At 35.3% G+C, this 72089-nt stretch overlaps 3 protein-coding genes across 4 annotated transcripts; 2 read left to right on the forward strand and 1 right to left on the reverse strand.

Moving 5' to 3' along the window:
- Positions 1 to 212: 212 nt before the first annotated feature.
- LOC138304872 (molybdate-anion transporter-like) lies at positions 213 to 27869 on the reverse strand. Of its 2 annotated transcripts, XM_069245223.1 has the most exons (14): positions 27650 to 27869; positions 18217 to 18361; positions 17517 to 17577; positions 14314 to 14421; positions 13704 to 13822; positions 13227 to 13363; positions 12421 to 12605; positions 11719 to 11789; positions 11189 to 11243; positions 10958 to 11060; positions 10513 to 10580; positions 10106 to 10185; positions 7214 to 7275; positions 5771 to 5910 (listed from the first exon to the last, which is right to left on the reverse strand). In XM_069245223.1, exons 1-13 carry the CDS (start codon positions 27798 to 27800, stop codon positions 7233 to 7235), a joined length of 1326 nt encoding a protein of 441 aa, XP_069101324.1. In that variant the 5' UTR covers positions 27801 to 27869; the 3' UTR covers positions 5771 to 5910; positions 7214 to 7232. The 2 variants fall into 2 exon arrangements, with proteins under 2 accessions (XP_069101323.1, XP_069101324.1); XM_069245222.1 differs by lacking the exon at positions 7214 to 7275 and having other exon boundaries at positions 213 to 5910.
- Positions 27870 to 43827: 15958 nt separating this feature from the next.
- Positions 43828 to 54467, forward strand: LOC138336379 (carbohydrate sulfotransferase 13-like). The gene is made up of 4 exons (XM_069285855.1): positions 43828 to 43981; positions 50854 to 51080; positions 51659 to 51714; positions 52398 to 54467. Exons 2-4 carry the CDS (start codon positions 50930 to 50932, stop codon positions 53229 to 53231), a joined length of 1041 nt encoding a protein of 346 aa, XP_069141956.1. The 5' UTR covers positions 43828 to 43981; positions 50854 to 50929; the 3' UTR covers positions 53232 to 54467.
- Positions 54468 to 60282: 5815 nt separating this feature from the next.
- LOC138336541 (carbohydrate sulfotransferase 11-like) lies at positions 60283 to 66460 on the forward strand. The gene is made up of 3 exons (XM_069286055.1): positions 60283 to 60527; positions 62035 to 62090; positions 63228 to 66460. Exons 1-3 carry the CDS (start codon positions 60380 to 60382, stop codon positions 64077 to 64079), a joined length of 1056 nt encoding a protein of 351 aa, XP_069142156.1. The 5' UTR covers positions 60283 to 60379; the 3' UTR covers positions 64080 to 66460.
- The last annotated feature ends 5629 nt before the right edge of the window (positions 66461 to 72089 follow it).

Raw genomic sequence — 72089 nt, forward strand, 5'->3', positions numbered from 1 at the left:
GGACAGACAACGGACGCCACGCCATGACATAAGCTCATCGGCCCTTTGGGCTAGGTGAGCTAAAAATATGACAGCTGATGAAATGATGGCCAAACGTCACAGTCAGTGCCAAACACAAAAGCGCTCACGATATATTCGTCCAAAACCCAATTTGACAAATCCTTCTCACTTATAAATCCTTGTATTCACAAATTACCATATAATGCTAAAAGTAAACAATGAAATGTTTTAATAAATATATGTGATAAATGATTACAAAAAATCTGGAATTTTGTATTTTTCTCTGGCATTGTTTCTTCGGGGATACAAAGCCATATACTATTGTCTTGTTCAAATTGTGTTGTTTATCTGGGAGTGGATCATTACTTTGTACAATACCACTATATTACTTTAATGTACAGTCATGGGACATAATTATTCCTCACTATTGTTTTTTCCCTATATATTCCATGTATTTTTTTCCCATTTTTCTTTGAATTTTCCTGATCTCATCTATTGATGGAATTCAACCAAATTTGGCATACTAATAGAAAATAGTCTTTATTCTCAGCTAGTAATATTTGTATAATTATCTGTTACCTATTTTTTGAGAAAACAGCGTTTTGTTTGAAAGCAAAAATTTTTTTTGCCATTTTGGTAAGAACAAAGAAGGAAATGACGTCATAAATATTAAGCGGTGCACCAAAATAATAATATTTTAAAAATGAAGCACCTGAAAATTTTGTAAATATTATCAGCTAAAAGTGTTGACAATTCTGTATAAGTATACCAAATTTGGTGAAAATCTATCAATAAATGAGATCAGGAAAATTCAAAGAAAAAAAAAGTGAAAATACATAGAATACAAATACATATGTAGCAAAAAAGACAATACATGTAGTTACAAATACTTATGTCCCACGACTGTAGCTTGTTACGTTAGTAAAACATAAAATCATTATGCACATGAATGTAGCAATAAGTCAGTAAATATAACATCAATTGTCTTGGTCCTATATTATCTTTCAAAATTTATTAATTATTTGTTTTATTTTCATTTTAAGATGCTCCATCACTGACAAATGGTATTTTTTCTGTTTCACACTAAAGAGCAGACAGATTTGTATTTAGATATGTAGATGCTTTACACCATTACCACCATTGAAAAGTTTGAGCTTCAAGATTAAAATATCAAAGATAATTAATCGTGTCCCGAAAAAAAAATCCTTGGCACTTTAACCTATATGGAATAAAGCACTGATTGCGCATGTACTAAAAGCAAAATTGATTATAATATTTTTTGTGTTAATTAGATATACATATACACGATTTAACACAAATTATTGCTTAAATGATGAGTATCGTGTAAGCTCTGTCAGCAGTGGAGCATCTTTAATATATACTAAGCAGCTGAACATGTTTATACAATTCTATTGCAAAATACAAATGTTTGAAAGTAAACAAATTGCATGAACTTAAAAAAATAAATGCATTTCTGTAGGCTACGCACCTACTGCCAAAAGATAATATATTGTAACAAAAAATATTTACTAAACCAACAAAATATAAAGAAATAATTATTAATGTTGTATTATGAAATGATTTCTTGTATGAATATGGACACAAAAATATGTTCATATCAACCAGGGTTAAAATGACAAGATAATCAAAGGGCAATAGCTCCGTATAAGATGTCAGGAAATACATTCTAATATAAGACCCTTTATGTGGATATGAAGAATAGGGATATTCTACCTGAGGGTTACAATATGTTATAAAAAACCCAGGCTTACTGAAATGTTGAAATTGTACAGAGAAAATAGTAACTTTGTTGATGTTGTGAAGTCCATCCTCGATACTCCAGGGCTTCCGATCACTTACATTCCCCTGTAGAGATCGTAAGTGATCGGAAGCCCTGGAGTATCGAGGATGTGTGAAGTCATGATACTGTATTTCATGGGTAGCTACGTAATACAGCCTCAGGTGACACGAGTGTATTGCCAAAGACCATCCAGTATAATAGAGAAAAATTAATGTATTCGCTGCAATTAGCACTCAGGGCACTTCAAAAAATTACTTTATTTGTGAACCAAAATGTAAGTTGTGAGCGAAAAAAGTCGTCCATATTTTAACACTTTCTGTACTCATGAAACATTAATCTGCTACAGTAAGAATACATATGCCTTTTATCCTTTGAGACCCATTATCATTCACATGTAAAAGACTCATGTTCATGTAATATGGCTTCTAATGCTGGTGTTGAAAGCATGAAATGTTGTAAAATATCATTAAATCCATGTATTTATACAACTTCAACTCCTTCTTCAGAAATAGGAAGAGGCGCTAATTACAGCAAATATAGTACAAATGTATTGATAATTAATTATGCTAAAATATCAATGTCACACAAAGATATTGCAACGTTGGAGGCCTACTTACTTTGCCAAACAAAAATATGAAGTGTCTTAAAAACAATAAAAATACCCGAATACCCAACCAAATGCAGGATTCCCTAAGTAAACTATGTTAACAATGAACAGTTGCTGTTTTGCCATCAGGAGTAGTGAAAATCAACTGACGCACAGTAATTAGGACGGCGGGAAACATAAAAGGACCTGCGTTATGAAAATTAACATTAAATTTATTTAAATAAAATTGTTAAAGGGACAATTCGGTCTAAAAGTACATTAAAACTTGCACATATTTCTGAAACAAACCACTTCTTATGGAAATTAGATTAGCTGGGTTTACTTTGATATGCCAGAAAAGCCCACTGTAGTCAATTGTATGTGAAATGATCAATCGCCATTACACATAGCCTTGTATTCCGAACCTTGACCCATGCCTGTGTAATAACGATGTTTTTGTCTAGAACTACTCAAAACGCTCATACAGTTGTGTTAACATTATTAGATGCATGTTCTTGTCTAAAAATAAATTTCATCAACTCCTCAGCGGTTATGTATTGCATTTGTTTAATGTGCGTGACTTTGACTCCGATAAGGGTACAGCGTTCATGTTGTACCTGCTTAATCATATTGATCAACGATTTGGAATTACAATGGTATTAATCAAAATACTTAACAATGTTGTGGAATTTGTCGCTATTTCTTGTCATATGTTTCATAAGGAATGTAGAACAATACCTTTATGTCATATTTTGCTTCGTGGTTATGTAACGAATTAGCCTCACTGAATTGTCCCTTTAAAAAAGGTGATAGTAAGTGTAGTATTAACGGTAAGTTAATAACATTTGTGACTCTATAAAATTATCAATTTCATTTTACATTCCCATTTTGAAAATTAAAAGCTGTTACGGAAAGGTAGTGGCCCTTTAACTTGTAAGAACATATAATCTTATGTGATTGATACCTTAGAAACTGTAATGAGTAAGTGACAAATGTCTCAATCATTATATTATGGCTAGTCATTAAGTGATTCTCAATTTCTTCTTTACAAAAAATAATAAATACTAGTTTTATAAATACTAATCTAACTTAAAAATAAAATCTAACTAATTCAACAGCAATCAAGATTTCAAGACTATAAAATGATCAATTTGTGAAGTTAAGACATTTCATTTGGAAAAAAACCAACAACTTTGCACCACACTGTAAGTAAATATAATTTTTGTGATATCAGAAGGGAACAGATGCTACACCGCCGACAAAAGGTGATTTTAGGATCAGATGAATGTGTCTTTATAATGTGTCTTGAAGATAAAGTTAGTAATACTATCACAATTAAACATGATACAGATCACATCTTTTCACAAAACAATTAGAATTACAAATTTAACAAACACAAGAAACAAATAATTTTTTTTTTAGTTAGTGAAATGAATACAGGCAGAAATCAAACATTGTTATGTACAATTCTCTAAACCTAAATAAGGCACATGTTATACATGTAGAACTATGTGAAATTATTTACAATAAGATAAGTATTAATTTTCTTTATCAAAAGTGGTTTGAATTCATTGAGCCTTTTCATTATCAACTCTTAAATACCTCACTAGACTTCCTTTTTCCATTTTAGTTGAAAGGGAAAGTGTAACACATTAAAATTACGACAGCTGATCACTCACACTAAACAACTATGGGATGTCAGCAATGCATACAGTATAAAGATGGTGTATATTGTTGATAACATCACTAATTTGACACATACTGATTAACCAACGATGAAGACTCAATTGATTATGATTGAGACAACTGAAATTTTATCCTTTCCTTTAAAAGATAAAAAGAAAATAATTATTCATGGGTCGAAATCCTAATGAAATATTTAGCGAAATTCCATCCTTTTCTTTAAAAGATGGAAGTAAATTAATCTTCAATGGGTCTAAATCCTAAAGAAATATTTAGCGAAATTCCATCCTTTTCTTTAAAAGATAAGAAGGAAAATAATCATGGATGGTTCTAAATCCTAAGGAAATATCTAGCTAGTCAGCGCTCAGCAAGGCTCATGCTGATGAGTTAAAATCGTTTTGTTGGGGTTCAGATATGACTATTTACATAATAGACCCATGTAAGAAAGATTCTCATTCATTTCTTTGTATAGATGAATTGCAAAATTATGAAATACTGATACTATTAAACAAAGAACATACTATAGCTATAGATATCTTTAGCTAAATTGAGAACCGGGCCCAGCACCATAAAACTTTCTCAGACAGATTTTTTACTCAAGTCTATGTTAAATCATAGACTTGAGTAAAAAATCTGTCTGAGAATAGTTTTATGGTGCCGGGCCCAGAAAGAAATTGTTACTTTCCCTGAGACCAAGACATGAAAAGTGATAAAATGTTCAATGTTTTTGGAAAGGATTTTTATAGGCTTTGTCTGTTGTCCAATCCATTGGTTAATTACTTATAATCATTTTATGATTTGTATTATAATTATGTTTATATTTCTTGTATTATCAATAAAATATTTTCAAATGAAATGAATATTAAATAACCTCAAACATTTGTGTCCTATCATATCCAGTTTTATGATTTAATTTGTAAAACTATTAATTAATAATTAATTTCTGTCTTACACATGCATCTAACAACCACACAACATTATTTTCAGTCACTGTCTTAATTTCTATGTAACATTCTATTTCCTCTTGAGGAAAGGATTTATTGTCAAGTCATTTCTTGATGTGCTCAAATTACGTCAAAAATATGTGATGCTAAGCTCACAAAGGGACAATGTAACAACGCAAACCTATCAACAAGAGAAGACAACTCTGTAATTTACAAAATTAAGAATAATATCATAGTGATAATAAATCACATTCAAAACATAAATCACACTCTCAAACATTAACAGTACGGGGGTGTAGATTCCAGATACCCAAACGACATGCGGAAAGTACAATTTACCGTCGATAAGGCCCACCTTCTGGTGATTATGACATCACAAAAATCATGTCAAATGATGACTTTACATTCACCAGAAGGTGGGATTAATCGATGGTAAATAGTGCTTTACCCATGTTGTTTTGGGATCTCAAGTTACCCCCATATCGAACATGGTCCCCAAAAATTTAACCTAGAATCAAACAAAAAGAGGTTCATCAAGGGCAAGAGCTTATCGAAGGTACGTCTGCTGCCTCTATCATCCCCTAATGCTAAGATCAATTGAATAACTTATTCTGAAACCTAATCAGTATACACAGTTTTAGTTTTTACATTACCAGTATATTTATCTTTAAACATTCTGTAACAAGTTACTAAAAAATTTTGTTTCTTCAAAATCCGTAAGGTGGGTATTCATTCCAAAGCAACCTCCAGATCAGTCACATGACCATTACACCATCTCTGCCTTTACATCCAGAAGGGGTGTTTTGTGTTCCACCAGGAGAGCTCCGTCAGATTTCTCAGCTGACATCTGGCTGCCATTTTCAACATGTTCAAGCATCGGTGTTTTCCTGTACAAACTGAAAGATAAAGATTCAACATTACATTCCAGGATTTAACAAAGGAACATCAGCTAAGAAATCATAACACTTTTATCTTCTGGTTGCTTTTTCGAAAGATCTTTCTCAATCCTCATCATGAATTGATTTTTGGTTTTTTTCACAAGACAGCTATGGGTTTTCTTTTTTTTTAAACTTGGTTGATTGTTTTCCCTGAATGGTCAGTTTATAATGCTTATGAGCTGACAAAGATACTTCAAGCTGACCGGGATATTTTAGAAGGATCTATTATTTATTCCATTTTTTTTTTTTTTTTTTTTTTTTTTTGAAAAAGAAGAAGAAGAGATGAAATTGAGAAAGCAAGCATCTTTACATTGTATTTTTATCAAAACTTCTTGCCAGTGAATTTGAAATTGACAATTAATAATTCTCACAAAGATATCTTATTTCAAAACAAAAACGCTTTACAATGTGATCCCGAAAATTCTATCACATAATGAATAAATCCCATGAACAACCACACCTTTATTATAATGTTTCTGTTGTTCAGTCACAATCTGAATACATTAGTACACTGTGCAAATATCTGTGAGGGTGAGTATATGTATATACACAAGTGAGTATAAAAGTGAAGTTGTATACCGAGTACCACTCTGAAGATTATTTTTTAGAATATCAAGTGTGCAAATTATAAGGTGAAAAATAAAAGTAGAAAAATTACATGCATTCTCCATTCTTATAAAATGTAAACTTCTCACCGACAGTGACTTACCTGGATAGTACTTTACAATATAAGTATCATATTGGACCCAATAAGTGCCAAGCTGGTATTAGTAAAAAAAATAGAAGGGGAGCTTGACAGATCCAAATTTGGACTAAACTTTCATAAAATAATTGCAAAAAAACTTATGAAATAAAATAGCAAAACCTATATGGTTTTCATATTTTCACTCAGAGTTAAAGTCAAGGTAATTGAAATTGAAACCTCCAAAAAGGGTTAGGGCATTTATTGGGTCAAATACGTTATATAAACAACCTTTAAATGCACCCAAAACCTCTACCAAAGAAAAGTAAAAAAAAAAATCTTTGCAGAAATTCACATTTCTGATTCTATGATTCTTGATACAATGCACCATTTTAGGCAAATTATATACCTGCAGGTCTGCAAAGTGATGATCTGTTTTGGAGGTTTGGAAATTTTATCTTGATTTACATAAAAATTTGTTTTGAGTTATATACCTTTCAATACTACTGAAAGTTTAAGATTTTATCAACATTTAAGATGACAATAGAAATTGGACAGACATAAAGAGTTTAGAATTACCCCAGATAGGTGTAGAGGATCAAGCCAAGAATACATCCTTTGTTTCTCTTACTTTTGTCATACTGAAAAATAGTAACAATAAAGGCTATATATGGTAATGGGGTCAAAGGTCAAAGAGAACCAGGATGTTTCTCTGTGAAAATTCCATCGGAGATACATTATGTAGTTGACACAGTGGCATTTAGAATAAGGTGATATAATTATTAAAATTCTTAATACATAAAGCTAAATGTGACAAGTTTAAAGCAGATTACATGTGCATGTTTATTTGATTATGACTTTCAAGTGGAAATATCCTTTCACAAAATGTTTTTACCAATATATATCTGGATCTTTTATAATAGCAAAGTAACTCATATCTAATCAATATTGAATAGTAGAAAGAAATTATAAAGTCTTAGAATTGTGTTTTAAATTTTTTTTTTTTTTTTTTTTGTCTTAATCAACCCTTTTGACCCCATTCCTCAGGCCCCAGGGGATTCGTGAAAACATTTGTACAATTTTGAATTCCTATTCCATAAGGATAACTAATACCAGCCTGATTTGGTCAAATTCCGACCATTGGCTTTCAAGAATAAGTTGATTTTGTAAATTAGCAGAAGATGGACACCGGATGCCACGTTAGCCATATTAAGCTCAGCTTGGTCCTTTGGACCAAATAAACCAACATAAACAAAGGAAATAAAGTCAAAAGAACATCGAAAACACAGTGCAATCAGCAAACCGTGTATATATCTAACCGTGATATAATTTTTACCCAAGTACCGTATTCCACCCAATATGCGCCCAGGGTATTTAAAAATTGAAAAAAAAGAAAAGGTGCATCATAAAACAAATTATTGCAAATCTATACAGTTTTGATTGTTTTGGTCTTATGCCCGTGCAATTAAAATGAGGCCTCAAAAAGGGGAGAAGTGCTTATAGGGACATGGACACTTATTGGGTCGAATACGTTAAATAGTTATGCATAATACCATGTATGGTACACAATGGTTATACAATACAGTACAATAATGTTACTAAATTCTAATTCCACGTAAGTATATTGTATCTATGTTAATAGTTCATATATGTGTCTATATAAACCAGAGATCCCAGAAGCATATTGGTACCCATCAAAATGCGATATGCATCTGATGATAGTAGGCTAATTATTACATAAGTACATAACATAAGTACACCAGTGGCTACTGTAATACAGCTTTCTTCCGCGAGCGATTCATTTTCGCTACCAGTAATTTTGCGATCAAGGTAAATTTGCGAAAGTTTTTCTCTGCGAAATCATATTTTAGACCATTCTTGCAAAAAAAACCAAAAGATATATCAATTCAATTTTAAATCCGTGAAACTTCATCTCAATTTTGAAACAGAAATCACGATATTTAAGAGCGGCGAAAGAAAGTTGGTTTACAGTAGCTAGTAAGATCATCTGATAAAGTGAACATGGAATAGAAGCAAAATCATCCTTCATCCTTGATGGTCATCATCAGAAAGTTTTCCTACAAACTGACTTTCTTTGGCCACACATATCAGCCCTAGGGGCTAGTAAAATGTAACTACACACAACCCAGTTTGATAAAATCCTACGAAAATAAGCCAAAAAAAATATTTTACTTATTCTATGATTATAGAAATTTGAGATATCAGATTCCAAACCATTTTTGATAAAATTTTATCATTATGAAATTTAAGTACCCTGATGTCAATGTGAGATGAAAACTACAACTGAGATTTTATGTAAACTGACATCTTAAGCAATAACTTTGAACGAAATCTGTAGTATTCACTTGTTCAATAAAGTATATTACAAATAAGGATCATGTTTTTAAGAGGGCTCCGTATCCATTAGGATCCTCCTGACGACCAGAAGATGAATCACAACACACATGAACTTATAGCAGGACGTTGGTTCTTAAGAATTTCTCCTTCTGGAGTTTTTCTTTTTGTTCACCTAAAATATTACAAATAAGTAATAATGTCATCACCTCCTCAGTGTTAACAGGAGATACCAGCAACAGAAATTTACCTTTTTGGTAATGAAGGGCCTGATTAGGATCCTTCCACCTCAAGATTTTAATGCAGTAGCTATATTTAGACCCAGAATAATCACCACAAGCAGAAAGACCTCTATATTGGGATCACTTTTAATTTGAGTGATCGTTAATTAATTAAAAGTCAATTTCAGAAAGTTATCTCCCTCATTACACTATAATTCTATTTTTCTCTTCAGATAACAAAGATGATAGTGTTTTTGATTGATGATTATGATGATTGATAATGATGAAAATGACAATGACAAAAATGATGACAAAGATGACACCCTGCCAATGACAACGATAATGAAGATAAGGATAATAATAATGATGATGTCGATAATGATGATGACATTTGTGCTGCTGATGATAACCATCCTGAAGATGATGATGATGATGATGACATTTTGTGAAATGACGGTGATGTTAACAAAACGGATTACAATAACAATGATGACGGTGACAATAGTGTAAGGTGGTGATGAAAATGAAGATGATATAAATGACTTTTTTTGTATGATGAAGTTGAAGTCAAAATTTTGCTTGTTGTAACTTGATCATAATTTTTGACATGTTATGAGACGAAGCTAACTTGTGAGAAGATGATCATGTGTAAGATGACGATGAAAAATGATTTTTTTTTTTAATGAAAGTGATGGATATTTATTTTGTGAGGAGAAGAATTGGATAGATGAGAGTGATAAAACATGAGCGATGATAATTTAAGACGATGACAGTGATATTTTGTGAGATGATGGTAATGTGAAGATGATGATAAAGATATTTTGTGCGATGACGCTGATATGAAGGTGATGTATTCCAGATGATGATAATATTCTGCGTGACGACAGTAACTGACCTGTATAGCCATTGCTGACAGACTGTGGCTAATAATAGAAACACTACACAGCACTCGAATATCGTCTTCATTGGTAGGGCCTGTAACAAACCATTGAGTTTCGTGATAATTCTAATGAATCTACAGATAAAATTTCGACAAAGCTACAGTATAAGGTCAAGATATAAAGTTCCTACAATTTCAACATAAAGCTACAAATCCTAAGTTAAGGTCAAAATAAATTTCTTTCCAATTCAACAAATGTTACATTTTAATACTAATTTTACATATTAAATTGAATGTACTTTTTTTACAATCACAATTCTGGAGAAGAGTAACCATGGGTCAAAAGATTTTGGCGAACATTTTACATTTTCAATAAATAAATATTACCGGTTCTACCAAATAAAATATTTTAAGGATTTTACCTGTAGGAGTATTACCACAACTATGAAGTTCAGCGGAATTCGGAAAAAGTTCATTATAGTTGCTCTAGCTAAAATAGAAGTACAGATGATTATTAGTTCTATATAATGAATCATGAAAAAGAATATTCCATATGATCTAAGCTTCTTTGTTTGTTGGATTAATTAACGTCCTATTAACAGCCAGGGTCGTGTAAGGACAGCCACCCATGCATGGGGTGTGTTGCGTGTATGAAGTGCGGGTGTGTGTTTTGGGAGACTGCGGTATATATTAATGTTTTCTTGTAAAGTGGAAGAATTGCCCGATCTAAGCATCAATTACTCATAGGTGAGGTTTTCCATGTTCTCTAAATAAATTTTCCTTTTTTCAATCTGATTAACACATATATCCTTCTTTGTTAACATTATTTTGTTTTAAATTAATATAAAGGTCTATATAGATACTCACTTGCTTCTGGTACATATTTTCCTCTCATTTGACCTAACGAGGGCCAGAATATTCCTACACATGTCTCAAATACCAAAAATCCTATAAATACAAATAGCTGGTTCTGAAAAGAGAAGAAATGACAAAACTATAAATGCCTGCTAGCTATATACGTTTAAGGTTTGCTTCAAGCTGCCATTCAAAATATTACATTAATCAAATATCAAGAAAGTATTTTTTTATCCAACTTACCCCTTTAAAAATAATTGGTGTAGATAATGAAATAGCTGCAATAAATAGTACAAATCTGAAAGAAACAAAAAAAGTATAGTTTAATAAGTCATTTCCTCAACAAATTTTTCAATTAAATTAATTCAGTTTCCTCAACATATTTCTAAATTAAATTAATTCTGTCAGTGTATGCAAAAGGGGCAGGTCAACCTGGTTTGTAATTTGAAGCTATTTATACAGTCTCTGTCACTCAGCTGATGGACTAGGCTTCTTTGGCTCAGTTGGTATAGAGCTGCATTTTTTCACACCTGGGTTTGATTCCAGGTCGGGGCACTCGACAGGAATGTGTTTATTCTTCTGTACATTCTTCTACATATAAATTTGTGGATTTATTATAAACAAACACACTATCTTATCACACCAGCAACAGACTTAGTATCAGGCCCTTTAAGAAAACATTCTTTTAAAATAAAAAGAGAAATATATTCTTGCAGCTCAAGCTCCTAGATAAACACTAATAATTCCTATCAGTGGTTATTTCAGTATCTTACCTCATAAAAGACTCTACATTGGTATAATTAGACAGGACTTTAAACAAAGATGATCCGATCATGATGGACACCTGTAAGTAGAAATGTCACTTAAATACATGTATTCCCTCTTTGCATATTACAGAGTTAGCTCCCTTGTGGGTAGGTATGGATTGTTACGCGTTATTTTGTGAACGAAATTCACACTGTTTTCTCCAAAAAGTATGACGTTACGCTCGCAAACACATGACATCACAATCAATACCTACCCGCAAAGACAGATAACTCTGTAATATGCAAATATGGAATATGAAATATGCAAGAAAGATTCGAGTTTGAATTTGAATTTGAATTGAACTTGAAATACAATGTATGCTTTTCATATGAATTCCAGCTCAGAACAACTATCAGAAAAAAACATGAAGTCCAGCACCTGTGACAATTAGATATATATATCATATATCTTCAATGTTTAATTGACAGGAATTTTAAAAAGATAATGAATAAGAAGATTTTTGAAATCATAAGTAGACCTAGGTATCATTATATAAATTTGTACACTGTAAAAATTCTATTTTGAGTGGTTTTTGTGCTAAAATAAAATTGTACCAATGTTTAAATGTATTTTCTACATTAGCATAGCATTTATTACCAGTACTTTATTAAACATTTGTAAATGACATGTTCAATTATTTTTACTGAATTTGTGGAGATTTTCCTTACCATAAATCCAGCAAATATATGTCCATGAGGAATACTGTTATCACCAGAGGACAATAGATGCCTGACTGTTCCTGAGGCGGGCTCATGTACTTCTGGTGTCAAGGCGGGGGTCCACTCTAGTACAAATATATACATGGATCCTTCAAACAAGGACTGGATCAGGCCTAGACACAGGATTTTGTGATCTGGAATATAAAATACAAGACATGATTAGGTCTAGACACAGGATCTTGTGATCTGGAACATAAAATACAAGACATGATTAGGTCTAGACACAGGATCTTGTGATTTAGATTATGAAATATACAAATTAATCCGGCCTATACACAGGATCTTGTGATCTGGAACATAAAATAATGATTTATTTAGGCCTAGATGCAGGATCTTGTGATCTAGAATAAAAAATACAAAACTTAATTAGGACTAGACACAGGATCTTGTGATCTGGAATATAAAATAGACAACTTCATTAGGCATAGACACAGGATCTTGTGATCTGGAACATAACATACACATTTTAATTAAGTCTAGACACAGGATCCTCTGATCTGGAACATAAAATACACAACTTCATTAGGCTCAGACACAGAATCTTGTGATCTGGAACATAAGATACACATTTTAATTCAGTCTAGACACAGGATCTTGTGATCTGGAACATAAGATACACATTTTAATTCAGTCTAGACACAGAATCTTGTGATCTGGAACATAAGATACACATTTTAATTCAGTCTAGACACAGGATCTTGTGATCTGGAACATAAAATACAAGACATACTAGACAGTCTAGATGTATAACTCACCTGTCCGTATGGACTTGAAGGCGTTACTGAAGCTGGCTGAGATGTCGCTGGTTTTATCACCAAAGTTTTCAGACCAGGTGAAAATGATGATCACAGTCATTATCGTGAGGACGGTAAGAGATACATCAAAAGGAGCTCTGTAAATTTCACAGTGAAACAACTGTAAGATACATCAAAAGGAGCTGTGAAACATTTCACAGTGAAACAACAGTAAGATATACAACAAAAGGAGCTCTGTACCATTTCACAGCGAAACACTGGTAAGATCTAGACACATGGTGTTTAAGTGAAATGCTTCATTTCTTCCTTTACTTAGTATGTGGGAGAAAAATATTCATATTGGTCCGAGGGTTAGACATTTATGAATTACCCCAGGGGTTGGGCTTTCTTTGTGATACCCCTGAGGTAGGGAAGGATTTTAATAATCTATACTGTACCATGTTCCCTGTGTAAGGTTTAAAGACATCTGACACTCACACAAATCCAAATCTGTCTGCAAAGAACTGAGCAATCAGTCCAGCAAAGATGGCGACCAAGGAGTTCCCTAGTACTGCATGACTGAATACGTTTCCAAGGGAGTCTTGATTGAAGCCACGCTGTAAATACAAAAAAAAAGGTTCTAAATAAATATAATTTATAACTAACTAATAAGAAAAAGAACATAATTTTTCACTTGTGTCTCCAAATAGACATAAAATTTGCAGCTTTTCCTGTCATATCCGTTTATTTTCATGTTACACAATACATGTATGATTACTTTCTAAGTTGTCACAAAATGTTCAGCAATAACTCTGTGATCTTGACCTTTATCCCCACTTAATTAAATTTTACTGATTGGTAATTTTTGAAAATTATTTCTGAAATTTTTTTTGAACAATTGGAATATATATATATTAGTTAAGAGCATCAAAACTGCAAATTTTCCGCTAGATTACATCAATGTATTCAGATTAGCAGGCATTTTGAATGTGATCAGACTGAAAGATTAAACAGCAGATCTAAGATGAATGGGGAATCAATGTTAAATTTTGAAATAAATTCTTCTTTGCCTATATGTCTTCATCCATTTCTTCTATTTATCACTTACTTTGTGGTGTTCATAAACCATCCATGACTCGAATGCACTGTACAGGATAGAGGTAGCCACGCCACCTAATAGTCTCCCCACCATCAGGATTTGGAAGTTGTTAAAGTGCTACAAAATACAGCAGAAAACGTAGAGTGAGTAAATCCAATAAACATGTATTTTATTATGACTGAGCAATGCGGTATTTGCATATTACAGGTTTATCTGTCCTTGTGTGTAGGTAAAGATTATCACGTCATTATTCCTTGAGCAACATGTCACATTTTTCAATGAAACAAGAGGCCCAGAGGGCCTGTATCGCTCACCTGGTTTTTTGTTAGTAATTATCAGAAGACTCGACAATTAGAACAAGAGGCCCAGAGGGCCTGTATCGCTCACCTGGTTTGTAATGCCAAATAATTTTCTGAATACAGGTTCATTGTTTCTTTTCTAAAGGAATTTTAATATTAACCTCTAAATCCCCTATTGGGCCCCCCCTCCTGCCCCCTGGGGGTCAGAGCCAAAATTTATACAAGTTCTGTTCCCCTTCCACAAAGGATGTTTCTGGCCAAATTTGGTTACAATCCATGCAGAACTCTATGAGAAGTAGCAATTTAAAGGATTGACCTCTATTTCCCCTATTGGGGCCCACCTCTCCTACCCCCAGGGGATCAGAGCCAAAATTTATACAAGTTCTGTTCCCCTTCCACAAAGGATGTTTCTGGCCAAATTTGGTTACAATCCATGCAGAACTCTATGAGAAGTAGCAATTTAAAGGATTGACCTCTATTTCCCCTATTGGGGCCCACCTCTCCTACCCCCAGGGGATCAGAGCCAAAATTTATACAAGTTCTGTTCCCCTTCCACAAAGGATGTTTCTGGCCAAATTTGGTTACAATCCATGCAGAACTCTATGAGAAGTAGCGATTTAAAGGATTTACCTATATTTCCCCTATTGGGCCCCGCCCCTCCTGCCCCCGGGGTGTCAGAGCCAAAATTTATACAAGTTCTGTTCCTCTTTCCCCAAGGATGTTTGTGGCCAAATTTGGTTACAATCCATGCAGAACGCTAGGACAAGTAGCGATTGATAGAATTTACCTCTATTTCCCCTATTGGGCCCCGCCCCTCCTGCCCCCTGAGGGTCAGAGCCAAAGTTCTGTTCTCCTACCCCCAAGGATGTTTGTGGCCAAATTTAGTTACAATCCATACAAAACTCTAGGACAATTAAGTAGCAATTTATAGAATTTACCTATAATTCCCCTATTGGGCCCCGCCCCTCCTGCCCCGGGGACCAGAGCCAAAATTTATACAAACTCAGTTCTTATTCTCCCAAGGATATTTCTGGCCAAATTTGGTTACATTCCATGCAGAACTCTATGACTAGTAGCGAATTAAAGGATTTACCTCTATTTCCCCTATTGGACCCCACCCCTCCAGCCCCGGGGGGCCAGAGCCAAAATTTATACAAGTTCTGTTCCCCTTCCCCCAAGGATGTTTCTGGCCAAATTTGGTTACAATCCATGCAGAACTCTACGACTAGTAGCAATTTATAGGATTTACCTCTATTTCCCCTATTGGGCCCCGCCCCTCCTGCCCCGGGGGGGTGAGAGCCAAAATTTATACAAGTTCTGTTCCCCTTCCCCCAAGGATGTTTGTGGCCAAATTTAGTTACAATCCATGTAGAACTCTATGACTAGTAGCGATTTAAAGGATTTACCTCTATTTCCACTATTGGGCCCCGCCCCTCCTGCCCCCGGGGGATCAGAGCCAAAATTTATACAAGTTCTGTTCCCCTTCCCCAAAGGATGTTTGTGGCCAAATTTGGTTACATTCCATTTAGAACTCTATGACTAGTAGCGATTTAAAGGATTTACCTCTATTTCCCCTATTGGGCCCCGCCCCTCCTGCCCCCGGGGGGTCAGAGCCAAAATTTATACAAGTTCTGTTCCCCTTCCCCCAAGGATATTTGTGGCCAAATTTGGTTACAATCCATGTAGAACTCTATGACAAGTAGCGATTTAAAGAATTTACCTCTATTTCCCCTATTGGGCCCCGCCCCTCCTGCCCCCGGGGGGGTCAGAGCCAAAATTTATACAAGTTCTGTTCCCCTTCCCCCAAGGATGTTTGTTGCAAAATTTAGTTACAATCCATGTAGAACTCTATGACTAGTAGCGATTTAAAGGATTTACCTCTATTTCCCCTATTGGGCCCCGCCCCTCCTGCCCCCGGGGGGGTCAGAGCCAAAATTTATACAAGTTCTGTTCCCCTTCCCCCAAGGATGTTTGTGGCCAAATTTGGTTACAATCCATGTAGAACTCTATGACTAGTAGCGATTTAAAGGATTTACCTCTATTTCCCCTATTGGGCCCCGCCCCTCCTGCCCCCAGGGGGTCCAGAGCCAAAATTTATACAAGTTCTGTTCCCCTTCCCCCAAGGATGTTTGTGGCCAAATTTTATTACATTCCATTCAGATCTCTATGACAAGTAGCGATTTAAAGGATTTACCTATATTTCCCCTATTGGGCCCGGCCCCTCCTGCCCCCGGGGTGACAGAGCCAAAATTTATACAAGTTCTGTTCCCCTTCCCCCAAGGATGTTTGTGGCCAAATTTGGTTACAATCCATGTAGAACTCTATGACAAGTAGCGATTTAAAGGATTTACCTATATTTCCCCTATTGGGCCCCGCCCCTCCTGCCCCCGGGGTGTCAGAGCCAAAATTTATACAAGTTCTGTTCCCCCTCCCCCAAGGATGTTTGTGGCCAAATTTGGTTACAATCCATGCAGAACTCTATGACTAGTAGCGATTTAAAGGAAATGTTGACGGACAGACGGACGGACGACGGACGACGGACGGACGGACGACGGACGGACGACGGACGGACGACGGACGACGGACGCCGCGCCATGACATAAGCTCACCGGCCCTTCGGGCCAGGTGAGCTGTCACATTTTTCAATGAAAAAAACGTAAATTTTGCTCATAAAATAATGACGATACAATAAATACCTACCCACAAGGGGGATAACTCTATAATTTGCAAAGACAGATTACATGTGTATTTGATTTCCTCAATTATCCTCAAATGTATCCCTTCCATATATAAACTTTTTTGTGTATGATTTACTTTAGCAAATTTCACAATCAAAGTAAATTTGCGAAAGTTTGTCTCAGCATATTAGTATCTACCTCTTCAGAGTTCAGTTATTAATGAACCGTGACTTACCTTGGTTATGCAGGCTCCTCCATACAGAATTCCATACAGGATACAGTTGGCACGGCGACCGCTGTAAAACAAAACACATCAGTGTACTTATCATTGAAAAATCACATCTATTCATAATCCCTAACTTTACTGTGAAGTTTCATTGAAAATGGTCTAGTAGTTAAGGAAGAGTTGTCCATTTTTGTTCATCTTGAAATTTCAAATGGTAATCATAGCAACCAAATGACATGTCTTCAAAACTGTAACTGTTTTATTTGTCATCCTTTAAAACCCTACACGGCAATTTTCAGCTTTATCGGGCCATCAGAAGCCTCATTTATGTTTCCATGGTAACCATTATTAAAACATGCATGCCAATTTGATATGTCAAATCATGTGTATCCACATACTACATCTCTTGACCAAATTTAAATGGATTCAATAGCTAATGAGTTATTGATAATTTGACAAAATCTCTGTTTAGTGACCTATGATTTAAAACATGTACACTTTTACATTCTGTACCTCTAAATATGGTTATCAATATTACCAAGAAGTTTTCAAGAGCTTAGGAGGAGCTATTTGGACAAGAATTGTGGACAATAGACAGACTCCCCCCCCCCCTTCCACCCTCTCCAATTTTGTTGCGGAGGAGGTGTACAATAAGCTCATGCTTATAAAATTTACACAACTAAAAATAAGTATTTACACATGTACTTACTACTTGTCTGCAATGGATCCTACAATGGTACCAAATATCATACTGGAGCCAAATCCCGCGACAAACAGTACCTCAATATCGTGAGCGGACATGCCATAGCTGTCGTAGAGGGCGTAGACATGTGGGCCCTGGAGCCAGTCACCAGCTACAACCAATAAAATAAAGAGCAGGTATAACATTGTGTGACAAAAGCATCAAACCTCCACTTCAGTATGTGTTAAGATACTTGCACAAAAAAACCAGGGTTTTTGTACCATCCCTATATTCATCAATAGTCGATAACATAATTTACCTATATCCTTCTAGCACTTCTTGCAATATTACATTAACTAACTTCAATTATCAAAATATTTGAAGGCATTCCTCCAATTCTTTTAATGCAAATTAATCATCAAATTCAACTCTTAATTACTCAACTGGTATTTGATGTTTAAATGGTTCTAAATAATTAACAATTTCATCCTTTGTATCGTGCTTGTAAACATAAATAATGGTAATAAGACATTGGTCTCTCAGTAGACACGAATATCTTCAAGCTTGTGGAAAAAACCGGCTTGTCAGTACTCAGGAAGACTTCTGTTTATGAGCCTAATGTAGGATTACCAAACCCTTAGTCACATACCTTATAAGACTCTTTCACACGTGGATATGAATGATAGGGATATTCTACCCAAGGGTCACAATATGTAGGTATAAATATAGTGATTCCATGGGTAGAAAATCTCTGTTCTTCATATGAACATATAATTGAGTATTCTTGTCTCATACCTCAACATTTTTATTATAATTTCACAAGTATAATATCCTGCCATTTTGAAAGCTGCACTAAACAAGAGGCCCAAGGGCCTTAACAGTCATCTGACTACCTTGGCAATAACCGTATAGGAAATTAATTAGATATGGTGTCATGGTTAAAAAATCAAAATACTTGGTCGGGACCATGTAAGGATCATTTCATGCAAATTTCAGCCGAACTACATGGGTAGAACTTTAGAAGAAGTACAAAATGTGTTTTCAAGATGGGGGCTATGGTGGCCATCTTGGTTTTTGGATCAACCTGACAAATAACACTTTTTTGGGACAATGTCAGTATCATTTCAGGCAAGTTCCTGCAAAATCACACTGGTAGAACTTAAGACCAAGTTCAAAATATATTTTGAAAATGGCAGGGGTGGTGGCCATCTTGGAGTTTGGATCAACATAAAATATATCAAGAGGCCCAGAGGGCCTGTATCGCTCACCTGGTTTGTAATGCCTAGTAATGTTCTGAATACAGGTTCACTGTTTCTTTTCTGAAGAAATTTGAATATTTACCTCTAATTTACCTATTGGGACCCACTCTTTCTGCTCCGTGGGGTCAGAGCCAAACTTTATACGAATTCTGTTAACCCCAAGGATGTTTCTGGGCCAAAATTTGGTTAAAATCCAAGCAGAACTATATGACTAATAGCGATTTATAGGATTTACCGCTATTTCCCATATTGGTCCCTGCCCCTCCTGCCCCCGGGTGTCAGAGCCAAAATTTATACAAACTATATTTCCCTTCCCCCAAGGATGTTTCTGGCCAAATTTGGTTAAAATCTATGCACAACTCAAAGACAAGTAGCGATTCATAGGATTTACCTCTATTTCCCCTATTGGGCCCCGCCCCTCCTGCCCCCGGGGGGTCAGAGTCAAAATTTATACAAGTTCTGTTCCCCTTCCCCCATGGATGTTTCTGGCCAAATTTGGTTACAAGCCATGCAGAACTCTAGGACAAGTAGCGATTTATAGGATTCACCTCTATTTCCCCTATTGGGCCCCGCCCCTCCTGCCCCCAGGGGGTCAGAGTCAAAATTTATACAAGTTCTGTTCCCCTTCCCCCATGGATATTTCTGGCCAAATTTGGTTACAAGCCATGCAGAACTCTAGGACAAGTAGCGATTTATAGGATTCACCTCTATTTCCCCTATTGGGCCCTGCCCCTCCTGCCCCCGGGGGGTCAGAGTAAAAATTTTATACAAGTTCTGTTCCCCTTCCCCTAAGGATGTTTGTGGCTAAATTTGGTTAAAATTCATGCAGAACTCTAGGACAAGTAGCGATTTATAGGATTCATCTCTATTTCCCCTATTGGGCCCCGCCCCTTCTGCCCCCGGGGGGTCAGAGCCAAAATTCATACAAGTTCTGTTCCCCTTTCCCCAAGGATGTTTGTGGCCAAATTTGGTTACAATCCATGCAGAACTCAATGACTAGTACCGATTTAAAGGAAATATTGACAGAAAGACGGACGGACTGACGGACGAGGGACGACGGACGCCGCTCCATGACATGAATATAAGCTCAACACTTGGTTGGGACCATGTCAGGATCATTTCATGCAAGTGTCAGCTAAATCACACTGGCAGAACTTGAGAAGAAGTTCAAAATTCAAGATTTTAGAATATTTGACCCCCGTGACCTTGATACAGTAGTTGACCTTGACCTTGACAGTTTTCATAAATTATCTCAGCATGCTACTGGCTAAATATGAATACCCTGGGCCTTTCAGCTAGTTTGAAGAAGTCATTCAAAGAATTTAGCCTATTTGACCACTGTGACCTTGAAATTAAGTCAAGGTTATTCATTTTCACACACATTATTAGGCCTTCATCCCCGCATCGCTAACATGCTAAATATGAGTAAACTTGGCCTTTACGGTTATTGAGAAGAAGTAGTTCAAAGATTTTAGCCTATTAAACCCCTGTGACCTTAAAAGTAGGTCAAGGTAAATCATTTCACAACTTTAATAGCCCTTCATCCTAGCATCCACAGGCTAAATATGAGTACTCTGGGCCTAACGGTTCTTGAGAAGTCATTCAAAGATATTAGGCTATTTGACCCCTTGTGACCTTGAAAGAAGGTCTAGGTCATTCATTTTCACAACCTTGATGGCCCTTCATCCCAGCATGCCACAAACCAAATATGAGTACTCTGGGCCTTAAGGTTATTAAGAAAAAGAAGATGTTCAAAGATTTTAGCCTATTTGACTCCTGTGACCTTGAGAGAAGGTCAAGGTCATTCATTTTCACAACTCTGATAGCCCTTTTTTCCCGCATACTACAGGCCAAATATGAGTACTCTGAGCCTTATGGTTATTGAGAAGAAGTGCTTCAAATGTTTGAGCCTATTTGACCCCTGTGACCTTGAAAGTGCAGGTTAAGGTCATTCATGTTCCCAACTTTAGTAGCCCTTCATCCCAGCATGCCACAGGCCAAATATAAGTAATCTGAGCCCTACTGTTATTGAGAAGAAGTAGATTGAATAAAAAGTTTACGCACGGCACACGACGGCGAACGGTGCATGATGACTATAAGTTATCCTGACCCTTCGGGTCAGCTAAACTAAAAATTCTAAAAAGCCACAACAGCAATTCAATTTTCCAAAATTATGAAAATTATGTTATTTATTTTTAATGAAAATTCTGCTGTTTGCCTTTAAAATAAAACTAGAATGTTTCCTGGAAATTAAGCTCAAATTTTACTGAGAAAACAGCAATGTTGTGACATCACACAATGATGTGTGGGATGGTTAGCCATACATAATACAATCTCAGATGACAAGAATGTTTTGCATTGTACCATAGGTATGGGAGAATTTATTTCTATCCCTATCAGGATTGAAGTATATTAATATTACTAGACCTCTGACTGAACACTAGTTTGACACACCCTAAATCACATGTTATGTAGTATAGCCATCATGGAAATACTGTACCAGCTTAACGCCATATGGTTCAATATGTACAATGTATATATATTACCATCTATAGGTCAGGATAACTAGAATTTAAAACCATACAGAAAAAGAAGTTTAATGAAACCTATACATGGTCTGCCCGCATAAATCAATAAATCAAGTTAATTCAGGAGATCAATATTGCACTGGTAGAACATCTTTGTGTGATCTGTATACAGAATAAAACTTCAATCAGACTTTAACACTTCCCTGTTGTACATGTCCTGTCACCCAGCTACTTATTTCTGGGGTTGATATATTGCATGTGATAGTTATCTACACTGTAATATAATACAAAAGGTTTCAAGAGTTTCTTTTCATATTTAACACCCATGAATGCTATAACGGTCACGTGACTACCCTGGCAATAGGCGTAAGGGAATTTAAATAGTTATTGCATCATGATTAAAAAATCAAAATTCCTTTGGTTGGACCATGTAAGGAATCATATTCATGCAAATTTCAGCCAAATACATGGGTGAGAACTTTAAAGAAGTACAAAATGTGTATTTCAAGATAGGGTGCTATGGTGGCCATCTCGGGTTTTGGAATCAACCTGACAAATAACAACACTCTTTTGGGACAATGTCAGTATCGCATTTTCAGGCATGTTTCAGGCAAAATCACATTGGTAGAACTTAAGACCAGTTCAAAATATATTTTTGAAGATGGCGGGGTGTGGTGGCCATCTTGGAGTTTGGATCAACATAAGATATAACAACACCTGGTTGGGACCATGTCAGGATCATTTCATGCAAGTGTCAGCTAAATCACACTGGCAGAACTTAAGACCAAGTTCAAAATTCAAAATTTTAAAATATTTGACCCCTGTGACCTTGATACAGTAGTTGACCTTGACCTTGACAGTTTTCATAACTTATCTCAGTATGCTACTGGCTAAATATGAATACCCTGGGCCTTTCTGCTAGTTTGAAGAAGTCATTCAAAGAATTTAGCCTATTTGACCACTGTGACCTTAACATTAAGTCAAGGTTATTCATTTTCACACCATTATTAATCCTTCATCCCCATGCTACAGGCTAAATATGAGTATACTGGGCCTAACAGTTATTGAGAAGAAGTGCTTCAAAGATTTCAGCCTATTTGACCCCTGTGACCTTAAAATTAGGTCAAGGTCAATCATTTTCACAACTTTAATAGCCCTTCATCCTAGCATGTCATAGGTTAAATATGAGTATTCTGAGCCTTATGGTTATTGAGATAAGGTCGTTTAAAGATTTTAGCCTATTTGACCCCTGTGACCTTATTAGTAGGTCAAGGTCAATCATTTTCACAACTTTAATAGCCCTTCATCCTAGCATGTCACAGGCTAAATATGAGTACTCTGAGCCTTGCGGTTATTGAGAAGAGGTCGTTCAAAGATTTTAGCCTATTTGACCCCTGTGACCTTGAAATAAGGTCTAGGTCATTCATTTTCACACCCTTGGTAGCCCTTCATCCCAGCATGCCACAAATCAAATATGAGTACTCTGCGCCTTAAGGTTATTAAGAAGAAATTGTTCAAAGATTTTAGCCTATTTGACTCCTGTGACCTTGAGAGAAGGTCAATGTCATTAATTTTCACAGCTCTGATAGCCCTTTTTTCCCGCATACTACAGGCCAAATATGAGTACTCTGAGCCTTATGGTTATTGAGAAGAAGTGCTTCAAATGTTTGAGCCTATATGACCCCTGTGACCTTGAAAGTGCAGGTTAAGGTCATTCATTTTCCCAACTTTAGTAGCCCTTCATCTAGCATGCCACAGGCCAAATATAAGTACTCTGAGCCCTACTGTTATTGAGAAGAAGTAGATTGAATGAAAAGTTTACGCACGACACACGACGGCAAACGGTACATGATGACTATAGGTTATCCTGACCCTTCGGGTCAACTGACCTAAAATTCTGAAAAGCCACAACAGCACTTCAATTTTCCAAAATTATGAAAATTATGTTATCTATTTTTTAATGAAAATTCTGCTGTTTGCCTTTAAAATAAAACTAGAATGTTTCCTGGAAATTAAGCTCAAATTTTACTGAGAAAACAGCGATGTTGTGACATCACACAATGATGTGTGGGATGGGTAGCCATACATAATACAATCTCAGATGACAAGACTGTGTTGCATTGTACCATAGGTATGGAGAATTTATTTCTATCCCTATCAGGCTTGAAGTATATTAATATTACTAGACCTCTGACTGAACACTAGTTTGACACACCCTAAATCACATGTTATGTAGTATAGCCATCATGGAAATACTGTACCAGCTTAACGCCATATGGTTCAATATGTACAATGTATATATATTACTATCTATAGGTCAGGATAACTAGAATTTTAAAACCATACAGAAAAAGAAGTCTAATGAAACCTATACATGGACTGCCCGCATAAATCAATAAATCAAGTTAATTCAGGAGATCAATATTGCACTGGTAGAACATCTTTGTGTGATCTGTATACAGAATAAAACTTCTATCAGACTTTAACACTTCCCTGTTGTACATGTCCTGTCACCCAGCTACTTATTTCTGGGGTTGATATATTGATATGATAGTTACTGTACTGGAATTAATCAAAAGTTTTCAAGAGTTTCTTTTCATATTTTAACCCCATGAATGTTTATGTAGTGGAATATGGGATTGGTTCAATCATCAATCATCCGTGACCAGGTAGCTCAAAGTCAGTAGAGCATTTGTCTAATGTTGGGAGGTCCCGGTTCGAATCCTGGTTTGGCCACTACATTTTCTCTGCTTCAGAAATGTTAAAATATTGGCAAGCTTGCAATTTTCAACCCCTGTTTCAAGCACTGAGAGTATTTATTTTATACCAATTAATGAGCTAAGCTAATTAAACTAACCAAGACCATGCAGACTTATATACAGGAAGTGCAGGTATATTTGATACTCTCGGGGCGTATGTCATCCATCAACGTTTCTTCCACCTGGTTGATAGCTATCTAGTACTGTGTACATATTATGTATTTAATATCTTAATGCTGAATGACAAAGTATAAGGAATCTGTATTTGTATGCGGGCCTACATCTCTTATAGACCTTGACTATGTGATTATATTACCATACTTGACATAATCTTCAATTAAGGGTGCAGGGAGCAGGTAATTGGCCATGGGCCGGCCGTCATTATCAATAATTCATTTTTCTACATTTTATGAAACAGGTAAACTTGTACACAAAATCATGTAGCTATATAACCTACATGAGTCAATAGTTTCACAACAGCATGTTTTTGTGGTGTCAGTTAGTACCTAACGAGAACAGAGTGAAAATTAGGACAGAAAAGCGGTTTAAGATAGAACATTTTCCCTTAATCTCAACCAGGAACTTTATACAAGAGACATCTGGCTGGCCCACAGGGCATGCTCACCTGGTTAAGTAAATATCACAAAAAGGCATACGATTTCAATACCCCGTCCAATAGCATAGGGGTGCTAAAAGTCAGATACGAGTGCAGAATTTTGGCACCGCCCTTGAGGCTCCCAGGGGGTAAACCAACAATCTGAACAATTTCTAACCTCAATCTCATAAGCATGTCTACATATACAAGTCAGATATGAATAGCATGCATATTTATTTTCACTCAAGAAGTCATCTATATGAATTATACTGTCAAATTGACTCCTTGGTTCTTGCTTCTGGGGGCCCCTTGGTGGTCAAACAGCATCAATTCTTTACAGATATGACTAGTTACATACTTCTACAATATAATCTACCTAATAAAAATGTTATGATTGTTGTCGGGGTTTGCAAGGTTTTATACCATCAAGTCTCCATATCCTTTTTAAGAAAATAAAATAAAAAGGTTTCACTTTTTTGACAGTCCATAACCCTTATTTCATCTAAGATTTAGGACTCTGGCATTGGTTATGGACTACGTACATAGGCCAGCATAAACACATACTTTACTAACTAAAAGTAACAATAAATCTGTTTTTCATAGTGAAAAAATAACATTTGTCAGCGGTGGAGCATCATTTATTTAAGCTATACATTCGTTTTTGTTATCATGATGTCATGATGTATATTACACCCCTCATGATTATATGTATATACAACAAAAAACACTTCGTATAAATGTAGGACAGAACTACTGTAGCTATTGAATTGAAGCACTTCATAATCATCTACTTATAAGGTACACCTCAGCTAACAGTTAATTTGTTGTAAGCACTACAAGCTTAAAATATAATTGTAGAATAATGACAACATGTACCTGTCGGTCATACAGACATACTTATCAGTGTAACGTTATGAGTATGTTATAAATAGAGTATATGTAAATCAAAAAAATTCTACTGGTCTAGAAAAAATTTGTTAATTTCATAAACATGTGTACCAGTTAATGAAACTTGAAAATTTCTAAGACAAGATTAAGTTACAATTGGAGTACAATTCCAAGTATTGCATGTGGTCAGGTTTAATATAAAGAAACTGGAAAATAAATCAATTGATACAAAAAGGTTCAACTTCATGAACAAATGACTGAGAAAGAATATATAACATGATACTATTAAAGAAGTGGGTGCTACCCCTTTCATAATTGGAATGGGCTTTCAGAAAAACTATTGGGTTCTTTTCCATTTTCTAAGCTAAAAAGGAAATGGGGACGGCTTCACACTGCAAAGTTGCACACCCTGACTGAGTGGTAGTTTCTGCTCCTGCTTAGCATTCAGTATAAAAGGAGTAGGACATATGTATTTACGACTTGTTTGCTCGTTGTCAGTACATGTGACTGGGTGGGATGTGCTGTCCTGTGTCTCTCAGTCTGCGACATTAACTTTTTCAAATTCTAACAAAAGGAAGCATCCGGACTGAAATAATCGCATAAAGAATGCACTCAAATTGTGTTGAAAATGCAAAAGACCACTGCAGTATGTTATAATGATTTTAAATTTGGCAACTAATCCAATGAAGCAACTAATCCAATTGGACTAGTTCATTATAACTAGCACTAGTTCCATACATTATTCTCCAGCTAAAATACATGTCGTGCAAAAGTTCAAATCTCATTGTGCTGATAACGAGAATTAAAACATGCCTGCCAGCATGGCGGTGTGAGAATCTTCCCGCGAAATATGGTTTCAAAGTCCAAGGAGTACTCTAATGTATTGGAATCTATATGCTCACACACATCATGTTATGGTTAGTAGTTTGTGTGTTTGTTTGATTATTTTAACATCCAATTAACAGCCAGGGTCATGTAAGGACTGCCTCCCATGTTGTATGCAGTGTGTGTGAAGTGCGAGGAGCGTGTTTTGGGAGACTGTGGTAAGATAAAAAGGGAAAGAGTCACACTTACATTGTAACCATAAATACAGACATTCATACAACCTAATAGATAATCATACATAAGGACGTTTAACTTAGAAAAACAAACCAATCAAAAGCTTATCTAATACTAAATGTATTTTTGACATAAGAGTTAGACCTATAAATCTATTTACTAGAATCTAGGCTTAAACAATAACAACCGGCGTCTTTTATTAATTCTGTAAGATATTGGAACTCGAAATATTCCAGTAGGAGATCATTCATTTTTCAAACAGACAGCTTTACTTAATATTTTAATGTTGCAATACTGTCGCTGAATTGGGTTGAAAATTTCAAACAAAAAAATAAACATGCAAGAATTAACTTGATTGCTGAGTGCACTCACCCATGGCTAACATGTAAACCACAAGGTAGATTCTCTGGAACTGCTTGAAGCTGGCATCTCCCACAGAGGGCAGAGAAGTACGCGTATAAACAAAGAGAATTATACATAATATACTCAATATAGCAAATCCTGATATAAATATGTTCATCATATTTTTCTTAACACATCGACTTCTTCAAGCTGTCATCGGCAAAATAAACGGTATCCCGGAAGTCGTCCGATGTAAGGGAGATAACTGCGATTTCAAACCACAAAGCCAGTTCCATAGATAGGTCTAATTAGGTGGATTATTTTCAATATTTTTTGCCAAAACCCGCCGCCATGGTTTCTCCTTCAAGTAAAGCTACGCTATTTCCGGTCAAGACACGCACTTCCTGGAGGAGCCCCAGAATTTGTAATCTCTAACCCCGTCCTATTGTATTGTTATGTTTATTTTGAAAAAAATTGAAACTTATATCAAACCCTGCCATATTGGATGTAACATTTTTCACGTATAAATTTTGATTTTATTAAATTGTTTATCATGCATTGGCCTCAAAACAGCAGGGGGCACCTATCTCCCCGACTTAAAAAATATAGTATAATAGACCGTGGGCCATAGGCTGTTCTTCTCTGGATTGCTACCATAGTTCGTGGTCAAAGTTAGTGATGGCACCAGTATAGAAGAAGATAGCCTACATTGTACGCTTGTCGCAACTAAGGATTCATTATTGGAATTAGATATGACATCGGCCACATATACCTTAAAGGCCCAGTACCTTTCCCCTAAACAGCATTTTAATTTTTGAAATGGAAGTTTTATGTCAAATGAGTATTATTGACTATAATACCGTTAATACTGCACTGTGCCTTTAACTTAATATTTAACAGAGATTTAAATGTATTCTTTTAAATCTCTGATATTAAGAAAGGCAACAACGAATACCGAGATTTAACATCAGATAATTTTCAGGTCCATGATTGAACTGCATTGAAACCCTTTGCTAAGTTATTATTATAACTGTACCGTACATCTGTATATGGAGGTCAATGAAGTGTACATTTAATATCAGTTAACATTTTTTTTCCATAGAACACTGAATCCTTAAACACTTTGTATATATATTAAACTGTACCGTATATACATTTGTATGTGTGGTGTATACGACAGACACACTAATAATACAATGAAGGAAATGGTTCGGATACTGAAAAAGGGTACCGTATACAGATGGTGCCTTGTTCGCGGATCAGATCTGTGGGCTACTCCCATCGAATTTTGTACCCACTGTTTGTGACAGTGACTCCTAAAGCCCCCACTCTTTCGAATATCAATCACATCAAATTGCGTATTTGAGCATAAATAAGACGATAACGACAATCTTTTCCGTTCTATATTATACTGTACCACAGATTAGGACCTGGCACGATTTTTTGTTAACCAACAGTATACATATACAAGGTTATATATGAAATGTGACTTGTGGTGCTCCTCGCAAACTCTGAGCCATGCTTCTCACATCCAGTAATGGGGCTCTGCCGACGTCTCACTGCAATCAGTTCCCCTGACAATAAAAAATTCATGCCAGGTCCCTGTTTACGATACATGTAGTCGCGATTGATACACCAGCAGTCGAGTTACCTGTACATCAAATTCTTAATGTACTAAATAATATGGAAACCATTTTAAAATGCAATTTATACTTTTTTATTATTTATATTTTTGTTTGTTTTATTTCAGCTTAATTTGTAATATAGCGCTGCTCCTTGACAAAATTAATTTAAATTAGTAACAATCATTTGCGCACCTTGATTTTGCTGCTGCTACTTAGGCGATAACAAGAGTCACATGTTGGCGAATATTGATCGTTTCGACTAAAGTTGATTACTTTCAAAATTTAAATATAAATACTGTATGATATTTCTGATTACGTTTTACACTTACCATAAATATTATCTTAGATGTGAAAAAAAAGTTGCAGTAGATTATTCATCAAATGACCACGAAATTCCATCATCGTCTGATTTGCGACTTTTGGTGGTGGTCCCGGGTTGGTGGGGGGGTCCCAAAATTATCACCGAATTAAAGTCTGTTTGTTTTTTCCGCACCATGCAGATGATTAACTTCTAGCCTATGGCAAAGCTGAATAATGAAAATAAGCAGTTTAGAAAATATTTTAATTTAAGCAGCGATGTGAACTGCGTATGGATTAAAATCAGAACGATGTCAATTGTCATGCGGCTGAGTCTCAGTATGTGCGAATTCATAATAATTTAATTAATTAAGAGTTTAATAAAGCAATTGTTTTGTGGTCTTGAAGCACGCGGAATACTGCTGCATCACGTGATTGTCGTCCATAATGCATTTGGGATTATGACGTCACATCCATTGTGACGTCATAGATCCTTTATCTTGGATACTGTCATACAGATTACTCGCACACTTTATACCTCTCGCCAAAACTAATCATTTCATTATATTTCGGAATGGAAATCAACATATTCAAGAAGATTTCAAGTTACAAGGTCGCACCACTATTCGTACGAGACGATTTTGACGGAATTAAGCCACGAAGATGTCCAGAGGAACTCTTCCGAGCAAGGAGGGGATTTGAACAATGTAAACTGAACTTCCTGACCACTGTGGTGGACAAATGGGATGAACAGACTTTGACCAACGTGTCCTTTTGTCCACCAAGCTATTATTCAGTGAAGACTTCAACAGACATGGACATCTCTACCAGTAACAAAGTGGATATGGAACGGAACTGCCACGAATATATTGGACAGACTGTGAAACCTAGAAAATTCAGACCAAGAAAGATTCTACGGAAACTTGTCAACAAGCAGAGGGTCAAAGTTCAGCTGAGGTCAGAGTAGACCCATCTCCCGAAACATGACAATGTACTCATATGATATACGTCGAAGCTTGTATTAAATCACAGGCGTTTGGCCCTAAAGTATGGTATTTTCTATATAATTCTATGTAATATTATGTCAGCCAAACGCCTGTGGTATTGATTGAGATTACAAATGAAATCTGAAATTACCAAATTTTTAATTGTATATGTGTGTATACATTTTATTGCTTTGTTGGGAAATATTAAGTTGGTTTTGAATGAGAATAAATGGTATATAAGTTTTCTTAAATACTGTTTGGTCGTTTTTGTAGAAAAAAAATATGTATATATATAATGGTGACATCAATTTATTTCATATTCAATCAATTCATAATTCGTTACATAGTGAATTGTTGTAAAATAACTGATTTTCGCGACAATTTGATTTCACTTGTTCATACCTAATGGACTTTAATAGGCGATTGAATTTTTGTCTGATCATTCATGGTTTTATACATATACGTATTATTGGGTTTTTTTTTCAAATACACAAAAATGATCACATTCGAAGATAAGTTGCTTTACAGTAGTTTCTAAGAATGTATGGTGATGGTCTGATTTTCCACTATTGTCATTATTGGCTAATATAGCATACTAACCCGGTGTTTTCTATTTTTAGAAACACCGAGTCAATATTCCCGTGAACTTCATTGCACAGACGCTGCATTCTTCAGGGTGCCGTTCTTTGACCAACACTTTTCATATAATTATTATGCACATCAGATATTGTTTTTGACATTTTTACACCAATCAAAACTCAAATAAACCAATATATAACACCCCCAAGGATGAGCCGACCTAGCCGCAGCCATACTATGATTTTGGCCGTTGAAGTGTTATCGACTCATTTATTTGTTTTTTTTTTCCCTTGTGAACATCACTGAAGCGGGGGATATTTGTTCAGAACTTTCCACATGCGAGGAATACCCTTCCGACGTCCCCTAGTTCGTGACCCATTACAGAATTTGAGGCTGGATCGGAAATGCACCAAGATGGCCGAACCATGGCAGGCAATCTTTTCGTTTTTGGACAGTTGAAGCTTTGTTATCAGTTATTTATTATTTGAGTAACTAATGAAGGGATCTTTGTTCAAACTTTAACAAGTAGGTTACCCTTGAGTTCCACTAGATTGTAAAGCAAATAAAATATTTTGAAGGCAGAATCGAAAAAAAAATACAAGATGGGCCGCCAGGACTGAGCCATCTTTGATTTTGCGCAGTTGAAAAGTTTTGTTTATCGTTATTTTAATTGAAGATTTTCTGATGGAAATTTTTTTGGTTCAAGACTATCACATGGGAGGCATTACCACTTTGTAGCCGTCCTTTTTCGTAGGTGCCAAACCTCTTATTGGACGAGACTGTCCTTATTAGGATATTTAAAGTTTTTAGTAGTAGTTAATAGTTTCTTACTCTGTTTGCACTTGCATGACAGGAGAATCATGTACTATAATTTCGATAAGCTATGTTACCATTGGCCGTCCTAGTTTGACTGCCATAATGTCAATTTTGACGGGACGATCGGTCAAAGCAAGCATGAGCCTACCACGGACTCCAATCATATGGGATTTTGTTATTACAAAAGTTATGTATAACGACTAATTTTAATCTATTCTACTGAATTAGTAGCTGAACGGTGTATTGTCATCCTATCATAAGAGGTGTCTACTTTCTTCATTATGTAGGCTTCTTGTCCCTATTGTGACGCTAGACATAGCGTTGTGCATCAAGATTGCTGCCAATCAGCCATCTTGGGGACCTGATATCGGAAGTCAATCATGTTACTTCGCTATTTCTGCGTTGAGTATTAAAATGGATCTTTCCTCGAATTTCATTAACATGTAAGTTCCACTAGGGCCCAAGTTGTGGCAGATCGTTACTATCAAACAGTGCTAATGATCAACAAGATTGACGTCAAGGAATCATCTTGGATTTTGATAGTTGATAAGTTGTTTATCGACTATTTCTCTCAAAGAAGAACTGATAAAGCGATACTGTCTCAAATTTTTATATGTAGTATGATTTGAAAAAGTTTAAGAAGAAGTTTAAGAGAAAAGAGCTCATCTTAATAGAGTCCTCTCAAGCATACGGTCCTTCATACCCTTTGTGTCAGATATAGATCATTACTTTGGCTTGCCCAGGCGACCACAGATCCCTTTGGGACTCTCATTCTGTATTGTATGTACCTTCTAAGGAGGAAACAACCATCATCTCAATACCCAGTAAATCTAATGCGATTTTTTGTTTAGGATTATTATGGAGTATTTTATATCGCCTCCTGTTTTTATGGGTAACCCAAATGTGAATAGATATCGATCAAAGTGATCTAGTAACCAATGGAGTTTATGAAGGATGACTATTCCAGATTGCCAAAACAAAAAATCCCGCGCCACTTGGATCCACGTGTCGGATCTTGTTCCTCAGTCATAAATCAGCTGTTCATATCGCTATAAATAAAAAAAATAAAATATCACAGTCAGTAGTTGTAATGTGGCGCAAAAAAGATGATACCAGGGAAGTTTGCTGAAGAGGCATTAAGGAGTAACGGGACCCTAGCAACCCCCCCCCACATGCGCGTCCAAGGGGGGGGAAGGGGCGGACCCGCCCCTAAAATAGGAGAGAGAAAAAAAAGAAAAAGGAAAAAGAATGGAAAAAAGAAAGAAAGGAAGGAAAAGAAAGAAAGAAAAAAAGGAGAGGGAGAAAGGGAAAAAAATTAAGGAATTAGATAAAGAGTGAGAATTAGAACAGAAAAGCTCCATTTCCTTACCTTTACCGTTTGATGTTATCATTTTTAAAATCTAAATGTATTCGACTTTGTGGTACATACATGCATGAACATACTTGTATCCAGGCACAATGGAATAATTATATTTTTTTTTTCGTGTAAGTTAAGGTTTTATCTCCATCGCTTAAAAGGTACAATGTAAATCCCTTCAAGTATTTACTTTTTCCAAAAAAAAAAAAAAAAAAAACCCCGATAAAAAATCCCAATATATTAGATAATTTATTGTCATTAATATTCAATATTGACAGGTTATATCTCGATATCCTTAGCAATAAAAGAAAAGGGGGGAGGTGGTGGGTGAAGGAATTGTAGCTGGCCATGAGTCTTCGCTGGTTGACTATATGTCCATGCCCTTCGTTTTCCCAGGTTGTAAATGATATATTACACATTTTTGAATCAGCATTAAAGTCCTGTATTAAATCCGACTATCAATTCACAAATGTGTGCGTACTTTCAAAACGCCAGTTACAAGATCACTACTGACGCCGAATGCTTCTAGAAGCCTTTTATTTGTCCTAAGAAAATGTGTGTAAAGAAAAAGTGGAATGCGACAGAAAAATGAGAGCTCTAGGGTCAGGTTGCACCCAATGGCCAGATGCCTTCCTTTTTTGTTTTCAATAAAAACATCTATCATTAACGATAATGTAATAAGGATAGGCAAACGATGTTTAAAAAATTAATGCACATTACAAAAGGCTTCCTATTAGAAACCAGGATGATTAGCAATGGTACCTGTCACCGTAGTGGCCATAGACAAGACCACTAGCCCTATCATTTTCTTTCATTTGTAACAATACACGAATTATGAAATATTGTATAAGTTAGTGAAAATGAAATTATCTAATCTGACAGATAAAGTATAAAAGTAAAAGATCTAATATCGTTAAAAAAGTTCACATACACTTTCATTAGTCCTATAAAAATTTAACCTTCAAGTAGGCGACCCCTAGCTGCAATATTTGTAGCTCAAAAAGACTTTTTAGACTGAAAATGGGTGGCTTCTTTAGAGCTACAATTGTTTCCCTATTACGTCAAAACCTTCAAAAGTAAGAGGGGGGGGGGGGGGGGGGGGGGGGTGGGGGGGGGGGGGGGGGGGGGGGGGGGGGGGGGGGGGGGGGATGAAAAACTGTGTCCCGAGTGATTTTCGAGGCAGTGCGCCACTACGATACATAGGGACCAATTCGTACCCGGCCTAAAGGCATAGTAGGCCGGGTACATATATTCGTTCTATAGACGGCCCCCAGACCCCCCCATCCTTTTTTTCTTTTGCTTCGTGCCTCTATGAATGAAGATATTCAGATTTTAGGCAGCTGCAATTCTGTAACTTTATATCAAAATATGACATTAGACGTCAAAAATAATAAACGAACATTTTTACATGGCTTCAATTATTTTTAGAAAAAAAGTGTACATTTATTTCGAGGGCTTCTGGTGGGCCTAGGCGGCCCCCACACCCAGACCCCCGCCCTTCTTCGCCGTTATGTCCATCAATAAATAATTATAAATTTTGCTAGTTGCAATTCCTGTAAGTTAAAAAAAATGAAATCAGAACTTCAATAAAAAAAATATGACACTTGACACGAAAACCATAAATAAAACATCCTTAAATGGCTTCAATTATTTTCTGGAAAATGTGTTCATGAATCCTCAGAATGCAGGATTTTGCATTTTGCAGCCATTTATTCGAGACGCTTCTGGGGGCCTAGGGCGGCCCCCAGACCCCTCGCCTGATTTTTTTTTTGCTTTGTCCCACGCCCTCTCTAACCTCAAAACCATAAATCCTAAATCCGCCCCTGACGAGATAACATAAATCCATTGAGTAATTATACACCATTATTAACTAAAACAATAGAAATATCAGTTGAGGTTTAAGTCAAATGTACTCAACATCACTTTTTCATGAAAACTACAATAGAAAAAAAAAAAAATATGAACCTGAGTTTTGTTAGACCAAATTTCCAGATGGGACAGACATATATGGTTAACACTATAGATACACCTCTGTTCATGGCAATGACATAAAAAACTATTTTTTAATTGCACACACCTATTCTACATTCAACATGTCTGAACAAAAAATGTTTTCTCAATTTTTAGAAATATTTTTCATTCCTCATTTTTATATTTCTGTACGTAATTGTACAGTTCATACAAGGCATTTTCCTTGGTAAAATGGCATTTGCTCTTATGAAATAGAAGCATACAAAATAATTAAGTAACGGAAAATGAGAAACAAAGAACAACTTTTTATCTGTGAAAAAGGAATATATAACTATCGAAGCATGATATATGGTATTCATTCCGTCCTCATTCAATGAAGGATGGGAACAATACAAGTCTCAATAGAGTTTCATATTGTGTGCAAAGTGGACAAGTGGATTATTACGATAGGAGATGTTGAAGACGTTTTGGACGATTCAGGGACAATTCAATTGTGCATAAGAATTATGCGAGAAGAGTATGATCGGGATATATGGAGTTACTTATCAAACAATCATCACAGATACTAATCGTACCCAAGAAACTTCAGCCAGATAGGCGTTCAGGTCCTGGTCACTGACTGAGGTGAGCGCCTTGATATCACTGAAGTACTTTTCCACCCATTTTCGGTATTTTGGAATATCTTTAGCAAACAGAAGCTTGTTGGAAGGAGAATCCTGGAATTAGAAAACAATTTGTTGAAATAGTTTTTTCAACCAATAAATTCATTTCAACACTCATATAAGAACTTAAATAATAAAAGTTTACTTTCATCTATTCTTAATTGAAATACTACCGTTTCTCTTTAAGAGTGATAAGCGGCCATACCTTGCCAAGTCTGTGTTCAGAGGTTGAGCAACTATCCATGAAGGTTTGTGCCACCACAGACAGACACGAATCCACAATGCTTGGTTTTTGTATGTCATATACAAAGTTGGGATTCTTTATAATGTTCACCCAGAACCGCAGCAGTTAAACTGAAAGCAGAAATAAATTGTTAACGTCCAGAATGAATATCATGTTTCGCTTCTAAACAATTTATGGGAACAAAAGACATCTGCCCTTAAGTACATATCTTAAAATAATCAAACAAACTAAAACAAACACACATACTTCACAATATCAATTTGAAAATACCAACTTATGCAACGCCTTCAAAGGATAGAATGTTTATCATATCCCACTTATATTTGATTTTTTCGTAAAGGAAAGATGAAAGGTAACGTCTTCATTGCTATCATGAATAAAGTAAAAAAGAAAATAAAAAAATAAAATAGATAATATATCAAACTTTATTACAAGCATTTGCAGACCGATAAATCAGACCATCATGTCCAAATGACCTGGATGGACAGCAATTACTGTGCCATTTTTTACAGGCTTTGAAAGTTTGATACGTTTTAATGTACCATTTCGTATGGCATGCTGGACCACATCAGTCTCTATTCCCCCCATGGTAACGTATATCCATGGAAATAGCTCCTAACAACAAAAAGGAAAAGAGGAAATTTCTACTCTAACTACAAAAACGGTTTTTGTCTAGATATATCAATGACAAAGAGTTTCGATTAAAAAGTGACTACGAAATTTTATTACACGTATTTCACTCTGGCTTACGATTGTGTTATTTTTATCCGTATTTTCTATTTTCAAAGATGAAAATCACACTGCTGTTTACATTCAATTTACATCCTCGATCATTCAAAGTCCAATCAAGCCTCGGGTTTTACATAACATGACGCACTCGGGTAGAATTATCCCTATGAGAATACAAATTATGTGAATCAGAGTCTTTAATCATAATAATTTCACAACACATTAAATGAAAATAACTCCATATTTAATGAATTCTGTAATAACATAGGAAGAATTTGTACACGTAATGTGTGGGGGGGGGGTGTAAGCAAAGGTTATTGTCCCATGTAACTACCCGTACCCTATATACCCCCCCGCTAATGGTTGAATTGTTGATTAGAAAACACACAACTTATAAGTACTGTTTACATACTTTGTTTATATTTCATTTAAATATATATTACACATGTAAAGACATGTGATTCAAAATATAAAGACATTAAACGAATAAGATTGTGTTCGCGATAAGATTTTTGGATCTGGGGGTTTGACCCCGGGAAAAATATTACATTTTAGAATGTCTGAGTTATGAGTTTTAATGTATTTAATGATTTTAAAGCGTTCTTACCAAACAACAATGACAAGATAATTATGATATTTCTTTCGTATTATCATTGTGCAACCCTGTTCGATATTGAACAACCGGCTTTTCACCATTTCGGCACATGGAACACAACAGTTATATACTCAAAAATGAACAATCATGCAATAATGAATTAATTGTCTTGATAAGACATATGTAAACAAAGTAATCTTTTAGAATTTTTTTGTTTCAAATGTTATACAGAATTAGGTCAATTTAAAAACATTTTAAGTATAGTATCATGTGTAATATTGAATTTCTACTATTAATTGTTTAAAATGGTCTATCCAACTTTCGCTAACTTTTTGTCAAATTGTGACATATCATGTTTCTTTTATACATGGTTTTTTTCCGTCTGTCTGAGTTTTAAATTATAATTTTACTACTTTTTATTAAAGATAGTTTTCATTTTAATTTATTTTTGTATTCATTTTTTTCAAAAAATATACACATCACAACATATGGTAAAGATGAAATATGAAATATGACTTATTAATTACAATATCGTAGAGGTTAAATTCCAATACGTGTTATTTCAAATTAGTATATGTTTATATTTCATACAGTTATTTTTATCATATGTATAACTTATTAATGGTAACAAATATAGATTGTAAAAAAAGTTATTCATTCACATGTATTCTATACAAGAGTAGTTTATTTCCCTTTACAGATGTTAATTTTTACTGCGTTGAATATTTACTAGGGTGACAACTCTTAATAAAAAATTTTACACCAAAATACCATGAAATTTGAAAAAAAAAAGAAATATCTATATAGATTCATAAACCTAGGTCACAGATGCTTTGCAAAAATTTTTAAATATTACAGTGTTTATACATTTAACAAATTTTGTAATTCTGACAAGTGCTTGTGGATCAACGCTGTTAAATTTACTGTTGGAAAACAATATTAACCTGTGAGCTTTTAGATTCAATATTAACATGATTGGTTAGTCTGAATTTTAAATTGCATACATTATAGAATTTTTTCTTATTATTCAACATTTGCAGTTTGTAAAATGAATTAAAAATTAATAGAACAGTATCAACTTTCAATGTTTTTCGGAATCTAAGACCTTAAAAATTTAGTAATTACGAAATTGTAAATATCTTAATTATATTGTTCAATCAAATTTGATACATTTTCAGGTCAGAGTCCCAAAATATATTTCAGTAAAAAGTGATTTACAAAAATTCATTGATTAATGTTGATTACCAATTCTGTAATGGAATTTTTTTTTGTATCATTCTAGAACAAAAGGATGTTAAAACATAAATACAACCCGATCACTATCAAAATTTTGATTCCATTTATTTTGAGCAGTTACTATTCAAATACGAATTTATGTATTCGATTGCCATGCTATTCTATTGGGAACTCCTTCATACCATCATGTATATAATATGTTTAAGGGAACAACCGGCTAAATGAGAAGTAGTCCTTCCCAAATGGCCCACCCAATTGAGCCCAGAATATGATTTAGTTGGTTGGTTCGTTATGGATTTATGAAGTTAAGGTTTTTTGTGACAGGTTATTATACTTCGGTACATGTGGCAATGATATTTTGGAAATTCAGATTGAAATATAGTTCAAAAACATCAAATAAGATAATGAATAGATAAAAACATCAAAATTTAATAATTTTTCAGTGCAGAATTACGGTGGCTGATTTGTGCCATTTCGTCTTTTCGTCTTTTCGCCCCGAAAAGACGAGAATTAAGAAACCTTAATTTTCGTCTTTTCGCCCCGAAAAGACGAAATTTAACAAATTTAAATTTCGTCTTTTCGCGGCGAAAAGACGAAAAGACGAAAAGTCAAACACGAAAAGACGAAAGTGATACACGCTAATTAGCGACTTTGATTCTCGTCTTTTCGCCTTCAAAATTCTCGCCTTTTCGTCTTTTCGCCCCGAAAAGACGAAATTTAACAAACCTTAATTTTCGTCTTTTCGCCCCGAAAAGACGAAAATTAACAAACCTTAAATTTCGTCTTTTCGTCTTTTCGCCCCGAAAAGACGAAAATTAACAAACCTTAAATTTCGTCTTTTCGTCTTTTCGCCCCGAAAAGACGAAAATTAACAAACCTTGATTTTCGTCTTTTCGTCTTTTCGCCCCGAAAAGACGAAATTTAACAAACCTTGATTTTCGTCTTTTCATCTTTTCGCCCCGAAAAGACGAAAATTAACAAACCTTATTTCGTCTTTTCGTCTTTTCGCCTTCCAGTCCGGTGTGGAAGTCATTTTGAAATCTTTTTATCTTAATATTGACTTAATTGTTCAATATGGAAGCATCAAAGAAGTTTATGATAACAATCGATTTATTAAATTGATAGTATTACAAGTATCTTCATCAATAACTAAGATTAGAAGTTTTTAAAACAGAAGTCAACATGTTTGTTTACAGCAGAACATTACGTAGATTTCTCACACGTGGCATATGCCACGTGCCACAAACAGATTCATCATTCCGCAAATCCTTTAGCGTGATTGATACATTTTTTCAATTCATTAATATCTTATTTTTTGTGTTCTAATCGCCCTCTTTAGCAATTACGCATATCAAAACATTGCCGTGTATATTTAGGACCATAATGAACTTAAGATGCTAAACAAGCACTTAGAGGAGTTGCCTCCCCTACAACAACTTTAAAAAAAAGTTGTCGGCGGGTAATATTTGAAAGCGTTTGAACCACGGATAAACTTGTTAACAAAATAATTTATGAAAGACAACTCGTGAAGACTTTGAGTTTAAAGGAAGGACTTGTACCAAAAAATTGCTCAAATACAGTTAATTAGAACAGTCAATCAGTAGGTACAATGTACTGTGTATTATTTGAAAAGACATTTTGACTACATACACGACATGGTCTTCTACATTAGAATCTCCGTCGTATATGATAGATGACAAAGTATATCTGTAATTTGTATTTTTTCGGGGCGAAAAGGCGAAAAGACGAAAAGACGAAAAGACGAAAATTAAGGCTTGTTAATTTTCGTCTTTTCGGTGGCGAACAAGACGAAAAGACGACGAAATGGCATAAATCGGCCACCGTACAGAATGGCACCTTATTTCAAAATGGGCTACCCTGGTGGGAGATTAAGCTGATAGACTTCAACTTTTTCTTTTTACTAAGTAAGCATTGGCTGTTCTATAGCATGTCCAGTAGTAGACGTTACATATTTAACGAATGCAACTTATTTTCATGCCGTATGATCACGTGATCGTTTGGGTTAGATTATCACGTCACATTCATTGTGACGTCATAGATCTTTTATCTTGGATACTGCCCTATAGATTACTCGCACGTTTTTACCTCTCGCCAAAACTTATCTTTTCACTATATTTCGGAATGGAAATCAACATATTCAAGACGATGTCAAGCTGTAAGGTAGCGCCGCTATTCGTACGAGACGATTTTGACGGAATTAAGCCACGGAGATGTCCAGAGGAACTCTTCCGAGCAAGGAGGGGATTTGAACAATGTAAACTGAACTTCCTGACCACTGTGGTGGACAAATGGGATGAACAGACCATGACCAGTGTGTCCTTTCGTCAACCAAGTTATTATTCAGTGAAGACTTCAACAGACATGGACACCCTTACCAAGAACACAAATGGTATGGACGAGACCTTGAACACAGCTACAGCACAGATTGTAAAACCCAGAAAATTCAGACCAAGAAAGATGCTGCGGAAACTCGTCAACAAGCAGAGGACCAAAGGTCATCTGAGGTCAGAGTAGTTCTAACCATCTCCTGAAACGAGACAAATGATCATGTGACAGACGAAGCTGGTTATTTTCAGTGAAAATGATTCAACATGGACACATTATCATCAACATCATAAATACAAAATTTACATGTACTCAATATCTGTTAAAAATATTTTTAATAACTTGCTGGGAACTGTTAAGTTAACATTGAATGATAATAAATTATCCAATAACTTTAATATATAAGCATTGTTTGTTTATTATGTGCATGCTATAACGGCATGACTAAAACATGTGTAGTTAATTACATGTTATTATATAGAAGCCACTGGTTATTGAGACAATTTGATTATGTTTTAAATCGTACTTTTGTATAAATTCTCATTGTCCTAAATCAGATAACAATACAATTTAAAACAAACATTTTTGTTTTCGCGGAATAAGGTATCCTTGATACTCCAGGGGTTACTATCACTGACGTTATATAAATCCATGGACCATCTCATCGTAAAACTGGAGGCAACAGGTAATTTTAGTCTTTTGATGTTACATCAAAAGAATCGAATAACCGTACAATATGTGGCTTTGACGATGGATGCCATTCTCTCTGTAATCATCAATCTCTGCAGGCCTATGATCTCTCAGTTTATTTTTTCTATTGACATGCCTTCAGTTTTACTAATTGTCCATGGTTGGATATGACGACAGTGATAGCAACCCTTGGAGAATCGAGGATGGGAATACAACGTAAAATATCACGTGATATTTTTGTTTCGGTCTCACGTGAAGGAAAATTGCACGTGTCGAGGCATGCATTATGTCATAGTGCTTTAGGTTACAATACTTTATATTTTTTCTATACGAGCATTTAAAAGACGGGTTTTTAAGCACCTCTGAAAAAAACCACAACGGATAGGTCCTTATAAAAAATCTGTTAGATCAACATTTGCGTCTTTCCACAAAAGCACCGACGGTCGATACTAAACTTCTACGAACATATCTTTTAGCTTTCGTTGTTGTTTATAGACGAATTTGTGTGTATACAAATACATTCTATAGTAAGGTTTTATCAACGGGTACATACATGGTCCTTTCACCTTGATGGGTACAATACACATTGATAGATACCAAGGCTAACCATTGGAATCACTCAACTATGACGACCACATTGGGACGGTTATCACGGGCGACAATGTAAAAACTTGAAGAAGGTAATAAGAGTACAACAGACTTAATCGTCAATCAGAATATCTCGGGGAAATTTCCGTCAATTTTCGGAATATCCGAAGATTTAATCGCGATCGCTATTCTAACACGAGCTTGTAAGTATTCCATTTGCTTCATCATCGGTCGCGATTTGTCACGGGAAATCTAGGCTTAAACAGAGACACACGCCCGCAAGCGTTTGCAATCCTGTCTCATCATATAAATCTCCAAGACGAGGAACAAGTAAGTAATGTATTGCCATTGGCCGGTATTTATCTAAATCTCTGCTAATGGGAAATGCTGTTTTGTATACGGGTTCTGGAAATCTCCGTCACGCGAGTTTGTGGAGAGGTCAATAGTCCTGTAGCCATGTAATAAGTCAATTGCTGGGGTTTATCATAACATAATTCATCAGCAGGCATACATGTACATAATAGTACCAAAGCTGTATAGTCTGGCTTCTTATCCTGTTTTACCCTTGACCTTGAATAAGTTTTGAGATAAGTAAAGATTTTGAATATTCGGTAAGTTAATACCTGATCAAGTTAACATCCACCCTTTTCCTATTAGAGTTTAAATGAATTTTTAGTACAGTAGTTTTGCTAATACAATCAGTTTGGTGTGTGTGTGGTTGAGTAACTGTTGTCAGCTTCCGATCTCTACGATTAGACGATCATACGCAGCTTTATTGCCTTTTGAATAAAAAATTAAACGTTCTGTTGTAATTTTAACTCCTACGCGATGATCTCAATAAACAATATATTGAAGAAAATATTATACCAAAGCTAAGTCACATCTCGATAAGAAAATTGTTGATTTTATGTGTCAACAAGTTATGTCAACTTTGATTAATTATATCTGATATAATGGAAGGCAATCTGGAGTACCCGAAGAAAAATCGTACCCCGCCGTCATAAAATTGAACCCAAAGCGCATTGATTAAGTTTCGTGGAACGAAAACGCAATACTGACCAAACATCCATCTTTTATTGTCTAATTTAGATTTTTCCCATTGGAATGGCACATCTTTCACCATCCTCGATACTCCAGGACTCCCGCTCACTTACGATCTCTACACCCCTGGACTATCTCATAGTGAAATTGAAAGCAGCTCAGCGGAAAACATTTGACCAATCTCAGGCTAGCAAATATTTCATTTGAAGACTACATAGAGAGCGACGCCCAACTTCAAAGCCACACAGTCAACCACAGTGTACCGTTATACGGCTCTTTTGATGTACATCAAACGACTAAATTACCTGTTCTGTTTTGTTGCCTCCAGTTTTACTATGAGATAGTCCAGGGGTGTGGAGATCGTAAGTGATCGGAACCCCTGGAATATCGAGGATGATCTACAAAGGTCACAGTGGCTGCCTCATAGTAAGCGTTACATGTTCACCACCGTGACAGTTTCACCCTCGTGATTGCTATCGAGTTTACTTATTGGGGTTTAAATGCGTAAACATTCTTACAATTATAACAATATTGACATGAGAATTGAGTGGCTTCTTGCAGTATGCTGTATGTTATGGAAGCTAAGCGATCGACTGTAAGGTATGTAATCAGTTTGTACATATAGATAAGTTCTAGCTAACTCTTGAACTGTTACCGTTTCTGATGTACATCTGGCGTATTTACCTAGCTAGGAGCCTCTGTATACACTGTGCATGTTTTTTGTGGCATGGCAGACTTGTTCAAGTCACCATGTAAGGGTATCGACCTACCTACATATATGTACGTACAATGTATACGACTCTAGCTAGTATTCCTTCTCGGGGAAGATCAACCGATCGCGCAACGTGCGTCTAGCACGTGTACAGATACTTATAAATTCTTAGTAATCGACTGTTAGATACGTATTGCTCTTAATGCATTGATTTCGTCACTATAAGATCGTAGTGTTTATTGTATATGTCGTACAGATGCATGTCTGTATGTGAAAAAATGTCCCTAAGTGGGGTCAGATATAACAAAACGATGGTCATATGTATACTATTATCATAGTAACCCCACATTTCTATATTGTATGCAGGACGTATTCGATTAGAATGTTTTAGTTTGGTGTTAGACCATGAGGCAATGGGCTAAATATATATGCTGGTCAGTGGCGTAGGAAGATGAAACGTAATGGGGGGGGGGGGGGCAAAGGTCCTCAATATTTTATAACTCCCCCCTCCCCCCCTCCCCCCGCCGCCGCACCTACAGGAGATTCATTCAACTCCCAACCATATATGCTTTATGTACTTTTTCATATCTCATTAAATTTAATCCTTGTACACATTTATAGGTAGTGGGGTCACAAAAAGGAAATTAACGAATATGCAAATTGGCTAAATTAGCGTGTGAGCGTCGAAGGCACGAGATTTTGGTGTTTTAGGGGTCTGAGGGTGACCCACGGGAAAAAATATTGTAATTTAGAATGGATGAGATGAGTTTAACAATGTATTTTGATGATTTTGCGAGTGCCCGAAAGCGCGAGATTTTGGTGTTTTGGGGGGTCCGGGGCCTCCCCCGGGAAAATATAACGATTTAGTATAGCTTAAATGATTTTTGGTGAATTTGCGAGAGCCCGAAAGCGCGAGATTTTGGTGTTCGGGGGTACCGGGGGTCTCCCCTGGAAGAAAATTACGATTTAGAATGGCTTAGATGAGTTTTAAGATGCAGTTTGATGAATTTGCAAGCGCTCAAAGGCGCGAGAATTTGGTGTTAGGGGGGTCCGGGGGTCTCCCCCGGGCAAAAAAATGAATTAATCGTCTCGCTTAGACATTATAAAAAATTGATCTTTTAAGAGACATTTTTTTTAAATAGTACATATAATCCCTTGATGGACATTTTAGTCTAATTCGTGTGTATTGAATTTTTACTATTTAAAGTTTGACATTATGTGCTTGAACGTTTTAGAAAATGCGCCGCGCAGCGGAAAATTTTCTAGAATAAAGTACGAAAAATGTGCAGGAGGACCCTTTTTTCTTTCAAATAAGCATTTTAATTTAAGAAAATTTCAGTCGGCGAAAATGGGGGGGGGGGGGGGGGGGGGCAAAAAGACATGGGGGAACGGGGGGGGTGGGGTGGGGGTGGGGGTGGGGTGGCAGTTGCCCCCCTGCCCCCCCCCCCCCCCCCCCCCCCCCCCCCCCCGCGCTTCCTACGCCACTGCTGGTGAATACATAAGAGGTAAAACTAGCTGTAAGTCCAAATGAAAATACCTCTGGTTTATTGAGTTATTAGTTATAATAGAAGTCGAGTATAAGGCTGGAGCTTACATTCCATATCACAGGGATCTGAGGAATTAGTTACAGATTATATAATCATGGACCCACCGGATTGCTTTTAGACCATTTTAGACGTTTTAGAGGTCTAGATAAAAAAAAACCCGACAAAAATCTTATACGAGCTAGACTTCTAAAACGTCTAAAAATGGTCTCAGGGCACTCTGATGGGTCCATGATTATATAATCTGTAACTAATTGTCATATCCCTGCGATCCATATCAAACCTGAGGTGAATATATCCTAGAGTTATAAATAGGTAAGGAGCAGACGACAGCTATTCATCAGAATGAATTACCAGCCAGTTCAGTCTAATTCTTCAATTGTGCAAATATATATGCAGTGCAAACACCGTAAACGTATAGTGTTGAGATCCTTCTCACTTTACTAATATGCTAAATTGTATTTACGATCAAATTATCTTTTTTTTTCACTCAGCCAAGTATATGCCCACTGCCAAACAGACATAAAGATTTGTCAATGAATTGTGTGAATATTCCCGAAGACGACATAATTACATACAGCTAAAATGTTATACCAGAAAAAAAATACCATAATGATACATTGTCTCACTATCAAACCTGTATTGAAATCATCACGAAAGCAAGATATTCAGAAGGAATTAAATGTATTAGAATGAATATCTAATCTGTTGTATAACTTTTTGTTGAAACATTTGAAATTTTATTTTAATGTCACATTTTCTGTATCAATTTTCTTATTATTTGTCCGTACATCGTTTTAATTGAAAGTCCATCTGTAGTTTTTTTTCCGTCAAATCATTTTTAGCTCACCTGGCCCGAAGGGCCGGTTGAGCTTATGTCATGGCGCGGCGTCCGTCGTCCGTCGTCCGTCGGCGTCCGTCGGCGTCCGTCTGTCCGTCAACATTTCCTTTAAATCGCTACTAGTCATAGAGTTCTGAATGGATTATAACCAAATTTGGCCAGAAACATCCTTGGGGGAGGGGGAACAGAACTTGTATAAATTTTGGCTCTGACCCCCCAGGGGCAGGAGGGGCGGGGCCCAATGGGGATATAGAGGTAAATCCTTTAAATCGCTACTAGTCATAGAGTTCTACATGGATTGTAACCAAATTTGGCCACAAACATCCTTGGAGGAAGGGGAACAGAACTTGTATAAAGTTTTGCTCTGGTCCCCCGAGGGCAGGAGGGGCGGGGCCCAATAGGGGAAATAGAGGTAAATCCTTTAAATCGCTACTAGTCATAGAGTTCTGAATGGAATGTAACCAAATTTGGCCACAAACATCCTTGGGGGGATGGGAACAGAACTTGTATAAATTTTGGCTCTGGTCCCTCGGGGGCAGGAGGGGCGGGGCCCAAAAGGGGAAATAGAGGTAAATCCTTTAAATCGCTACTAGTCATAGAGTTCTACATGGATTGTAACCAAATTTGGCCACAAACATCCTTGGAGGAAGGGGAACAGAACTTGTATAAAGTTTTGCTCTGGTCCCTCGGGGGCAGGAGGGGCGGGGCCCAATAGGGGAAATAGAGGTAAATTCTATAAATCGCTACTTGTCCTCGAGTTCTACATGGATTGTAACCAAATTTGGCCACAAACATCCTTGGGGAAAGGGGAACAGAACTTGTATAAATTTTGGCTCTGACCCCCCAGGGGCAGGAGGGGCGGGGCCCAATAGGGGAAATAGAGGTAAATCATTTAAATCGCTACTAGTCATAGAGTTCTGAATGGAATGTAACCAAATTTGGCCACAAACATCCTTGGGGGAAGAGGAACAGAACTTGTATAAATTTTGGCTCTGGTCCCTCAGGGGCAGGATGGGCGGGGCCCAATAGGGGAAATAGAGGTAAATTCTATAAATCGCTACTTGTCCTAGAGTTCTGCATGGATTGTAACCAAATTTGGCCACAAACATCCTTGGGGGAAGGGGAACAGAACTTGTATAAATTTTGGCTCTGATACCCCAGGGGCAGGAGGGGTGGGGCCCAATAGCGGATGTAGAGGTAAATATTCAAATTCCTTCAGAAAAGAAACAATGAACCTGTATTCAGAACATTACTTGGCATTGCAAACCAGGTGAGCGATACAGGCCCTCTGGGCCTCTTGTTATTTTGTTAAGTCAAATTTCCACCGTGAAAATACACAGATGCCCATTTCTACGATCCAACTCCAGCGTATGCTGTATTTATCACTGCCTTAAGCATATTGGATCTCAGGTATCTTTCTGTTTGCTACATTCATGTACACTGTGAACGGTGCTGTTCACATAAAACCTTTGTCATATTCTGGTCAACAGCTAACCTTAAAAAAATATAACCTTGTGAAAACGTTCGAAATATTTAATTACGTTGTGCCAGCATTGGTCAAACAGGGAGACCCACTTGTCGATCGATAATTATAACCAATAAATTAATATATTGTACATTTATTTACCAAGAATATTTACCGGATAAATAGCATTTTGAGAATGATGGTGGATTCTGGACTCACTACTTCAAATATCTGTAATTGATATTCCAACCTTTTCGAAAACGACCAGCGCTTAAATTTACGGAAAGAGTTGACCTTCTAGTCGTTATATAATTTGCCAACTTTTTTGGACGCTTGTATTGCTAATTTGCTATACCCAATTTGTCTCAAATGTATTAATTTTGGGCCAAATAATAACAAAACATCCATTTTCTTGATCATTCTTAAGTCAAGATATGTATTTAATTGGCAAACGTGGGGAATTTAAGGAGAATTATTTCCATAAACGTCATAAGGCAAGTCCTTTCTTGTGTAAAAGTGCCTTCAAATATCAGAATATGAATAGGTAAATATATTTACTTGTAGATAACCACTTATTTGAAACGATACATGTAGGATTTAAGAAAACCATCGCCAGTATTGTAACAAGGGTTAAACATCATATCTGTATACTAGGTAAATTAAGTTACTGCTTGCTACATTTGTGATGTATGCTAATACTCCTATTGGTCAAGTTTTGGAACGATCGAACTGAATATATCTGTTATTTACAGTTGAGCCTAACCGATCTATTGTTCACACGGACTCGGTGTATTTAAAGTGTTGGAACACCTACGTCATTCTGAATGTGTCGCTTTATATCATTTAACCCTTAGGGTTACACTTGACCATAACATAGCACTGACCACTGTCCGGTAGAAATATTTAGACTATAAGGAGTGTTATGCAAAACCGTCTGGACGTTCCTATCCGTAAGTATAATAATGTATGCACATGTATTGTTCATAAATTGTTAGGTACTTCTTATGGCGTGCCGAACGTTGCAAAATTCTAGAAGTAAAAACATGTGTGCGAAAAAAATGTGTTTGTAATATATCGTTATAATACGTGTTCATTATTTTTATTTGTGTGTGAGAAAAAATATTTGTGTGTATTTTTAATATTTGTGTGTGAAAATAATGGTTTGTGTGTAAAAATGTATATTTGTGTGTGATTTTGTTTTATATTTGTGTGAACAAAATTTCTTTGTGTGTGTGAAAAATACATTTGTGTGGAATTTTTTTTTATATTTGTGTGTGAAAAATGGTTTGTGTGTAAAAAATATATTTGTGTGTGATGTTGTTTTATGTTTGTGTGTGAAAATCACACATAAATATATATATTTACACACAAATATATTTTTCACACACACAAAAAAAATATTGAACAAATATTTTATTTTTACATAGATATATTAAAAAAATACACAAACATTTATTGTTTTTACACACAAATTAAACACATTGAACACATATAACGATATATTACAAAACATTTTTTTTCTGTACACATTTTATTTTACTTATTGAATTTTGCAACGTTCGGCACGCCATATGCTCCAGTAGTTTTACAACGTATTGCAATAAGTGACCGTATTATCTTTGTCTAAACTATATATTAATAGATTCTAGTGGTTTGTGTTTTATTTCCTATAAATAGCACACATGGTTCATTTAAAGTCCCACTATCTGTGTCTGTCTTTTATACACGATTTAATTTAAATTACATTTCAAATTGATACAAGTCTATATTTTTACGCTTCAGGCATTTCACTCTTGAAATGTTTTCACTTCTCAGTCGACGTAGTATTTGTATAGTTCATTGGTTGGTAGATCAAATGTTTGTCATATTAAAATAACATTGATATCCCAAACAATATCGATACCTTGTGCCCCTTATAGTGGATATTTCCCCATGCCCTTATTTTCCTATTCATTCAAATGTTCCTTTCTTTACATGCCATCTGAATAGACTAATTCTATTCTAGCTGCAATATTGTACCTCAGATGACTTTTAGACAGATAATAGTGTCGTCTTTAAAAAAACGAAAGTATATTAGGCCGGGTACGTATGTTCGTCCAACTACTATTCATGCATAAAATTCATATCCATTTTGATTAATCCGTCCTTTAAGGGTATAATATGTTTTCATTTTGTATTAGGTGGTATTTTTTGTGCAAGAAACCAGACTACGGTTAGACCGTCTTGCACCCATTGGACTTGGCCGAACATGGCGACGTATTACGAATGAATAAAAACGTCGGGATACAAAACACAATGGTTCACAACAATTACAAAGTTCAGAAAGCGCTCCTTCAAGAAATTTTCTTTATCTATCAATCTTTAAAAAAACAAAAAAAAAAAAAAAAAAGACAGCGCAAAAACGACAGCACACAACAAAATATCGCACTATGATTGCTGGAATACCATCTGATCACATTACTGTGATACTTCTTGGAAAAATAAGAGAGACGATTTCGTATAGCGTTGTCATTACTATTTTTTTTCTTCAAATGACCTATAAAATATATGCCACAGGGAAAGCAATGCTTTCTTCAATCGTCAAAGATGCAAAACCTTTAAAACCGTTTTCAAAAATGCATCAGTTGCAAGCAATGATTTCTTTTTGGAACAAATGTGCATATTAACATGTACCCAAGCTTATGTGGACATCTGAAAAGCTTTTGTTGAAAAGCTCTAGAAAAACTTGTGTTCATTTTCTGATGTATGTTTTTATCGCCTGGTAGGTTTCAGAAAATCAAAATGAAGCAAAACAGAAAAAAAGCACAACTATGGTTGAAGCGTAAATAAAGCAGACTATCTTGTCAAAGAAACCGTTTTGCTCAAATACATCTTCACCATGATATAAATATACCATTTTCTCATTTTCAGAATGGCTGGATGTCCATGAGAACAACCCCCTTTGATCTTCATATGGAATTCCTCCCACATTTAAACTGCGCCTAAAATGTTAAGTGACTACTTTTACACGTTGCTGGGGGAACGACCTGTCCCAAAGGCCAAGCTTTTGAAATATTTGATTGTTGTTGGGGCAGTGATAGTTATTTACAGTGTAGTATGGACAATGACGTCACCACGTGAACAACTGGAACATGCATGTAAGTGAAATGTCCCAAACTTGGCATTTTATGTATTAGTAACGGTTGAACCATTATCATGTAATGAAGAACACGGTGGTTTTTCTCCGGGTACTCCGGCTTTCCTCCACCAACAAACCTGGCACGTCCTTAAAATGACCCTGGCTATTAATAGGACGTTAAACTAATCAAACAAAAGTGTTGTATTTAACTTACTCGGTATTGTCTTAAACTCGTGTTTTTGTGGTTGCAAATATTAATATTGTCGTCAGTCCCATTTCTTTTTCAACTCGATTAAATACATCAAAATATGATAAAAGGATATTGTAATCATACGATTTTAAACGAAACTAATTGTTATATTTACATACAAAATTAAAACTTGTTTTTTTATCGTAACATCTAAAAAAACGTTCGTGGAATGCCTATGTTTTTATAAAAACATGACAAAAGAAACTTAACTTTATTGAAGGCGAAACAACAGTGTCTTGTATTTAAAAAAAATAAATTTCATAACATTACGTATAGTGCATTAATTGTATTACCAAGCTTAAATGAAGATTTTATTTAAACCTATGTTAATTTTTTCTGTTATCTAGTTTCAGCGACTAGTCAAACAACGAAACAATCAAGAGCATTTTCAACGCCTAGCAGGGTAAGATGCGGCTTTGTTCACGTGCTATCCACAGCAAAATTCTTGTGAAGACTTTCTCCTTTGCATGCAACATGCTTGCATGTGATTGCATTTGTTTTGGCGTCTGCAATATTGGCAAAAACGCAAAGTGAATCCTCTTGAAAATACGGCATCCCATCCTTAATCCTCCAGAAGTAACTGTGACTAGTTATATACAGAACCTCCATCCCCTAATTAATGACAGTGATAGTAACTCATTGAGTATCGAGGATGGTGGCATACTTGTATACTTCATAGCGCAATCTTACTGAAACTCACGGAGTATAACATAATGTGTCACCATTGCTTAGTGACGCGTACATGTACATGTAGTTTTCTTATTGTAGGAAAAAAGTCGTGACATTTTCCATATATATCGCCTTGGGTTACACCTCATTATGTCATAATGCTACTTGGGGCGGTAATCAGAATCCGATGAATTTTCATCTATTCCAGTCACTTTATTTGTAGTTTCACATGTTAGTTACGTATCATGAACACGTTTCTGTTTTGGGGTTCTTAATTTCGCAAACTTGCCAAACCTTGAGCTTAATTTTGATTACTACAAAATGTTGTACTAAACTCTGACTGTGTTTGCATTATCAAGTAAAAAGTTGCTTTTAAGTAAGTATATCAATAATATTTCTTTTGTTTGCTCATTTCAGATGAATGTACTAGTTCAGAGAAAGAGTCACCTAGACGCTCAGTGCGACGAGTTGATTAACAGAGGTGAAATAAATATGACGTTAAACGTTTCTAAATTAGATCACGTGATCGTGGACGATAAATATGGTCTGTTGTATTGCTACGTTCCAAAGGTTGGATGCTCAAACTGGAAAAGGATATTTCTACACATGACAGGGCTATTTGACAAAACTAGGAAACGTCCAGAAGACATCGAACATAACGAAGTGCATTTTAAGTACAAAAAACGTCTTCGAACTCTCGTCGATTATTCCATTTCCGGTATTCATAGTCGAATACGAAACTACCGGAAGTTCATGTTTGTTCGAGAACCAATGGAAAGGCTTCTATCAGCCTACCGTGATAAGTTTGCAGGAGTTGGTTTCGAGGACAAAACATTTCAAAAATTAGCAAAGAAAATCATGCAAAGTCTTCATCCAAATTCAACATCATATCAAAATGTTAAGAAAGGTGATGTGACATTTTTAGATTTTGTGAAATATTTAGTACAAGAAGAGACGTTTGGTAGCAAGGGTTTTGAATTGGATGAACACTGGCAGAGACAAAGTATACTTTGCAATCCATGCCACATGAACTACGATTTTATAGGTAAATACAAAACATTAAATGAGGACGCTGATTTTATTCTGAAACATACTGGACTCTCTCAATATTCTTTTCCAAAGCGGTCTGTTTTCTATAATGCCTCAAAAACAAATGATACATTTCAAAGTTATTTTCAGGGAATACCCAGTTATTACAAAGAGCGTTTACGGAGGCTATATCAAATGGACTACCTTTTATTTGATTATTAATTTTCGTTGTGTATACGACAATCTGTTGCGTAAGTTCAATGTTATATTTATTTATTATTTATATTTTTCACAATTGTTTGATTAAAGATGCTCCACCGCTGACAAACAGTATTTTTTCACTATCAAAAACAGGAGCAGACGATTTAGCTTTTTTCGTTAGTTTCAAAAGTTATTTACTTTACACCATCACCACCATTGAAAAGTTTGAGCTTCTAATTTTACTTCAAAATAAAAATATCAAAATATTTAAATGTATCCCGAAAAAATTCTTTGGCACTATGTCCTATATGGAATGCAATACTGATTGCACATGCACCGAAAGCAAAATGAACTATTTTAAATTGCTTTTTGTGTTAATTAGACTTATATATATACACGATTAAACACCAATTATTGTTCAAATGATGAATATCATTTATGCTCTGTCGGCGGTGGAGCATCTTTAAATAACATTGTCCACATAGATTAACGCCTGTTCGTGGCTTAGATTCATCCTTGCTACATATGAACAGCACAAAAGCCACGAGCAGTTGATTTTTATATAGAATGCAGCATTGTCAAATGCATTAATGAAATGTCCTTATATTATTGAATTATGATATTAATATGAAATTACAATCGTATTACATGCATACCAAAGAGAACATGTTGGTAAATTTTCAGTTATGTTTACATTTGTAGTTGTGTAAATAGTTTTGATATGCTTTAACAGTCACGATGTATTTGGTTTTAAAACATTGTAGATATTCAGTTTAATGGTTAACTAGTGTCTGAGAATAAGATTATTGATCAACATTCATATAATGTAAATCAACATATTTTTGTTTGAGTTTTTCCTTGCACTAATTACAAATCGTTTCAATGGTAGATGCGAAGATATCTGAATGAGATTTGTCGAATTTGTATGATAAATTTGAAAATTAGCAAAACGACTCGGATCTTATAGAAATGATATATTTCAAATGGCCTATGGAAACCTTCAGTGACTTTGGTGTCATACGTTTTAGCTGAAAATAAATAAATAATAATTTATATTTACAGATTGAAGTTTATCTAAAAAGACAATATTGGATTCTACTATGTTAATAGTCGTACCTTTCTAATTGTTCATATCAAATGTAATGAGCCATTTTCCTGTCTCTGGAACTGCGTATTATTGTCCATTTTTGTAATGCCAATTTACTCTTGTACACAAAAATATTTCATTTTTTTATATAAAGATCTGTTATATTTTCAGTACATTTTTGTGTCTTATGTGCTACCCATATTGGACAAATTTTGTGAAGGAAGAAAAGGACCATCATGACACATGTCATATATAACAATGTCAAGTGAGAACGCTGTATTCAGTAAATGATAGTCGAATATGAATAATAATGTGTATGATACAACAGTAAATAAGTTTACGGAATTGTTGCATTGATCGCTACTATAAAATAACCATACAATCAGTGATTCATTGTGGATGTAGAAAGTTTAAATATAGGCATTGGTTAGTTGTCATCTTGACATTGCAATAGAAACTAATCTTTAGCGGTATTATCTTACCAAATGAAAACGTATGACACTACTCTTATATGTGATATTTACTGGCACTGAAAACCGGGTTATTTGATGATCCGATAGGTCAATCGAGTTATAAATTCTAAAATGTCTGAAAAAACGTTTCAACCCGGAGAAATCGGGTGAGTTGGGAATACCATCACATACGAGCTCTACACCCCAGGACTATCTCACAGTAAACTGGAGGCAACAGAACGTGTAATTTAGTCATTTGATGTACATCAAAAGAGCCATTTACGGTACACTGTGGTTGTGTGACTTTGAAGTTGGGCATCGCTCTCTCTGTATTCTTCAAAAAAAACTTTTTGCAGGCGTGTGATTGGTTCAGATTTGCTACTCTGAGCTGCCTATAATGAGATAATCCAGGGGTGTAGAGATCGTAATTAATTATAAGTGATCGGAATCCCTGGAGTAACGAGGATGTATGAGTACCGGTTTAGTCATATGCCCAGGGAATGCTTTTCATTTACCATCTACTCGCCATGGACTCCGAAAAACTATTTGGTTTGGGTTGTTTAGGTTTACGTCCTATTAACAGCCAGGGTCGTATAAGGACGTGCCAGAGTTAAGTACGGTCTACTCGCCAAGGACTCCGAAAAACTCCTAAAGTTTATTATAGCAGCTTTCTGGTACGATATAGTATAATCTTTCTTGTCTTTATGATGAAGCTACAGGACTTGGTGCTGGCTTCGATTCTATTAAAATTTGAAGCATCGACAGATAAGTTGAACAGATGACGTAGATGATGGAGTGGAGGGCATGATGCTAATGTGACGTCATCTCAACGTGATGCTCATGTGACGTCATCTCCTCTGTCGCTTCTCGGGAAACAGCAACTGAGACCATTTAGATAGAGTCATACACAGGCATACTGTCTTCAGGTATTTTCAGGTCAGATAAACCCGAAAAGAGCTAAAAAAGGCAAATTCATTTAAGTCAAAACTGACCAGAAAATCATACGAAATTGACCGGAATTTCACACGAAGAATTGTTCAGGTCAATTACGGGTCTAGATTTTTTCAGGTAAAATTGACCTGAAGACATATTGCCTGTGTACTGATGATCTTGGACTTTCTTTGAGAAAAAAAATGTGACTGGTCATGCGTTCTGATCTATCACAGTTACTTCCCTGAATCAATTTTAGTGAACATCTCCGACATGATGGTGTTGTCTCTCTTTTATTATGTCCTGTCTTTTAAAACAGTTATAGTTTGACACTTAACGTGTACAATAATATCGCCATTCAAATGAACATGCAGGGTACGAAATGAATCTATGAAACCATAACATAAATTATAACTACATTGTTCATCCTAACCTTACAAAGATGATTAACAAGTTATTTCAATAATTGCGTGTACCATTTTCATTTGGCGATATCTACACTGTGAAAACGCATTGAAGGTAGAATGTTATCTTTAGTGAGTCAAGTTTCATCGACATTCCATAATTGTAATGAATTTTGTAATGAAATGTAATGAAAGAAAGCATTGCAGGATTAAGGAAAACTCCTTAACCTAAGTTAAAACATACAGTTGTGATGTCATCTATTGTTGTTTCTTTACTTTAACTCCAGGATTATGGGACCATTACCTGTAACCGTCCTATATGTAACCTTTTACTGTCTTATATCTAACTCTTATATAAGACAGTCACTTATAAGACAGTAAAAGATAACTTATGGGAGAGTTACACAATACGGGTGAGTATGTCTCCGGGCATAATCCCATAATCCTCACGGGCTTCGATACAGTTCTCTATCCCATATATATTGTACAGTTTTCGGCTAAGCTCCATAACATATTTTCCTTTAATCGACATTAATTGACGTGACAATGACTTTCTGGTATATAAAGTATGTTATTATTGATATATCGTGTAGCTGGAAATCATTTGATGGTTCCAATGCTATTATAAAGTTTTGTATACTCAGCAGTGCTCAAGTTGACATTCAGAATCGACCTTTTACTGTCTTTTCAATACAACTCGTACGCTTTTACACCTTTGTGTACTAATGCTGTCTGGTCAATTGTCTAATGAAGGTGACGGGGTATCTAGTCATCGAAACGTCACACAACATTTTTACTGATTGTGTAACAGTATAATTACATAAACCTTAAGAAAATGTTTAGAAATATATTTCCCTTAACTGTTGTTGGAATATTGGTGAACCTGGGACCAGACAACACTGAAGTATGATAATTAAACGGCGCTACTTACATGTTTGGCTGCTACCATTATGTGATGGAATGGTACTTTTTGCCTCAATTTTTGGTCCTTATTACTCTAACGCAGTGACTAGTTTCACTACGATATGTTAGGCCACTGTTGTTGATCCCCGCACAAACAGCCTGTCCGCCATCTTGGCGTCATGGTCGAAGCGCAACGTATAATACGTGATGTAATTAGGCCACTGTTGTCATTTTGACTGTTGAGGTTGAAGAATATAAGACTCTTTCATAAGTGGATATGAAGGATAGGGATATTTTACCCGAGGGTCACAAAATGTAGTAAAACCCGAGGCTTGCCGAGGGTTTTGCAACATTTTGTGATCCAGAGGGTAGAATATCCCTATCCTTCATATCCACTTATGAAAGAGTATTTTTCTTTCATACCTTGACGTTTTATTGCAACTTTACAGCTATAATATCTCGCCATTTTAAAAAAGATTCGAAGAAATCCACGACTGAAAGTCAATTTTTCATACATGGAAAAATTACGTGATATTTTCAACAAAAAATCCGTTGTTTGCATCTTTTATTGTAAAACCAGTTAAGTTTGTGAAAAAAAAATGTTCAAATTTTACTGAGGAAATAGAAATTTTGTCGATGCCGTGACGTCACGAGGCTTTATTGCATGGGTAGCCATGCAATACAGCCTCAGGCGGCATGAGTGTATTGCCCTAGACCAGCCAGTTTTACACCCGTATGTATGAAAGAAATGGACTATATACAGTATAAACATATAAAAAAGTATATATAAAGTATACTGAAATTTGTCCTGTTGTCAAAAAAAAAAGCTTTGCAATGAACAATGCTTTAAAATGAAACAATTATCCATAACGACAAACATATCTTTTAAATGGAAAGTGAGTAATCTATTATTAGGATATTGGATATAATGACAATTTCTATTGTTTAGGTACACAATCGACTCGTCGTAGTCAATGGAATTTCACTACGCTAACGATTTTGCTTTTCAAATTATAGAACAAAAAGGAAAATAACCTTTATTTACTTTTTAACCCAGTCGATTTATTGTTCACCCTCTGTAATGATTAGTGTGTTGTTGAGACGGTACGACTGTTATTTTCATTGTGTCTCACAATTGAATTTTAAACTTTAAGTAGACATAACCAGAAAACAAGTTCCAAGGAGAAAGACGCCTGTACCTGTCAGTAAGTATGGACATATTTTGCTTCTTTACATTTGATTTTGTATATTATATATTGAAATAATTAATATAATATAAGTGGACGTTTTTATATAGTGTCTGTTAGCCAGCTAGATCTCATGTATCTTACTTAGCTTGTTAAGGTCATTTTAATATGTACCATGTCATGATGTATTGTAATCATGCAATTAAAACACCAATTTAAGCTTTTCTGGATTCTGGAGTCGTGTTCTTGTACATTGTATATGATCAAATAATCGATCATGTAGCATTTTAACAAATAAGAGAGAATTTAGAGGGTTCATTGTGTCAGTGCTAGTTAAGGGGCGATTGCAAAAAAATTGCAAAATTTTACAACAAATTTAATTGTCAAAATGTAGAGAAAAAGATTGATGCAGTGTGGAAAATGGGCGTTCACAGACACTACGCTTTGGCAAACCGTTCCAAATATCTACAAGTGTGCTCTGATGTTTGGTTACTTCTAGTCTGGGTACTTGCTTCATGATCTCTTGTACCATGCCACGATGTGTCTTACTGTATTTTGTGGTGGTCAACTATTGGACAGGAATACGGATGTAAGGTCCTCTAATTACATGCACGGGGGTGAGAACTGACGAAACTATTCCAAATAGATGAAATTCGAAGTCTTCAAAAATATCTACATTGTATATAATTACTGCGATGTATGATTCTAACAATAATCGCGTAGTCTGACAGATATATGAGCATTCTTTATGAAAGCAATATAAATTAACATAAATAGCGAGGATCGTTAATTATATCTGTCCCATTATCTCCCTTTGATCATTGACACAACCTGAGAAGCGTTGATATATATACAATTTACCATAAATTCAGTGTGCATATCTTCCACAATTTCCAATTCATTTGTATATAAATATGAACAAAATTAAACCCCATAAACCTCCTGTAGGAGGCCTCTCTTATCTCTCGCTTCTTCCCTCCATACCATATGCATGTCCGCTTATGAAGGAGCGTTGATTTAGATATAGATGTATATTTATACCTAATGATTTCTCATAACAATAACAGGTTTGAAGAAGTAAAGCTGCAGCAAGGATTTTTGTTAAACTTGTTATTGTTATGAAAAATCATTATATGTAAATATACATGTACATACATGAAAAAAAATACAAGGCATGAAGACGCCTTTATAGTCAGAAAGGCCTTGCGACAAAGTCTTGATTTTTTTTCTTTTAAATACCTTTGCAGGAAACTATCGGATTTAACATTTGTATATACATATATATTTATGTATAACGACTTTTCATATCAATAACAAGTTTGGAGAAGTAAAATTGAAGCAAGGACTTTTCTTTCTATTGGAGATCTATTGCAAAATTGGCTATAAAAGGTAAAACACAGTATATATATACGTACTGTATACACTCTCTCCTTTTAAACTTACAGAGTGTATAATTTGTGTTTTGATTGATCTGGTAATTGTAAGTTTTATGTATTTCATAGTCTGTGGTTTATACAATCTGCTATACGTCAGTACGTTTATGTGTTTTTACATTATTATAAATGAATTGTTCCATTATACTGTATTTACATATGTAAGCTACGCTATTTACATTGTACATTAACTTGTTGTTATTTGTTATTTTAGGGGTTTTAATGGAGGAATAAACTGTTATTCTGCGTGGAGTGCTCATAACCATATATAGAACCATAGAAGTAGACCCTTCGGTCCTCGATAGGTGTATCCTCTGTGGCCTATTCTACACCAACGAGTGATTTATGCTATACATAACATTGATGAACCCTCCGCATAGTTGTAAGCTGTCCCGGCTGGTCTCCCGAGGTGAGCGGGTCGAGAGTCGGTGGTATCCTCGATTTAATGTTCAACCAAGTTTGTCCGATTTATAAGTTTTTGTTTTAGACATTTACAATAAACCGCCCCAGTTCCTCTAGATGAATATGAAGCACTTTACAAAAAGTAAGAAAATACCTGTAATCTTTTCTACATACATAGCTCATCGAAATGTCTATGAAAGTGTGACACGTTATCTTAAAAACATTATTAAAAAAAAGAAACATAAAATGGCGAACTTATTTTTCAAATATTATTTCATTTTTACAGCGTGGCGGGTTATCTGTGAAGAAAGATCTTTGACGTTCATTTGGAATTCATCCCTTCGAATACGATACGCATATAATATTATAAAATGTTCAAAGTATATCATTACATATTGCGGTTGATGCCCACTCCAAACTTCAAGATGTTGGCGTATTTGGTTGTTGTTGGGGCCACGATGACTATTTATAGTTTAGTATGGACAATGACGTCAGGGCATGTACATCCCGGACATGCTTGTAAGTAAGAGGACCCATTTTTTTTCATAACAATAATTTTAATCGAAATGAAAATGGTTATCTTAAACTTAAATTTTAACATCGGAAGCTTGACTATTATAGCTATTTCTAAAAATATACTGAAATCTCTTTCTCTTTCATATTTTTTCCTTCAGCTTTAGTTTTGCGATTTGAACATTTAAATTTGAGGCAGATCCAAAAAATGAAAAGACAGTCATCTTAGATTATGAGACTGGACTTAGTTAGGAAAATACTGGAGTGATCTTTTTCAATTTTCCATGTAATACTCCCTATAATTTCTTATTAATCTGCAATCACCCATCCTCGATACTCCAGGGTTCCGATCACTACATCTCTCACCCGTGACTACATCGTAAAACTGGAGGCAAAGAACGGGTAATTTAGTCCTTTGTTTCAAAATTAACGGTACACTGTGGTTGACTATGTGGCTTTGAAGTTGGGCGTCGCTCTCTCTGTAGTCTGCAAAGGAAATCTTTGCTGGTCTGTGATTGGTCAAATATTTTAGCTGAGTGCCTTCAATTTCTATGAGATAGTCCATTAGAGATCGTAAGTGATCGGAACCCCTGGAGTATCGAGGATGGCAATTCAAAAGACGGTCAACTTGTGTTTAAAATTGAAGTTTATTATTGCTTATAGGTCGTTTCTAATTTCATGTAGAAGGTTCCCCTGGTGCTTTTATATGCGTATTCTATTTTGAAACCAATCTGAAAGACAACATGGTCGACAGGTAGCCATCTTGGATTTTGACAGTTAACATTTATTATCATTTTCGTGGTTGCTTTTACTAAAAAGTACCACAAAAGAACTTTACAGTCATCTTGAATGTTGACATTCTTTAAGTTGGTAAGCCTTCATAACATTATCTAGTTTTCCAAGATATCAAATGTTTCAATGGAAGCAATTTGATTAAAATACCAGCTCTTCAATACGCTTGCGTTGTCATAGCAGCTTAAGCGTATTGAAGGGGGGCCGCGGTGGCCGAGTGGTTAAGATGTACCGACATTTTACCACATGCCCTCCACCTCTGGGTCGTGAGTTCGAATCCCATGTGGGGCAGTTGCTAGGTACTGACCGCTGATCGGTGGTTTTTCTCCGGGTACTCCGGCTTTCCTCCACCAACAAACCTGGCATGTCCTTAAATGACCCTGACTGTTAATAGGACGTTAAACTAATCAAACAAAAGTATTGAAGAGCTTGTTTTAATCAGAATTCAATGGAAGAGGAAAAGAAGAAAATCGCACAAAATAGACAAATGATACAGATAACTGAGATTTGTTATATCTTGTAAAATATTTTAGTTGACAATTGGTTAATGTATATAACTCTTACCCATTCACCCCTGAAGTCGCATACAGATTCTTCCATTTCAAAAGATAGACTAGTCCATTTTGGTTTTTCAGGGGTGGATGAGCTAAAAGTCCCATTGATAAAATGCAATTTCACACGGCTTCTGTAGATAAAAAAATGATGCCATATCATGGGTTAGTTTCAGGGATTGACCAGAAGGTGAGAAAGAATAGAGCGTTTTCGTCATTAAACCAGGTAAGCTATGGTATTTTGTTTTTCATCAACATTAATCGACAATGAAGGATAACCTATATGTGGCATGCAAGGGATGTGATGAATTATGTGCCATTATTAGAAGTTCAGTCTTCTTTCTTTTGAAGGCCTGGTGCAAATGCCTTACTTCATAGGATTCGTCCTCAGAAAAGCAATCGGGTGAAAGAATTTGGCATCCTATCCAATCACATTACTTCCAAACTGCTGATTCGAGAATAAAGATTTTTTCATCGTTAGTTCGGTATAAGATATTTACTTTCTGATAGAAAAATACAATAAACCATCTTTAACACGAACTGCAAGGCACCAGGTCAATAGTTCGGGGAATACGGGGCATTCGAGTCACACGAGGTTGGTCTTTGATAAATAGAAATAGGCCTTATGGTCACGATCATTGGCAAGTCTTGCATGCCAATAACGTCCAATTAAGCAATTTGGCTGGACAAATTCTCCAGGGCTTTCATGCAATTTTGTTCGGTTATTTTTAACTCTTCCCTTATTACAGATGAGGTGTTCTTTTACAACACTTGAATCAAAGAAAATAAATCTTACTCTTCTTAGTATTACGTCTGCATGATCTTATACGTTTGGAAGTTAAACTTGAAATGAAGTTGTGACTTAACAGTATAAAATGTTCTGCTTTGTTATAAAGAAACAATTATTTCTGATGTGGAATTATTATACATGTATGTTATCAACATGTATAGGTAACACATTAATCACATGTTTCGACCACCATGTGGTCATATGGGCAAATCATCGGAGATTTCTGTTTACGACATCAATGTCAATGTTGCATAGCAACCAAATATTCTGATGATTACTTTAAACCAAATGGTTTTCGCGAGCGATTCAATTGTGTGGGCAAGAGGCTATCGCGAAAGTCAATTGTCGCGAAAAGTAGTTAGGCATAACAACGTGGGAAGAAGTTGACGGGGAAAAAAATCTAGTATAGGAGCATGAGATGCTTTTGACTCTTAATTAGGAAATTAAATCACTGCGGAAAAGGCATAAAAAATGCAAAATGATGTCATCACAAAATTTAAGTTGATTTACAGTACCACATGCCTAACATAAATAAATTCCTTAACATTTGCACACTTTTCCTTTAAATTGCAGATTATTATGCAGAGCCAAAGAAACAGCCATCTTAACGCTCAGTGTGACGTCATGGTCGCTAGTGGTGAAATAGATATGACGTTAAACGTTTCTAAATTAGATCACGTGATCGTGGACGATAAATATGGTCTGTTGTATTGCTACGTTCCAAAGGTTGGATGCTCAAACTGGAAAAGGATATTTCTACACATGACAGGGCTATTTGACAAAACTAGGAAACGTCCAGAAGACATCGAACATAACGAAGTGCATTTTAAGTACAAAAAACGTCTTCGAACTCTCGTCGATTATTCCATTTCCGGTATTCATAGTCGAATACGAAACTACCGGAAGTTCATGTTTGTTCGAGAACCAATGGAAAGGCTTCTATCAGCCTACCGTGATAAGTTTGCAGGAGTTGGTTTCGAGGACAAAACATTTCAAAAATTAGCAAAGAAAATCATGCAAAGTCTTCATCCAAATTCAACATCATATCAAAATGTTAAGAAAGGTGATGTGACATTTTTAGATTTTGTGAAATATTTGGTCCAAATAAATCTTGATGGGGATAAAATGTTTGAGCATGATGAACACTGGCAGATACAGAGTAAACTTTGCAATCCCTGCCAAATGAGCTACGAGTTTATAGGCAAATACGAAACGATGGAGGAGGACGCTAATTATGTACTTAAACACACTGGGCTTTCCACTTATTCTTTTCCAAAGAGGTCAGTTTTCTATAATACCTCAAAAACAAACGATACATTTCAAAGGTATTTTCAAGAAATACCCAGCGATTACAGAGAGCTCCTACGGAAACTGTACCACATGGATTATATTTTATTTGGTTACAAGTTTCCATTTGATAAATGACAATCTGTAACTTAAATCTAATGCTAGGTTTCTTTTTTAAAGCAGTTTGTAATAAAGCAAAAAATCCCCATTTTAAGACGACATTAAAACGGCGATACACATTGCGCTTGTACAGAGAGGTGCGGTACATGTTTTTATTTACTACCATAGAATTATTATTTTTCAACCATTAACATTTGCAATTGTTTTTTTTGGTTTCAAGAAATACCCAGCGATTACAGAGAGCTCCTACGGAAACTGTACCACATGGATTATATTTTATTTGGTTACAAGTTTCCATTTGATAAATGACAATCTGTAACTTAAACCTAATGCTAGGTTTCTTTTTTAAAGCAGTTTGTAATAAAGCAAAACATTTCCATTTTAAGACGACATTAAAATGGCGATACACATTGCGCTTGTACAGAGAGGTGCGGTACATGTTTTTATTTACTACCATAGAATTATTATTTTTCAGCCATTAACATTTGCAATGGTTTTTTTATATGACCAGATATTTTTCTTTTTCACATATTTTGATTATACATAAAACATTTAATTTCATCACATATAAGATCTAAACAACAATACTTGATGGTTCATTCTCTAGTATTTCAATTACATCTTATTCCATAAAATATTACAATAATGATACGCATAGTTTCAAATTACTAGTAAATTCCCATCACATTTGCATATCTTATAGGACACATATTCTTACTCCCATTGGATTCATTCTCTAATGCATTTCAATTATATAGTTTTACATACAATATTTTAATAATGACATGATTTATAGTTTCAAAATAACTCTCCATCATTCTTTCAATATTCTTTCTTTTTCATAGTTCATTCTTTAATATTTCAATTATAGTTTATTATATATATATATATATTAAAAATCTCTCTACCCCCTCTTTCTCCCTCTTCGCCTTCCCCCCTCTCTCTTCTCTGTCTTTTTTGTCTCTCTTCCATCCTCCCTCTCTCTATCTCTCTCTCTCTCTCTCCCTCTTCGCCTTTCCCCCTCTCTCTTTCTCTCTCCCCCTCTCTCTCTCCCTCTTCACCTTTCCTCCTCTTTCTTCTCTCTCTTTCCCTCTCTTCCCCCTCTCTCTCTCCCTCTTCGCCTTTCCCCCTCTCTCTTCTCTCTCTTTCTCTCTCTCCCCCTCTCCCTCTTCGCCTTTGCCCCTCTCTTTTCTTTCTCTCTCTCTCTCTCTCCAACCCCTATCCTCCCCCTTCGTCTTTCCCCCTCTCTCTTCTCTCTCTTTCTCTCCCCCTCTCTCTCTTTCCCTCTTCGCCTTTCCCCCTTTCTCTCTCTCTCTCTTTCTCTCTCTCTCCCCCCCCCTCTCTCTCTCCCTCTCATAAAATATATGCTTTTAATTACTTTTGGTTTTGAATGTCGGAATAAAGTATTATTGTCTTTGTCAATGCTTTGATATTTCATTTTTATTTTTAATTTCTATACTTTTTACAATTCTTTTTTATGATTATTAACTCCTAATATAATGTGATTGTTATGCAATTAATAATTTTAAAATCTCTCTAATTTGTTACCACAAATATTCATCTTAGGGCATAGATAAAATGAATGCGTTAAATTTCTTTATAACCTCGAAGAATGAACATAGGTCATTTGATTTATTCATTTGATTATGTTATTATACTTCTTTGTATAGTGGACAATGTATGGTCTGGGTCCTTTTTGGCCCTCAAATCCATCATTCCTCAAAGATGCTACACCGCTGACGAATGGTATTTTTTCTCTATCAAAAAGGAGCAGACGAATAAGGATTTTTATTCGGTACAAAAGTTACTTACTTTACACCATTACCACATCTGAAAAGTTCGAGCTTCTTGTTTTACTTCAAAATAAAAATATTAAATATGATTCCTGAGAAAAAAAGTCTATGGCATTACCCTATAAAATAAAACCAAATATATATAAATATATTTTAGATAAAAAGGGGCACAGACCAACATAGTGCTTTCCATTTACATGTCTTGCATTTTCTTTCTGCTATTGAGTATTTTCTGGTTTCCAAATAAATACTTGTAAAGGAATTCAGATTGAATTAATTGTTTATTAAACAAAGAACGCCCAACATTCATAGTTTAATAATGCTGCTTTTGTGCGGCAGGATACCACATTTTTTATTTAGTTAAGAAAGCTTTTTACCAGCTAAACGTTAAAAAAATTCATACAACAAAGGACTGACGAATGACTTAAGTTCATTAATTCTGCAATAAAAAACAAAGTGTTGTTTTAATACCTCCTTATTGCATACATTAAGTTTAACAATTGTGACTTACAAAAAATATTGTTGTAATTTGCAAACAACAAGATTGGTGAAACAAAATGTTATGCCAGCAGATATAAAAACAGAAAAGCGTGAACTGCTATATATGAAGTTGGTCTTGTTTTTCGGCTAATATCATTAGTAAGTAACGAAATCAATATCGTAGCACAATAAGTACTAGAAAGTCTTTTTAGTTGGTCTCAAAAATATATTCCAACAGATTTGCGTGTCTGTCGTGTTAAAATGTACTCTGCATGGTGATAATAACATATTTCAGAATTTTGGATACAGATTTTGATTGCATACTATTCTATTTTAACATTTTATATAAATAGGATTGGGCACACGTTTTCAAACTTGTATTAACGCCTATCTCTCTAATATATAAATTTAACAGGAAAGTTTTAGACTTAAAACAATTTGTGAAGTTAAATAAAATTATCAAAAGGAAAACAAGAAATTCTTCATAAACTAGATAAATGTTCATGGAATTGGGAAGTCTGATAGACAATAACGAATGAATTTTAGGAATGTAGTATATCCATATTATCATTTGCCGAAATCAAGTTATTGAAAGCAAGAATATTACTATCAAGTAATGATAAATACATATCAGAAAAAAACATGGAACTTGTTTTAAATGAATTCATATCAAAAGTTGATCTGGCCGTCATATACAAAATCAATCCGAGAAAGAGATAACCTTTCCATTGCTATTCCGTCATTGTATATTACAAGTGCAGATAACTCTGTAATATGCAAATTCGGAACAAAATCCTTTGTTACATTTGACGTTATTACGTCAGTTTAATGCTATACTTGATGTTTCTTTAATTCGACATTTCTTCTCTGACCCGACTTCAATGTTAAACACAGTACTGCCAGGTTCCGCTGGTTCCCCGAGTTGTCTATCTTCCTCCGGTTTTTTTTTCATTTGTATTTTGTCCTAACTTTTCCTTTTGGGCTAGCAGTTGGACTCTCCACCAGTCTCTAAAATATTAAAATCATTTCTCAAATTTGATATTATTCGTCTCTGCGATATGTCTGATTCTAGAGACTGGTCAAATCCGGATAAAATATGTAATTTGATACACAAGGTTTGGCTGGCTAATATATATCGTCCTTTATTAACACTCAATATCCAACATATCGTTTTCACTCCAATGGTCGCTGGTGTTTTCTGTCCTTCTGTAAGTTCACTATTTCTATCTTGGCTGCAATAATATGTCCCCTGGACAGTACCGGACAACACCAACATCGTAGAGAAGCTTCTAACATTCTGTTAACATTCTTGAGTCAGTGAGAGTCTTACAGGTTAGAAGGAAACCGAAGCGAGAAAATGACCACTGGTGGATTCAAGTGTAGGAGGATATTTTTCGATGTGATGGAAAAAACATAGAAATGATGGATAAAGAGGGGATAATAAGATAATTTCATGTTTGTATGTTAAGCGATAATGAAATAAAATATCAACGAGTTGTTCAAGCTAACCATTATAATTAACGCGAGTGGGGTTTGGGAAATCGGGATGGTTGTTTTTGATTTTCACAACTAGAACTATCGCCAGAGTGGATGACTAATACCCCCATAACTCCATTAATTAGATCCCTGTAAACGTGTAGTTTACTCAACTCCCTTTTATGTCAGGGTTCTATCAAAATTTGATTAGAAGGTTAGGAGGAGTCCCACGGACGTATATACAGTCTGACAGACAGACGTACAACCCGATTCCAATATACCGCTTCCCCTTAACTTGGTTGTGGGGAATAAATTAAACAACAAGAAGAAATAATTTTAACACGGAAGTAAAAGTAAAGTAAAAAAGTTGACTTGTGGGACAAACAAAGGCGACACAATGAATATAACAGTTGTACCGTCCCGACACACTAATTACAGTGGGCCAATAATAACCGAGTTAGATAGTAAATAAAGGTTATTTTTCTTCTTCTCTGCGTGTTCAACCCTCACATCTCTACATAATTAAATGACAGCAAGCTCTGTTTACTCAGAGAAAATGACACAACAAGGGATTGGCGGAAAATGGCACATCCTCATCTTTGGATGGCCGAATATTTATTAAAAGTTATTTTAAGGTTATTTAACACTTTTAACTTGTATTTTCTGTGAGTAAAGGTTGCGGCCTATAAATTAAGCGCCCACCTATGAACAAGCTAACAAGCATACAAATAAGATGTCCATATGACGAACATACATCAATATACACATTGAAAAAAGTGTAAAATAGCATATTATCAATATTAAAACACACATATATAGACATCCAAAGTTTATATATATAGACATCAAAAGTTTACATTATATGGCAAACAAAATTAAATATCAACAGTTTGCATAATCCACATCTAAGGAAAATCAGTTGCATGAAATTACAGTATATGGGTTGAGTGGGGAGGGTTGAAAATGTTTTCTGTGATCTATGTGTAGAAGTTTTCTGGAACGGCTGGAGGAATTAAAGATGGGCGGTCAGCTGAAAATTTGATCTGGCCCCTATGGGGTTTACACTCTGAAAAAGGGGTCATCGATCATGTGATGTCGATTAGCCAATGAAAACGCATTGTGTGATAAATAAAGCCGGGAAATTTAAATCCAGTATCTGCGATCGTGAAAAAAGTTGTCTATTGCTAGACTTTTTATTTTTTTCACTTTCTCTGCGTGTTCAACCCTCACATCTCTACATAATTAAATGACAGCAAGCTCTTTTTACTCAGAGAAAATGACACAACAAGGGATTGGCGGAAAATGGCACATCCTCATCTTTGGATGGCCGAATATTTATTAAAAGTTATTTTAAGGTTATTTAACACTTTTAACTTGTATTTTCTGTGAGTAAAGGTGCGGCCTATAAATTAAGCGCCACAAGACGGAATTAAAGTTCAGCTGAAAATATGTTCTGGCCCCTATGGGGTTTACACTCTGAAAATCGCATGTGATGTCGAATGAAAACGCATTGTGATAAATAAAGCCGGGAAATTTAAATCCAGTATCTGCGCGTGAAAAAAGTTGTATTGCTGACTTTTTTATTTTTCTTTTTGTTCCAAATTGAAAAGCAGAATCTATTTGCGTAGTGAAATTCCATTGACTAGGACAAGTCAATTGTGTACCTAAACAATAGAAATTGACATCATACCCAATATCTAAATAACAGGTTTCTCTCTTTCCATTTAAAATGTGTATTTGTCTTTGTGGGTTGTTTTTTCATATGACAGCATTGCTCATCGAAAAGGGTTTTTGACAATATACAGATATTTCTGAATATTTTTTTTTGTGTTGGAAAGTATGATCTAAATAATGATAATTACACAACCTGTTAAATGGTATGTGGGATGTTTTTATGACTAGTAAGATGTGTACCCTGTCACCTTTATTACACAAAAGGTTGTAAAAATGTACGAATTGTCTTCAAATGAAAGCAAAAGATTGATATTCAATGTCGATTTCGGCACTTTTGATTATACATTATTATATTATTTCGTCACTATTGATTATACACCATTATGTTATAGCATTGGAACCATCACATGAATTATAGATACTTACATAAGAAATTTTCCTTAAAATCAACAGATCATTGTCGATGTCGATTTAAGGAAATTATCTTTTAATCTAAGGAGCTTTTCTTAACTTCTGTTACGTTTTCCTGTGGAGAATTATATGTTCAGAAATTCCTTAAAATTAATGAATTTACTACGTTTTACGTGTTTTCAGTGTGGATAGGAAAAAGAAAATGGTTCTTGTCATGATGATTATGACTTGTTTGATAAGTACGGTACATGGGTACATTATGAATATATCATTTCTCATCAGTTTCTTATCAGTCCAATATCAATGGAAAGCCATACGGCCTGTAGTGATACATTGAAAATTTGTAGAATGAACATTAATGGTAAAAAGTTAAAAACAAATATAGTGACTGCTTAACTTCCTTAATAGTGATGTCCACGGTTTGTATATATATTACATATATACATATATATATATGATTTACATGTACAAATATTGTCCTAGGTTGATCGTTAAAACTTTATGGCGTGGTTCTTCCAGTGCTTGTTTAATAGATTAAAAAAAATGTTCAAAATGTCAGTAATGGCCATATCGTTTGGGAGGGAATTCCAGGTCTCCATCATTCTGTTACTGAAAACATTCCTGGCTGTATTGAGTCGAATGGACTTTCTGAAGTGTTTTTAGTGTCCTCTTTATATATGTACCATGTTACCATGTAACTATATTTCATCTGTTCTATAATATAACCTCGATTAACGGGTGTTTGTATTATACCGTCTTATCGAATACACTTAATTAATTATGACTAACATGCAGAATTGTTGTAATTGGCAAACAAGCAAACAATAAGATTGATGAAGTAAATTACTATATAAGCAGATACATTTGTGCAAAACGATAGCAGAAAAAAGCAAAAAAAAAAAAAAAAAAAACAGAAACAAACAAACAAAAAATAATCTTTGTAACTGTCAGTTCAAGTTGCTGGTTTTACACTAGTCTCAGAGAGTTGTCTCTCTTACTCTTTCAAAATATTGATACCCAAAGGTTGGCTGTCTGTGCAGCCACGAATTTAAAAATAAATCCATTATTAACACTGGCTAGCCGAAATGCTATCGGAGTAAACTGGTACATCATTGTACTTATTTTGGCACTATCAAATTTTAGCACAAACACGAATTGGTGCTCGAAGCGCCAAAATATGATTACCGCGAAGACGTCTGTTCACAGTATATAAAATACAATTTAAAGGACCACTACCTTTCCGAAACGGCTTTTAATTTTTAAAATAGGAATGTAAAACGAGATCAATAATTTTGTAAAGTCGCAGAAGTTATTAACTATACGTTTACTAGCAAACTTATCATCGCCTTCAGAACTATTTAATTAGAATAAATAAAATGTTAATTTCATAACGCGGGTCGTTTTATGTTTCCCGCCGTCGTCCTAAATGCCGCGCGGTAGTTGACTATCACTGCGCCAGACGACAAAACAGCGAAATGAATCTCCACTGTTATCGTAAATTAGACAGGAAATCTTGCATATTTTTGGTGTTGTAACCTCATCTTAAGCCATCGACGTATATTTTCTTTTGTCATTAATGTTTTTAAGAAACCTTTAAATTTTGCTCCGGAAAGGTAGTGGGCCTTTAAGTCATTCAAGCTTAGATCAAAATAAATTTGGACAAATCAGTAGTCTGACCGTGTTAATCACCCATAGAAAATTGCCAATGACTATATCAATGCATTATTTCCAGGAGATTGCATAAAAAAAATTAGGTGAAGGTCATGAAGCAAGTAGCTTGGAGGCCCTACCCTAGCTGCAATATTGTAGCTCAAAAGACTTTTAGACAGAAAATGGTGTCGTCTTTAGAGCTACAATTGGTGCCTATTACTGCTAATGGAGCAAAGTAATGATTATACAAACCATTATAAAACGTTTCTTTGCATTTTAACGTACTTTTTTAATATCGCTTACCTACTAGGGAATAAATCTGAACTATATAAAATATCAAATTCTTATCGTTCATTATTTTTTTTTACATAAAACATATGAAGGTCTTTCTGACGGAAATTTATACGGCAAGTCCACAAGTTGTGAATTTGACGTCTTGTGAGCGGTACGGTATATATTAAGAATGGTAGTTATGTTTGTTTTAGACAAAAATAATATGTAAATGCATGTATACGCTTAATATAATTGGAAACCTACAAAAAAG

Source organism: Argopecten irradians, chromosome 12 (assembly GCF_041381155.1).
Source record: "Argopecten irradians isolate NY chromosome 12, Ai_NY, whole genome shotgun sequence".
NCBI lineage: Eukaryota > Metazoa > Mollusca > Bivalvia > Pectinida > Pectinidae > Argopecten > Argopecten irradians.

Bases quoted from the DNA above. Each gene is read 5' to 3' on its own strand.
- LOC138336541 (XM_069286055.1), top strand. From the start codon at position 60,380: ATGTTCAAAGTATATCATTACATATTGCGGTTGATGCCCACTCCAAAC. The intron at 60,528-62,034 runs GTAAGTAAGAGG...ATCATGGGTTAG, and splicing joins TGTACATCCCGGACATGCTT to TTTCAGGGATTGACCAGAAG. The intron at 62,091-63,227 runs GTAAGCTATGGT...TTTAAATTGCAG, and splicing joins CGTTTTCGTCATTAAACCAG to ATTATTATGCAGAGCCAAAG.
- LOC138336379 (XM_069285855.1), top strand. From the start codon at position 50,930: ATGTTAAGTGACTACTTTTACACGTTGCTGGGGGAACGACCTGTCCCA. The intron at 51,081-51,658 runs GTAAGTGAAATG...TCTGTTATCTAG, and splicing joins TGAACAACTGGAACATGCAT to TTTCAGCGACTAGTCAAACA. The intron at 51,715-52,397 runs GTAAGATGCGGC...TGCTCATTTCAG, and splicing joins CATTTTCAACGCCTAGCAGG to ATGAATGTACTAGTTCAGAG.
- LOC138304872 (XM_069245222.1), bottom strand. From the start codon at position 27,800: ATGATGAACATATTTATATCAGGATTTGCTATATTGAGTATATTATGT. The intron at 17,578-18,216 runs GTAAGTACATGT...TTTGTTTTACAG, and splicing joins GGATCCATTGCAGACAAGTA to CGGTCGCCGTGCCAACTGTA. The intron at 10,186-10,512 runs GTAAAATCCTTA...GGTTTGTTACAG, and splicing joins TTGTGGTAATACTCCTACAG to GCCCTACCAATGAAGACGAT.